At 38.9% G+C, this 72,089-nt stretch overlaps 1 pseudogene; it reads left to right on the forward strand.

Annotated features, from left to right (window-relative positions):
* Positions 1 to 31,154: 31,154 nt before the first annotated feature.
* Positions 31,155 to 47,625, forward strand: LOC149149020 (protein TOPLESS-RELATED PROTEIN 2-like; annotated as a pseudogene).
* The last annotated feature ends 24,464 nt before the right edge of the window (positions 47,626 to 72,089 follow it).

Genomic DNA, 72,089 nt, shown 5'->3' on the forward strand with positions numbered 1-72,089 from the left:
ATTGATGATAACCGTGATCTTAGTAGGGTCTACCATTAATCCTTATCTGCAAACCACATGACCCAGCAAGATTCTGAAGGGAACACAGGACAAACATTTCTTCAAATTTAGCACGATCTGATACCTCTGGCATGTATCCAGCATCAAGCGTAGACTAGCTACATGGAACTTCACCAGTCCAAACATCGTCCAATCATCAAATTATACCTCCAAAAACTTGTGAATGAAGTCCTTGAATGCCGCGATGACTATGCACAAAAAGATCGTCGTTGAGTTCTTCAGTCCAAAAGGCATTACAATATACTGAAAGCATCCCCATTTAGTTATGAAGGTCGTCTTACCCTTGTCTTCCGACACGATCTTGATCTGATAGTACCCAGATAACCCATTAGTGAATGAATATGCTTCCTACCCACCAACATTATCTAGCACTTCATCGGTGAACGGAGTTGGAAAGGGGTCATGTAGGCAAGCATCGTTTAGCTTCCTGAGATCTACGCATATCCTTATTTCATCCTTTTGTTTCTTTTCCTGAACTACCATAGGACTGACCCAATTGAACTCCTCCACTGTTTCAGTGGTTCCTGCTTCCAACATTTTGTCCAATTCTAAGCGGACCCTTTCTTTGTACTTAGGATTAAGGTGATATGGCCTCTACTTCACAGGCTTCACGTCTAGTTCCAATGTTATCTTCATTACTCCTAAATCACCTATTATCTCTTTTAGGTCTGAAAACTTTGTAGGGAACAAATCCCCGTACTCGCGGAGCAACTCAGTGACCTTATCCACATAGCATCATACCAGTAGTCCCCTATCTTCGCAAACTCTGACTCTGTCTCTGTCCCAATGTTCACTTGTCTCGTTTTCAGCGGCGCGGTGATATCAAGATTCTCTATCTGCGGCCCATCAACTTCATAGTGACCTTCTGTCTCTAGGATATTAATGTTCCTCAGATGTTCCTCTTCTTCTTCAACAGTCACATTGTAACACTCCAGCACATGGCACAATTCGGTGGTCCAGTCTAGTTGAATCAAATCCAAGGGATCCTGCGGGATCCTGAAGATCGTTGCTTTGACCTCCTGCAATGCTTCATCAATGCACTTGAATCCAAATTCAAAGCTGAATGTCATGAAGAATCCCTGTCTCAAAATATCCCATTCATCCATGCCATGGCGGAGCTCTGTTTCCAACTACCAATTCATTGGTATCACGTCAAAAGTGTGACAGAATAAATTCACCCACTCCGGTTGCGGTTCTACTCCATAAGCATCAGTCCATTTTGCCAAGTAGTCGTGCAGATCACTCCTTCCATCATATTTCTCTGTTAGTCACACCATTGGGCAACCAAACCGTACCCTCATCATTCTTCGATATTCACACCATCCATAGAAATTTTCTTTATGCATACCCCACCATCTTGCAGGCGTAGCGCCAAATCTAAGGCTTGGAAGTGATGCTTCTCTGGCACTTCCCTTTCAAATGCATCCAAAAATTTATTAACATCAGTTAAACCATCATAATAAGGCAGACTTCTTACCTCCGACGATACACAGTGCATCGATTTTGTCATCATGTTACATCGTAGCGTAGACACTTCATGCAATTGATTCTGCCAGTGTTCCGATTCTTCATCTGAATCTAATGTGCAAGAGCTCTCTCGGTCCCATGCAATACGTCCATCAACTATTGGATTCACCCAATCTTGATCTTGCATCGTTATCTTGTAAATTTGATCCAAATCATTGTCACTTTCATAATCGTAGACTGTTTCAGTATAGTGTAGTCCTTCTACAGGGTCCAAAGGTACTACTACGCAGAGTGATTTTCTTTCAAATGACATCGTCTGCTTCTTCAAATTGACAGCCCATTCATGTCGATAACCCAATCAATCCCAAGGAGCGTGGGATAGGGATTGATGTCATCGACAATCTCTATTACTTTGAAATCTGCCAATGCGCTCATGTCTTCGATATCCACTGTCACTCCCTATAATATTTCCATGGGGATAATCTTTTGCTGATTCACCATCCTCAATTGAATAGGAGACCACTGCAATGCAAGTCTCCCCATTCTCTCCCATGTCTATTTCGGCAAAACATTCACCTCTGACCCAAGATCCAGAATATCTTGGTCCATTTCATACTCTCCTATTTGCACGATGAGCCTCATCTCACGCCATGTTCTTGCCTTATTCTTACCAAGTTTCCTGACCACACACAGTCCCTTATGAGCATTAATAGCACATTTATTGATTACCTACTATAATCCATTTACGACCTTTCTATCGCGTAGCAGCGTCATACAGGTCTCTAAAAAGGTAGTAAGCATGGATGGGTCCATTTCTTCAGACTGCTTATCCTGACTTGCCAAGATTTTCTTTGCTTCCATGAAGGTTTCCTTCATGTGCTCCAAATCAAAGCCAAACTCCTTTTCTGGAGCTTTGCAGAACCATTCACCTTCTTCAGGCTACTTTCCCTTATCTTCACTAGTTGTCATTCCACTTCGCAGCACAATATTCACATTGGGATCCTCTTCGCGGGGTTCAACCCTCATCATCTACAAGTTTTGTGTAGGTTGCTGAGGTTGCGTCCCATTTTCGTGCACCTTAGCTATTAATACAGGGAAATCTTCTATCACGTGGTCAAACTGAGTGCAATATCAACACGATAGGTGCGTCATGTTTATACATTCTCGCACGTAGTGTCTTGGACCTCCACAATTGTAGAAAATAACTTGTCCCCGACCTCGTGCAGGTCCTCCTCCAACTCTACCTCGTCCGCACCCCTGATATCCTCCTCGAGCTCCCCCAACACCTTGATTTGGAGGCCGAGTTTCTATTTGCATTCGATATGCAAGCGTTCTCTCCATCATTAACTCATAACTACGGTAATTGCGCTCCTCGTGACCTACCGATTTGCAGAAGTTGTAGAAGAGTTGTTGCAAATTCTTTACAAATTTTTGCAGCAAGTGGCAACTATCTGTCGCATGTTTTCCAGCTACCTCACAGATAGCACACCACAGTACGAGCCCTGTACTTGGCCCTGCTTGAGCTTCCAGTCTCAAAGGCATCCGCCCTCCTCCTACAACATAATTTGTGAAGATAGGGAAATGATCTTTATCATGCCCTTGACTCTTACATTTCAAACACCAAACCTCTTCGCACACCTCTGACCGAACCGCTCTATCCTTCTTCAGACTTTGGAATTCTAGGCAAAGGTTTTGCAACTCTATGTGACTTTGTTGAACTCTCAAAGCAACATCTTCATCACAATATCCAGGGCCTCCACCTAGGTCCCAATCTTTTGTTGTGATAAAGCAACCCTTAGATGAGGCAAGAGTGAAGCCACAAACCATTCGCAGTGTTGTCCATCCGTAAGATTCATATTAGCTTCGCAAATCTTGCACTTTAATCTCTGATCAAGCTCCCAGGGTGTCTCTCCAAGCTTCATCATGATCTCCTTGAATCTAATGATTGATTTTGTTTCAGGTTTGGGCCTACTGAATTCCTTATTCAGCGCAGTCTGAATATCTACCAATGCAACAGTCGAGTTATCAGTGCAATACTTAATGTACCATGTTAGTGCGTGTTCCTGTAAAGAAGTAACCAATGTTGCTTTCTTCATCTGATCATCTGTAATGCCTTGGGATTCCCACACATCCTTTGCAATGAACCAAAACTGGTCCGGGTCTTCATTCCCCAAGCCCTTGAAAACGGGAAATTTTACTGAATTCACCATATTGAATAGTGGTGGAGATGGCGGCGGTGTGGGTGAAGGTGTATGCGGTGGGGGTGAAGATGGAGGTGGTGTGGGTGGATGTGGTATTCACAGAAAGCCTCTCCTTATTAACTGGACAATGCTCAGCTGAAAAGCTTGTGCTCCTTCTTTGTCATCACTTAGAGGAGGCTCGATAAACGGGCTATATTCAGGTCCTGTTCCCTTTCTATCCTTGAATAACTTTCCACTTCGTGTAGCTCTGAACATCAAGGTAATTGCATAACCCGCTTTTTACACAAGAGCCTTTTAATCCAAGTATTCAAAGATCTTAAATACTTACCTCGTGATTCTTTGAAGAAGCGTCGCTCTGCTTCGCTGTAGCTAATTGAGGTATCGACCGCGAACTCCGTCACAAATCCTCCTATGATATGATCAAGCCAGTGATTGACAATGCGTGCAATCTTATCTTCAAAGGTTTTCAATCTCTGCACTAGATCTGGGGTCCACACTATCGGACTGTCAAGCCTCCACCTTCCTTGGTCGTCTGCCAATTTAGCGATCCACTCATATAATTCGACCGGGAAGGAATAGAAGAAAATTTCATGTATCTCTATGTACAGATACCTTTCCAACCACTGTTCTTTCGTCACTTGCGAGTTCTTGTTCTCTCGCGCCGCGAATTCGTGGATCTTTCTATCCAACCAATCTTCAATTTATTTCTTTGTTGGATTCCAGTGATACGACATCACACATCTCTTTATGCAGATTCCGATCCCGACAACAGAACCATTTATTGGCTTAGAGGGTCCTGACCTAGGTTCAGAGTTAAGTTAGCCAAACAAATCCCTATATTACTGGCCCTTTTGACATCAATCCGTGGAGCGCGGACTGAAGTCTCATACGGAGCAATATGGGGAGATGTTGGAACCAAGTTTCCGCACCCAGAGATTAGTGTAATGTCATTTTATGGCCTCACTATGCCTTCGTGCAGATCGATAAGCCTTTAAGGGCTTATAGATATACTTCTCTTAATCACTCTTAGACCTTTGCGAAGGTCTACAACTGTCTTTCGCGGACCTTGAATCGGTGAATCAATCACTTCCGCACCTCTGTAATCACTACTAAGTCTATTATTACCCAAATTAGCTTAAGTTTCAGATATCTTTAGCATGCATTAAGATATTCTTCACGTAGACAGATATTATTACTTGTGTTCATATAACAATGTAAAACATACAAATTCGCGCATCAATACAACATTAGATCAGAAACCCATTATTCATCATAACATAATCGCATTCATTCATAACAGAAGGAACAGGACAAAATACATATATTTTCGAAACAATTTCTTTATTAATGCTTCAGATTTTTTTATAGACTCAAACTACCCTGCGCACTCAACTGCAGGGGTTCACACAGAAGCCTAGAGTAGAGTCCGCAGTTGAATGCGCGGACCCCTGCAGTTGAGTGCGCAGGGTAGTTTGAGTCTATAAGAAGATCTGAAGCATTAATAAAGAGATCGCACATAGCTACAGAGCCTCCCTTCTACTCTAAGATTCTTTGCTCGACACTTCTACTGATCCATTACATTAACTATGAACTTCACTTCCTCTACTTTAGACTCTCTAAGACTCTCTTTTTTATACAAGCCGAAACAACTTACATTAAAGAAGGGAAAATCTCTTTATGATACTTATTATCTACGCGCTCCGCGACCACATCTTGCAAAGACTTTACTCTTTATAACAAAAACTTGGGCTTTTGCCCCAAAATTGACCTTAAAGGACCATGTCCCAACACCAAGTTTTTGTTTTCACTAACACATCATGAAAGACCATAAATAACTTCCATCTAAACTTAAGAATTTTATTTATAGTTAACATTGATTTTTTTCAAGTAATAATACTATTTTTAAATTTTATGGAACAATTCTCCTAAACTAATCTTAAATATTTTACTTATATTTCATATTAATTTATTTATTTTTGTTGGTTAATTATGCACATCTCTATTTGAAATAGGGCTTTCCAAATTTTAATTAATTATCAATAATTATTATATGGATGGTATATATTAAACTTTCATAGAATACTCTAGAATATTTGTAGTAGTATACACAAATCAAAGGTTGATATTTATTTCCCATATAGATATGTTTTTTAGTCTTTTAATTAAATTCATTAATTAATGAGGTATGGTTTCTTGGACATGTGGTGTTGATAAGCCATAATATTTTCCCATAGTATTGTAATAAAGCATATTTACAAGAATATCTGTGATAAAGTGGAAGTAATCTCCATAAAGAATAAATGAGATATGGTTTCTTGGTCATGTGGTGTTGATAAGCCATGGTATTTTCCCATAATATTGTAATAAAGCATATTTACAAATTAAGAATATATGTTATAAAGTGGAAGTAAACTCCAAAAAAAATCTCTTGTTACATGTTTTTTTAAAATGCATATATATGTTTAACTTACATATTATTTCATTTTATTATGAATGATAACAAGACTAATTATTTTAAATAAAATTATAACTTAGTCAATTTTTCATTTTTAAATTTTAGTAACTTGGAGAAGCATGAAGAACTAAGTGTTTTGATGCTTATTTTGAATTGATACCCATCAACATTTGGCAACCATTTAATTTATATAGTTGAATTAGTAATATTATTTTGTAATTTATATTTTAAACCAAGAACACCCAAATAGGTGGGGGAATTGAACATCTAAGAATGCCTAAGAGTACTTTAATAACATAAATATAATTGTGACATATTTTTTGCCCACCCAAATAGGCGGGGGAATTGAACATCTAAGAATGCCTAAGAGTACCTTAATAACACAAATATAATTGTGACATATTTTTTGCCCAGATTCCGGCCTTTTCATTGTCCGGGCAATTCCTCCACCTCAATAAACTAGTCCTATATTTTTAACCATTTAGACCAAACAATTAAAAAGAAAAATAACATTTAATATTTTGGGTGCCCTTAAATTTCAAGAAAATGGTGCCCCATAAATTTTTGATGCTTTTGAATCCATTTTTACCATCAAAAACATTATTTAAATATTGATCTTATAAGATTTGTTGAATTTTTTTACCCAAATTCCAACTTTTTGACTGTCTAAAAAATTCCTCCGCCTCAATAAACTTGTCTTACATTTTTACTCATTTAAACCAACCCATTAAAAATAAAAATAACATCTAATATTAAATAATAAATTGGTAAAGAATTTCAACATAAAAAACCTAAAACTTTCTAAAAATAGAAATAACGGGTTTAACATGGCCTCGGGGCTCGAAATCTTTTCTCGAGTAAGTTATCGCGGGCTTTTCGATATCGGCAGAAGTACCACAAACAACCGGCCGGGTTATTTGTCGGCAACTCAGCGTGCCATTTCCCGGCGAGTTCAGGGCGGTTGGTCCTTCCGACATTGACACGTCATACAGGCCGTACAGTATAAGTCAAACAATTCGAGGTGTGGAACCGAGAGTCGGACTGCACTTTTTGTTCTAGAATCGAACTGGTTATTATTCCTATTATAACAAATTCATTTTATTGGGAGGCACAGGCATTTATGGAGCACTCTGCGCTCTTATTTAATACAGAAAACAACATTTGGCAAGAGCTAATGTGCTTGCTATAAGGTATTAAATGCTCAGTTACATGCATTTTCGTTAGTTATTTAACAGGCATGTGGAGTTTATTTTTTATTTATCTATCACCCTGGCGCGTGTTAAATAGCTAATGGGTGCACATGTAGCGGGGCATTTAATGCCCTATAGTATGCCCGTTAGCTCTAGCCACAACATTTGGTGTGGTAGGTTATAAAATTCCCTTTTGTCTGGAAAAAAAAGAATAAAATAAAATTATTTTAATGTTTACGAGGCTAACGCGCTTAAAAAGCGCGTTAAAAATCCGTCATAAACGGGTAATCTCGCTATATAATAAGTTGAGTAGTTCGGCTATCTTATTCTCACTTTTGCTTTTGTTGTTATTGATCTCTGGCTGCAACTCTGTGATTATATATCTAGTCTTTTTCTGCATAAATCATACAGAAGTTTTTGGGTATTTATTCTATTCTTCGTCAAAAAAAATTAGAGTAGAGAATTTGGAACCATTTACTATGGTTCATCATCAAAACAAAGATAGATAGCTTGTTATCGAGCTTCTAAATACAGAGATAGATAGCTTGTTATCGAGCATTCTAAATTCTGTTACTTAAGTCTGGTCATTTTATTTAACTTTTAAGTATTTTGTATCCATGACCACATAAGCAGAATATTTGGTTTTTTGGTGCACCAGGTTCTTGAGCCCTTGGGTGTTGTCTACTGGTGCAATTGCATAGTTTCTCGGAGTAACACCTCTGGCATAAAGCTCCTCTCAGGAGAACAATGTCTTTGGATAAAGACCTGATATTCCTCGTATGGCAGTATCTAAATGAAGAAAAGCACACAGAGGCGGCCCACGTGTAAGTTTCTGAACCCTGGTCTATGTTTTTTGGTTTTTCAATGGATTTTGCATACGTGAATAGTGACAGATTTTGGTTTCATGGCATGCATGACCCCAGGTTGGAGAAAGAATCCCGGATCTACTTCGACCTGAAGTATTTTGAAGAAATTCTGTTAGATGGAAAATTCGATGAGGCCGAGAGCTATTTGTCGGGCTTTACCAAATTTGAGGACAACATGTATTCTACTAAGATATTCTTTGAGATAAGGAAGCAGAAGTACCTAGAAGCATTGGACAGGTATGAACTCTCATTTTCTTTTCACGCCTTATAGTGACGATTGAAAGAGAGGATGCATTGGGTTTTTGCTTTTTCATCTGGTTCAATGCATGTGAATAATCTAGTATTACAGATTAGAAAATAATAAATTAATAACAGTTTTATGGTGCTTAATTTTTATATTATAAATTTAATATTGGTAATTTAGATACTTGTGAGGTAGTTTCATTGGTGATGGCATTGGTGATGGTTGTGAATATGAAGTGTTAGGTGCAGTGAAATCAAGATTCGATTTTTTTTATTTATTTGTGCTTACAGAAGGGCATTTAAATGGATCCATGTTAAGTGCTTAGTGGTAATAATTTGGATAGATCCATACATAATAGTATTGAAACGGATTCATGTTAAATGTTTAGTGGTAACAATTTGAATCGATCCATAAATAGTGGTAGCAGTTGAGATGGATGCATGCCCAATTGTCCATTTCCGAAAATATAAAAAAATTAAAATATAAAAAATAAAATATTTGTAGTTGAGATTTATGACGGTAGGATAATTGCATTTGTGGGTATGAGTATTGTGCGGTTTCTGGCATTTTTATGTTTATGAATGTCATGAGACCAGTTTAATAAGTTTTGATCTTTCTGTTGGGTTTATGTTTTTGTTATATTTGTCAATGACGTTGTTTGGTTTGGGTTTGTTCTTGAAATTTCGATGATCGTAGAAGTTGTTTGTTCTATTTGGTTACATGCACGGAAAATCAACAAGACTCTGTTTATTACGCTATCGTATATTGTAAAATGTAAAGTTATAATTTCTTGTAAATGATAAAGTTATTAATCTTCTTGGTTTTCAGAACTCTTTTTCAATATATGAATGCTGCAATTTGTGTCTTTCCTTGTAATTGTGAATATGAAACTATTGTGGTATCAACAGTTCTATAATGTCAATCGGGCTCCTGGAGTTTCTATATTAAATGCAAATATTCTGAATGGCTAGTGTGATTTTGTTGGGAAATTCAGAGTGATATTTGTTCATCAGTTCTATAATGTCAATCTCAGAGGTTCTTCATCAGTTCTATAATGTCAATCTCAGAGGTTGGGCTTTTGGGCTCTTGGAGTTTCTATATAAAATGCAAATATTCTGACTGACTAGTGTTATTCTGTTGGGAGATTCAGAGTGATATTTATTCATCAGCAAGTGTCACCTCTTTGTCTACGCGGTTCTCAGTTTTTCAATGTTTGTATTGTCTTTATAAGATCGTAGTGCTTTCCAAATGGGTGTCTCGTACAGAACCAATTATATAACTTTTGTGGATTCTTTTGGATATCATGTGGTAATTTATGTGATGTTGATTACATGTTGATTACATGGTAATTAGAAAAAATTCCATCAGCAATATTGTTGGCAAGTGATTTTGTTAGAAGACTCACTATGTTTGGTTCTTGTGAATATTTTTACACGAGTTAGTGGATAAAGTAATAGATAAACTTTCAGTAATGTTTGTTTTAATTAAATATCTAACTGTACTGATCAACACACAACTGCAGAATGGTGTTTCTAGCACTTCGATGGTCGATGTCAAACAGAGGCTTCAAGATGAGGGTACAGGTGAGAACGAGAGCACAAACTGGAAGTTCACTGAGGTAATGGAACCAGTCCATTGTAAGTCTATCAGATTAACAGATCCGCTGCCAACAGCAAAGGCAAGTTCTCTTATATATAGTAGATTGAAACTACTCATTTTCATGTTCTCTCAGACTATAAAATATCCTACTGACATGTGTAAATTTCTTTGGTGAATTGTACAGATTGTTAAATTACTTTATACATATTCAGGTTCTTGTCTCTTAGCTTTGGATAGCAATGCTGCACATAAGCTATGGATGTGGCAACGTAATGCTTTGAATCCATCTGGCAAGGTGTGTCTTCAACTTAGGTGTCACTTGAAGTAGTTGAATGCCTCTTCCATTGTCGATTTAAGTTCAATAAATCTTTGGAACTTACTTTACAGGTTAAAGCAAATGTCCAACCACAGATTTGGCAACCACCCAATAACACCCTTATGAAAAATGATACTAGTGACAGAAGCCTAGAAGAGGTTGTCCCTTGCTTAGCTTTGTAAAGGAATGATTCGTATATAGTATCTGCTTCTGGTGGGAGTGTGTCCTTGTTCAACATCGCAACATTTAAGGTGAGCAATTCTTCTGCTATCGGCACATCCGGTTCTGTTGAATTCATGAATTTCTGTAGTATAACATAATAAGGCATGTATTACATGAATAAAAGGGTCTATCGGAAGTTTACGTGGTATTTTAATAATTGATATGTATGAATTTTAAATCTGTAGTTATTTCTATATTGATGCAGGTCATGGAAAGCTTCATGCCCCCTCCCCCAGCAGCAACATGTCTAGCTTTCAACCCTTTTGATAATAACATCATTGCTATTGGAATGGAGGATTCGACCATTCTCGTTTTCAATATTCAACTCGCAGAGGTGTTGTGCATTTACATATTTACTTTCAGTGCCTAGTATTGTTATCTGATCTCTTATGCTATGACTAGAATACCACTGAATGAGTTTCATTACAGGCAATCATGAAACTCAAGGGGCATCAGAAGAGAATAACTGGCTTGGCATTTTCCAAAGATTTAAATGTTTTGGCATCGTCAGGTGCTGATGGACAGGTATATAATCATCTCTGGAGATAACAACATTATCTACCTTCACCATTTACTATATGGAATAAACCTTTTGACTAAAACTGATATTGTGGTGACAGCTGTGTGTCTGGAACATTAATGGATGGGAGCAGTGTAAATCAAAAAGCATTAATTCACAGGCAGGAAGGTTTCCATCACCAATCGCAGTTACGACAGTTCAGTTTAATAATATTAATCAAGCTCAATTGCTAGTTGTGCAGGAAAGCCAAATTGCAATTTATGATGCTTCTGAATTGGAATGTTTGTGCCATGTAAGATGCCATGCTTATATATGCTTTTGTCCTGTTAGATTTTTTAACCTTTGAAATTATGGTGTGGTTGTATTTGATATAGATGGAGGTATATTGTCTTAGGATGGATTAGTTAATAAATATTTGCATTGCAGTGGACACCTCAGGAACCAATGCCTGCACATATTTCTTGTGCCACATTTTCATGTGACGGTCTACTAGTCTATGCTAGTTTTTTTGATGGTTCTATTGGTGCAATTTGGTTTTCCTGCACAACTAGCAATTGAGCTTGATTAATATTATTAAACTGAACTGTCGTAATTGCGATTGGTGATGGAAACCTTCCTGCCTGTGAATTAATGCCTTTTGATTTACACTGCTCCCATCCATTAATGTTCCAGACACACAGCTGTCACCACAATATCAGTTTTAGTCAAAAGGTTTCTTCCATATAGTAAATGGTGAAGGTAGATAATGTTGTTATCTCCAGAGATGATTATATACCTGTCCATCAGCACCTGACGATGCCAAAACATTTAAATCTTTGGAAAATGCCAAGCCAGTTATTCTCTTCTGATGCCCCTTGAGTTTCATGATTACCTGTAATGAAACTCATTCAGTGGTATTCTAGTCATAGCATAAGAGATCAGATAACAATACTAGGCACTGAAAGTAAATATGTAAATGCACAACACCTCTGCGAGTTGAATATTGAAAACGAGAATGGTCGAATCCTCCATTCCAATAGCAATGATGTTATTATCAAAAGGGTTGAAAGCTAGACATGTTGCTGCTGGGGGAGGGGGCATGAAGCTTTCCATGACCTGCATCAATATAGAAATAACTACAGATTTAAAATTCATACATATCAATTATTAAAATACCACGTAAACTTCCGATAGACCCTTTTATTCATGTAATACATGCCTTATTATGTTATACTACAGAAATTCATGAATTCAACAGAACCGGATGTGCCGATAGCAGAAGAATTGCTCACCTTAAATGTTGCGATGTTGAACAAGGACACACTCCCACCAGAAGCAGATATTATATACGAATCATTCCTTGACAAAGCTAAGCAAGGGACAACCTCTTCTAGGCTTCTGTCACTAGTATCATTTTTCATAAGGGTGTTATTGGGTGGTTGCCAAATCTGTGGTTGGACATTTGCTTTAACCTGTAAAGTAAGTTCCAAAGATTTATTGAACTTAAATCGACAATGGAAGAGGCATTCAACTACTTCAAGTGACACCTAAGTTGAAGACACACCTTGCCAGATGGATTCAAAGCATTACGTTGCCACATCCATAGCTTATGTGCAGCATTGCTATCCAAAGCTAAGAGACAAGAACCTGAATATGTATAAAGTAATTTAACAATCTGTACAATTCACCAAAGAAATTTACACATGTCAGTAGGATATTTTATAGTCTGAGAGAACATGAAAATGAGTAGTTTCAATCTACTATATATAAGAGAACTTGCCTTTGCTGTTGGCAGCGGATCTGTTAATCTGATAGACTTACAATGGACTGGTTCCATTACCTCAGTGAACTTCCAGTTTGTGCTCTCGTTCTCACCTGTACCCTCATCTTGAAGCCTCTGTTTGACATCGACCATCGAAGTGCTAGAAACACCATTCTGCAGTTGTGTGTTGATCAGTACAGTTAGATATTTAATTAAAACAAACATTACTGAAAGTTTATCTATTACTTTATCCACTAACTCGTGTAAAAATATTCACAAGAACCAAACATAGTGAGTCTTCTAACAAAATCACTTGCCAACAATATTGCTGTCTGGTAATTTATGGCAGTTGATTACTTACATTTGCTGGATGCATTGTTCACAATTATTGTTTAGACATGGTCTTCAGTTTCAACTATTGCAGCATCCAAACCCACTTCTGGATTTTAGAATTATTTCTTGACATTTGGCAAGAGGGTTTCACCTTGAATCTCTTACAACTTCTAACAAACATCTTATGCATTTTTGTATGTGTATGTGTTTTTCTTCAGTGTTTCTTGGCAGCATATGCTTTGCAAAAATCCTCAACCTTATGTTGATGTCAGAACATTGTTTGTTGATCACGTCTGTGCACCTTCAACTGGAGCTCTAACTCCAGCTCCAGTAAATAATCCTCTTGTGGGGTCGAGTCAAAACGGGGGCGCTTTTCGTCCCTTTGCTATGCAGCCTGTGAGTCAACAATTTAATTAATATAATGAATATATCTGCTTCATGTTTGTCTACCTTCTGAATGTGCATCAGTCAGTTGTTGATTTAATTCTGTATCAACCCTTGTTTGAATAAACATTTAATCTGATTGGTCACAGATCTTTATACCTCAAGTTGGTCCTGCTTCTCATAGTCTCCCAGCATGGTTGGCAAATTATAGGCCTCCTACTGGTGCAACACCACATGGGCAACTTCCAAATGCAGGTTAGATGGTTGATATTCTGTGGAATCTGATAATTTATGCTTGGATGTTGAGCATTGGAGCATAGATGCACTAACAATTCAACATTTTAGTAATTGAATCTGCATGGTAGCTTTCTTTGCTTTTGTTGGCTGAAAATAAGATGAACAATAAATGATATTTAATTCTAATGTTTCAGGTCCTTTGCTGCAATGGCCTAGGCCTAGAACTCCCTCAGCATACAATGGTGGAATTGTCTGTCGGTCAACTGATTCCAAACATGTGATGGAGCCATGTGGTGCTACTCAGGCTGATGAGGCATGTAACACCATTACTTAGGCTTTATGTTAATGATTTTTTCGGAGGTTTGTTAGTGTTGAAAATTTTTCAAAATGCTTTGGAAATTTTGATTTTATTTATAAAAAAATTGTATATCATTGTTATGACTTCACATATCATTTTATTTATATAAATTTTCTTAGTTTGGAAATAAATTATTGACAACCTAGACGGCACTTCTTGGATGACACTAATGTAAAGCCATCATTTTTATTGTATACCGGTATTATGATATCCTCCCTATATCATTTTATTTGTACTTTTTCTCAATTTGGTATTAAATTATTTGGATTTTCTGGGATACTTTTGGTTTAAAGGATGGTACCAGTATAGAGCTTCAAGTTTATGTTGATTGTAGATTTTTTTGAATATTTGGTAATTAGATGGATATGGGTGCGGTTAAATTATTGACTACATCTATATTAATTTAACTGCCAAATATTCAGAGAATCAGCAATCAACATAAAAATACCCAATGTAAAGCATTAATATAAAGTTACGTAAAACCATCAATGAAAACTTAATGTCTGACCCTGTGGAAATTGAATTGAGAACATACACAACATATTATTGAAAGAATCTTAGCATTAGTGTCACCAACCAATTGAACTGAACTAGGGGCTACTTTTCTCTATACTATACCTACATCTTTAACCTTATTTTCAGTATAATATTGATTGTATTTAATGAAATTTGATTCAGGCACAAGTGTAGCTTTGTTGACCTCAATACATTATTTAAGCTCATGGTTTAGTCTTTTGCTATGCTCTATCATCCAGACTGAATACATATAGTGAAATCTTTAGCTTCCCAGACATAGAGGACACCTGCTTTAGCTTCAGTGTAGGTTCAGAAATTCTAGTAAAGGCACCAGTGATCACTAAAATAAATATTTTCACTGTAACATTCGTAAAGCTAGTATCTAAAAGTTTAATGTAGTTGTAAACGTACCGAGACTTCTAGATGAAGTTCCTTTTTCGTGTTTTCCTGCATCTACGGGTTTTTTCTGATTTTAAGTATTTTCTGATAATGAATGAAAACATGTTGTAGTATTCCATCATAGTTGTATTAGAGCGCAGGGAGAACCATTTGTTGAAGGAGCCGATCCATCTAGAGAGAATAGCAGGCGCTAAAAATGAGGGAGTCTCTGGACTGAGGATTTGGGAACGTCTTTCCAGGGGAATTCTTTGTGCACTCATGTGAATATGGTTCAATTCCCACCTTAATGTTGGATAAAGTTTTCTTCCGCTATAAGTTCATCCTAATCTCTCCCATTTCTCCATGCATCCTACAGCTTATACTACCTTTGTAAGATTTATCATTTTTTCAGAAAATCCTCAACTATATTTCATTCTACAGAATGCTTTCCATTAACAGCAAATTGATTCGTCACGGGTAGTGAACCCATAACGCATGCGGCATTCCTCAATCCCTTCGGGAGTCACGGTGGAGCAATCTGCCAATGGCAGCACTGTCGAGGTATTCCTTAAGGAACTCTGAAGGTTGAGCTTAAGCATGGTGTCCCTGGTCATCATATTAATGGCGGCCCCTAGATCAATCAACCTGTGGGGTATGATGCTGCCATTGATGTGGACATCAACTACAAGACTCCCAGGGTCCAAATACTTTGGACAGATTACTTGCCCCAACATGAGATCGGACAGTTGTCCTATGACATTGATGGTTGAGGCATCTCTCTTTCGCGTGCCTGGGTGCCTGAAACACTTCTCCTTAATCAATTTGTTGTATATCGGTACATCTTTTATGGCCTGAAGAAGTGGTATTTTCACACAAAATTGCCTGAGTTCTCCCAGAAGCTCATTCTCTTCTGGGTTGGGTTGTGTGGTTACTGTGAGTCACTTAGGAAAGGGTGGAATGTCTTGGGGTTCACTTTCCTGTTTCTCTTCCTCCTCCTTTAGGGGAGGAGGTTAGCGCTCTGGAAGGACCTTCCTAGATCGCAGGTTGATCTCCTGGATCTCCACAGCATAGGTAAGGCATGTTGTCTCCCCAGTATATACCTACTGGGCCTGTGTGTTGTTGGGGTTCGGGTTTAGTTGAGCAAGCATCTAGGGTTGTCTTGGAGGAGCAGGAGGTAATGGTTTTGGTTGAGCCGGTGGTGGAGGCAAAATGGCGGGAAGAGTGTTGTACTGGGGCCTCCACCCCAGTTGAGGTGCATTCCACTGAGGTTGTGGCTGGGCATGTGAGTGAAACGAATGAAAAGGAGGTTGAGTATGGTATGGAGATGGATAAGACCACGCAGGAGGTGTGGACTAGGAAGGATGAGCAGGGGGGCCCCAAGAAGGTATATGAGCGGATTGGTTGGGGTTATAATAAGCTTGGGATGTCCGTTGCATCCCCTGCTAGTAAGGTCTGGGTCCATGTGGCCTCCTCTGGTTGAGGAAGTAGAGAGGTTCAGTAGCCACCCCAGCCCCTAGATACATGGCTTTAAATCCAGGCAAGGTAGGGAATTGGTTGGTGGGGTGGTCTTCCTCACAAACGAAACATACCTCTATTAAGTGCAATGGGCACTCATTCTTGGGATGCTTCCTCGTGCATCTAGGACAAAAAATGGCGAAAGCCCTCTCAGCTCCCTCTTTCTTTTGCTGAATTCGAAAGGTATCAAGTTGCATGGCAATAGTCTGTCTCATCTCACTCTTGAGGTCTTCCATCTGGTTAGCAAACTCATGCTTGGAGAAGGTGGTACTAGCTGAAAGATGATTCCCCCTACCTCTCTTCCGGGCCGCCCTAGAATGGTTTCTAAACACGGTCTTTATGTCCTCATAAGGTAGTTGGTAGATGTCTCCTCCAGCCAGCATGTTAAGGGTGTCCAGAAGGTCTTCAGGGACTCCTCGGAGCAGAACCAACTTCAGAGATTCCAGGTCAAGTGTGCACCTGGCGCGTTTATAACTGAGTTGGAACCTTTCCTCGTAGTCTTCTAAAGATTCATCGCTTCCCATGGTCATCCGGAAGATTTCTCCCTTAGTTTCCTTAGATCTACAGTAGTCCTGGTATTTGGCATTGAAAGCTTGCTGCATCTGAGCCCAAGTGGTGATACTGTTTCCAGGTAACCCCATGAACCAGCATAATGCTGCATCCTTAAGGGTGGAGGGAAAGAGTTTCAACTTTTGCTCATCCTCAACATAGTCATAAGTTCGACAAAGGACAACAAACTCAAATAGGAAGGTATCAGGGTCTTCAGTAGTCAATACATGGAAGTGAGGTAAAGCGGAGGGGCTTATGTTTTTCATTTTCATGTCTCCATTGGTCTCTCAGATGGGAAAGGCACCTTCTATTCTCTCATCTTCTCTTCTACCGTTTTGGTTTTCAGCCATGGCTTCAGATGGAGTGTTCTCTAACTCTTCTTCTGTTATAGGATCTTCGTATATCTCAGGAAGTTCACCTATAGGTTCTTTTGGCTCACTGTCACCAGAGAAGAGAGAAGGTTGACTCAGTGATGTGGTGGGGGTGTTGGGTAAGAATTTTTTGGTTTTATCTTTGTTCCTACGAGGCATGAAATGGAAAGACTTTTGATTGCTTTTGTTTTTTTTTTCTTCGAGTACCTGCAAAACTAAAATAGATTGAACTACAACTAACTATCTTGCTGAAATGAAAATGTGGAATTGAAATGAAAGCACGAAAGGACTAATCTATTTTGCTCAAATGATATTGTAGGAATTAAATGCTAGCCTACGCTTGCTGAATTGAAACGCTAATCTACGTTTGCAGAATTGAAATTGTGGAATTGAAATGCTAATCTATGAAATCAGGAAATATCTACTCTACTTTTGCGGAAATGAAATGAAATAAACTACTTAGCAGAAGGTTGTAGGAGAAAATAGAAGAAAAGCAACAATTACCAATACTCTGACGCTTCCCTAGTAACGACGCCAAAAAGATGGTGGGCTCCAGTATTGCAGCAATATCCTGGGACTCCCTTCTTTACTTTTATCAACCCGGTAGTTCATAACAAACTTGGAAGCGACGATGCTGTATGCACAAGTACTAGCTCTTGCCGCAGCTGTCACTTGGTCAGCTGGCACAAGTCCACTAGGGGCTTAAGCCAACTTCTATGAGCTCTTATAAGAAGCTTTTTAACTGATGGATGAAAGCTAACTCAAAGGAAGCTAATCTACTTACGGAAAGAAAGTGAAAGCCAAAAAGTAACGCAAACCCTAGCAACCCTAATTCTACTAGCTAGTCCTACTGATGCAAAGGAGAGAATGCAAACTACTGGAAGGGATGCCATTACTTCTAAGAAGGTAAAATACATGTGTCTAGACTACCTCTACCTGAAGAAAACATCTTTTTGTATTTTTGAATAAGTTATTAGAATTATCATGCATGTGCTTTTAACTAGCTTTTTACTGTGCAGGGGTGGATCAAGGAGGAGAAATGCTTGGAAAATATTGAGAAGGTTCAGAGAGGGTCTAAGGAGTCCCTAACACCCTTTCGGAGAGTTTCACAAATTTTGGCTATCAAGAAACCTCATTTGTGAGCTTCTACAGGAAGTCTGCAGGGGTTCTACAGGATGTTCAGAGATTTCTATAGGATGTTCAGAAATTTCTACAGGATGTTTAAAAAGTGGATTTTAGAGGATGGGTGAGTGAGGGAAGATGCATGAATGGATAGGGAGGTAGGATAGGGGCCTGGAGTGACCTAGGGACTGGTGGATGGAGTGGTGAGAGGGTGTAGAAGGCTGACTTGGCTTAAAGAAGGCTAAGACAATGATGGAGCAAGAAGGTAGGGTTACGTGGGTAAAAGGACAGGTGTGAGACGAGGAACCTAGGTAGGAGATGGAACAACTGGCTCTGATGAAGCTTAGGCGAATGAGAGAGTGGTAGAGATGCCCTGCACGGTGTACATTTAACCGAATCAACAAAGTCTTACAAATAATCAAAGTCCTAGCTAATCTAATCTAACAGTCAATAAAACGAATGAAAAACAACTTTATTTCGAAAGAAAACCATGTACATCAATCATGCAAAGAAACATTTCAGAGATCTGAACCCATAACTAGCTTCTGCAAATGAAAAAAGTACACTAAGGATCGCATGGTCAAGCAAACTAGTGTTTTTGTTGGGGCAGCACTGTTTCTTCAATTCCAGCCCCTGATCCGATAAGGATGAGGTGAAACTGAGAGTGTTGTTGACCCTTTTCTTAGAGCTTTTTTCCTATTATTATCCTACCAATCTATTTTAAACATCTGAAGCAATTCTATTCATAAACAGTGACCTATTTAACCAACACAACTAAATCTGTCCAACAGAAATACGTTTCAAATGCATAAAAGGAAAACAATGATGCATAAGGGAAAGGTAACAGTACAAAAAGGAAGCCCTAGGCTCTCAGGTTGGGCCCAACCGTGAGAGCTATGGCTCCTATAGAAAACTCAGAGTTGATATAAAATCGAACTCCTTCTCATTATCAAAAAATAGTCATAAGTCAAGAGTTATGCCAAAATGTCTACAAGAGAACAAAGTAAAGCTAACAGCACTGTAGTGCAAAATATGCAATGGTTTCAAAAGTCCCTTACGAAGGTTGAGTCCTTAACATTTATACACCACGAGGGCCCTAGCTGGCCTCCTAAATCTATGGGACTTGGTTGTCCAAACTGTGAGTAGACAACCCCTTCTAAAATCTGCTTGGTTGCCTTCTAGATCCGGTTTTGGTGGCCTCTGGAGCTCGGAGTTGGGGGTTAAGATCCCGAGGAAGGGTTATTTAATGCCATAGACAACCCCCTATGAACCCTCACCTCAAGCTTGGCTGTCTTCTAGCCCATGATTGTTCGGTTTTGCTCCAACATGTGTCAAAAAAACTGAAATGAGTACATGTTAGCCACCTAGGAAGAGTGACTACCCTTATTTGTATAAATGACATAAACATACTGAAAAATGATGCGTAAGCTATGAAAAATGAAGGATTGAAAAAGGACTGAACAAGGATAATTAGGCCAAATGAGCCCAACAAGTTACCAAATTTGGGGCTCATCAAGAAGCAAACTAAGTCTGAGCTATGGGTGGTTTTGCAATTTTTAGTATAGAGAATAGTTGCTTCATCGATGACAGAAACAACTACTGTAGCATAAGATGGTTTGGTTTTTGGCTTGACTGGTCTTCCTTCCCTTCCTCCGGTACAGCATCACTTTAAACAAAGGTGCACTGTCAGAATAATTTGATCAAGGAATTGTAAATCGATTAACCCCAAATTCTAAGTCAACGATTACATCACACTGCTGAGAAGTTCTTGGTTGATGAATTTGAGCTTGTCAAAGATATAATTTGTTGATTCGAATGTGCTTTCCCCTTGTTTTAAAGCCAAAATGAAGACAATGTCTACAAGTAGGGCAGGAAGACTTAGAATGAATCCATTTGTTCACGCATTCTGTGTGGAAGCCATGGTTGCAATTCAGCCACATAGATAATAGATAATGAATTCTGCCAAATAGATAATGCATTCTATTCCAAGCTATGGCATAATTATTTGAGTTGATCTTAGTTAACTACATAGATCTACAGGTTTTTTTTTTTTTTGCAGGTTTGTTTTAAGGTCAAAACTTAAACAGGGATGCAGATTTTCTTGTTGAAGCCACAGTAAAAGCTCAGATTGAAGATAGCCATAGATTGTTTTTCTTTTCTCTCTGAAATTGTAAATTTATAAAAAGGATTAATGATTTTCAATTTCAGGCAGCAAAGACTTCAAGCAAAACATGCTAAAAGTAGGACTTTAACTGAGGTCTTAAGCTCATTTTTTTATCAGTCTAGGCTGGGTGACTAGGATAGGATCCATGTGAGGACAATTCTGGAGATGCCCATGTGGTTGATTTCTTCATTGGATGCCTATAACCTGCTAAACCTTGAAATCAGCTGCGGAATTCTCAACTAGCTGTGGAATCAGGCTACATTCCAAAACCTTATTAAAACAGGATACAGTGTTTTGAGGACCACTACAAACCATAACCAGTCAATCTTGGACAGCTGAATCTATCAAAGCAGTTGGGTTTGATTCTTTTTATTTTCATTTTTTTTTAATCAATTGAAATGATGAATTTTATTTTGTCTCCTTTTTTTTTTTTTTTTTTTTTTAACACAACAATTCTTTTTCTGATCTTCCAGATCACACAAAGTGCAAGAGGAGAGCATACTCAAGAATTAATAATTTTATTTTTTTTACATAACAATCCTTTTTCTGATCCTCCAAATCACACAAAGTGCAGGAAGAGAGCATACTCAAGAATTATTAATTTTTTTTTAGATGTAAGAAAAAAGGTTTCCTAATTACACTTCCCCGATAACGGCGCAAAAATGTCTAGTCAATTTAACGTCTTAAATTGCTCTACATAAATTATCAATCCGGGTATCATAAACTGATAAAGTGTGGTGCACCATATGTGCTTAGTTAACCTTTTTCTTACTTTGTTGTTTTATAGATTTTATTTTGTTTTGGGGTTTTGTTCTTGTTGATCTTCTAAAGTATCTAATGCAAATGGAAATCCTATTCTAAGGTCTTAAGAATACTTTTAAAGTTCAAGTATGGATGTAGATTTGAAGACAAAGTCTATGTCCCTAATGGTAACTTCCAAAAGTTAGCACTTCAAAAGATCTTAAAACATGTTATTGATGGAATTAGTACTTAAACAAAAGTATAAGTATGCAGCTACTTCAATCAAGCAAAAGATGAAATACTGATCATGAAATCACTGTCTCTGCTGCTTGTCTAAATACGGAAATAAAAGTTAAGCTATGGCACTCAAAGAAATAAAAAATTGCAAGGAAAGTAAAAATAAAATCAAATTACACATTCATAATTCGATCACTCGCCAGTAGTCCCGCTATGGCTTTCGGAGGTAACCGTCATTGATATGAGCAATTTAGTATCTAATTGCAGAAAAGTAAAGCTAAAACCAAATCACATCAATTCATAGTCTGACCCCTCGCCAATTAGTCTCGTTGTGGCTTTCAGAGGTAATCATCAACAACTTGAGAAATCTGATATCTAATTGCAGAAAAGTAAACTTAAAATCAAAACACATCAATTCATAGTCTGACCCCTCGCCAGTTAGTCTCGCTATGGCTTTCGGAGGTAATCATCAACAACTTGAGCAATCTGATATCTAATTGCATAAGTAAACTTAAAATCAAATCACATCAATTCATAGTCTGACCCCTCGCCAGTTAGTCTCGCTATGGCTTTCGGAGGTAGTCATCAACAACTTGAGAAATCTGATATCTAAACTAACTAACAAAGCAAAATAATAAGATTGAAATCAAAGCATAACTGAAATTGAAAAGCTAAAATAAACAAAGTCAGCAGAGAGGTAAATCTCATGTTACTAATTGATGCAAAAACATGTAAAGAAAAACTAATCTACAATCAACCGGTTGAACACACTTGCATGAATTAAAATTGCATGAATGAAAAATCTAATCTATCAAACTTGAAAGCAATCAAATAACATAATGAAATCAAAGCAAAATTACAAAATGAAATCTACTCTACCTTACATTCTAATATGCTCCATGACATCTACTTCACATCTCCTTCCATGTTGAGAACATCAAAGCTTTATTCAAATTCTTCACAATTACAAAGTACAACAAAGCTCTCCAAAGCTTTGAAAAGCCATCAAGGAAGAACTACAAATTCCAAGCTAAAGAACTAACAAATGAAGGAGAGAGGTCTCATATTTATACAAAAAGATGAGAAGCCATCTCATTAATGAGAGTCCATGAATCTCTCCCTCTACCTCTAGAGTCCTAATCAAAATAGGAACTGATAAGACACATGTCTTCTTAGAGTTACAATATAATTAGGAGATGTGACACATATCCTCATGATCCATGATTCTTTCCACTCAAATTCGAATTTGGCCTTAGAGTGCCACATAAGGGTCTTCTAGAAGCCTCCTTTCAACCTACACATGTCAACAATCTCAACCCATTTTTTAGGTATAAGCATATGCACATTATTTTCTAATTTTCAACCAAAAATTCACTTAAAAGACTTAGAATTAATAAAGTTTGGAAAAACATAAATGTGGCCCAATGATAATGAAAGTGGGATGAATGTGGTGACATAGTAGTTAAATGGAGGTGATATAATGGACATAATAGTGAAAGTGTAATGGAAATGAATGACATTTTCAAGACTCAACAAAGAGATGTGGTGGCTACATGCCTCTTAACTGTCTTACAATGAGGCTCAAGGGCCTTTTTATTATTGAACAATAAGAGAAAACCCTAACCTTAGGAGATGTAACACCAAGAGTTTGTGGGCCCCATTGGGGTGAGTTGGATAGCCAACTTCCCGGGGTTGTGAATTGGTCATATTATCTCCGTTTGATGTGCATGATAGCCCATTGGAAAGATCTCTCCGAGGACTACGACGAGAAAGATAATTTATTTGACAGAAAAATTATTGGCAGTAGATTTCCCAAAAAACGTCATTTAGGGCCTCAAAACGGCTTCGGAAGTTTAGGACCTGAAAAACTGCTAAAAATAGTAAACTATGCTATAATTAAGGAAACTGAAAAAATTGAAAGAAGCACTGGAGGGGATCCAAGTGGAATTAGATGGTGGCCACCAATATCCACCTGGATCATAAGCCATGGTATTGACCCATGGTATTATAACAAAGCCTGTTTACAAGTTCATAATATCAATCGAAAAATGAGGGTGAATATTCATGGTTAAAAATCTTATCATATTGTTTAGAGACAAAATTTTCCAGAGAAATCACATCAAATAATTTATTGGAGCCAACATTCTGAATCCTCTAGTGTGGTTCATCATAAGGGAAAAGGTAAAGCATGTGATCTAACATTAACCATATATATAGGTGGAGATTCTTCAAAATATAAGTTGGTCCGTTAGAAAGATTAAATAAAAATTAAACGTTATAAAGTCAAAGTAGTTACAAATGTTTAAAAACATCTTCATAATAAAAACGAATAAATAAAATGAAATAAAATAAAATAAAATAGATAGATAGATAATAAATTATAAAATAAATAAATAATCATTAATAATGAATAATTAAGAATCAAAGAAATTTTCAAAAAACAAATTAAAAAATAAAATAAAATAAAAGTCATAATTTTTAAATAAAAATAAGCATAATAAATCAAGAATTAAGAATTATACTTTAAAATAAAAAAAAAAAAAATAAATAAATAATAGAAAAGTAAACAAATGTAAAATGTAAATTAAATAAATAATAATACTAAATTAGTAAAAAATAAGAATGATATATATATATATATATATATATATATATATATATATATATATGTTCCGAAGTAAAAATCAAAATCTAGATAAGTGGAGAAATTTCAAGGAATATATAAAAACTAGGAATGGAGAGCATAGATCCAGTTGCTGCTAATTTCTCAACTTTCATCCCTCTCCATATATATATATATATATATATATATATATATATAGTCGTGATTGATATATGGAAATTGAGCGCTTAGGGTTTGAGACTGCTCTACAACTGGCAAACCTTTACAGACTATGCTGCTCTGCCAAAAACCTTCAGCCATAAGGCGTCTTCAGCACAACAAGGCACATCTACCGCGCAATGGAACCCCCTCAGGGGGAGGACATGGTGCCTCCCCCCGCTGATACAGAAAACGCCCTGCACCAAACTTAAAATGTCAGGAAGGACCATCCAGAAGATACAACAACAGAGAATGAAAACGTGCCAACAAATAACAACACAAATGAAGAACCAAGAGTAAATTCAACCACCTACAGGCCTGTAGCAGTTGACAAACCCAAAATCGAGCTCCCAAGTCAGTGGATCAACTCTCAGATCCAATTTATGAGGGATCATGCTCTGATAGGAAAGTTCATAGGCCTTTGGCTAATAGAGAAAGCTCTGCATGGCTGGATCACAACCAATGGAAATGAAAAGGGCACATAACCCTGCAGTTAGGGCCTAAGGGCTTCTTTACTGCCATTTTCAATTGTCTGGAGGACTAAAATAGGGTACTGGATGGAGGACCATATTTCTTCAACGCACCAGGCCTATACCTGAGAGGATGTATTGAGCGCTTTAACCCGGACAAAGAAGATCTGAGCTGGGCCCCGTTGTGGTTGCACCTTTATTCTCTCCCTCTAGAATATTGGGACGTAGACTCTTTGCGAGACATTGGGAATGGTTTAGGTGAATTCATCAAAGTGGTAGAGGAGACAAAGCTGAAGCGCTACACCTCCTATGCACAGATCTGTGTATACATGCACCTCAGCAAAGCTCTCCCAGATGCGGTAAGCCTCTACCATGATGATTATGAATGGTTACAAACAATAGATTACGAGCATGTACCATTCCGCTGTCGAAAATGCCATGCCCTAGGCCATTTATTCCGAGACTATCCCTCCAATATGAAATCCACGACCAACCCTTCAATGGAAAAATCTAACTCGGATGGGTTCACAAAAGTTCCCAATCGCAAAAAGACCCATAAAAAGCCCTCTACCTCAGTCAAGAAACCTGTCACCAACACCTCCTTGCCATCAACAAGCAACAACTTTGAAACCCTGCTCCAGTTGGAGGTTCATATTTTAAATAATCAGGAACAACCTAAAGCCACCCCTAAGACTACTGCCCATTCTACTCCCTCAAGCTCAAATAAAGCCCTCACTTCTAAGCAACCCGCGGACACCAAATTTCCCTCTCCCAGTAACCCGCAGAAAAGGATTGCTCAAGAAATGGAGGTAGATAGCACTCAGATGTAGCTCACAATTTTAGATGATATAGAGGCATAGTGGAAAGCAATACAACACATGGAAGAGGAACTGGAGAGCTTTGACATCGGAGATCTTGATATACTAGGACTTGAACAGGCATGTAAGAAAAGGGAATATGAAAAAATTCCTAAGCGACAGCTAGAGAACCTAGAAGTAATTCTCTCAAGAGCACAAAAGCAAATATCATTAGGCATCCAAATTGGCAGTCAGTGGGATGGAAGAAATATCTTCAAAGACAACAAGAAATGAGGAAGGAAAACAGATCTACAGAGAACCATCTGCATAGGGGAGATGCTGGTGGAATCTAGAAGATACTCCAAGCTTGCCGAATATTATAATCCCCTTCCCAATCGTGAATCATGAAGCTCATCTCATGGAACATTAGAGGGCTTAACAGCCTGGGAAAAGGTCGATAATAAGGAACATGCTACAACAAGAAAAGCCTCAAATTCTCTTCTTGCAAGAGACCAACTGTAATTCCACAACATTGGATCGGATCCTCGCCAAAGCATGGCCAGGAAGAAAAGAAGTGGTTGTGGAAGCCATAGGAGCCTTAGGAGGGCTAGCCATCATTTGGGATGATAGAGCTATAACACTTACTAACATACATGCTAGTAAGCACTATATCCAAGCCATGTTTCATTTAACAGGGAAAAACGTCCATGGAAACTTAACCAATGTCTACTTTCCCCAGGAGGCAACAAACAAAGTAGACACTCTAAATATCTTAACTCAGATCAACTCAGAAAGATCCCACCCACTTTGGATCACAGGAGGGGACTTCAACATGATTACAAGATTGGAGAAAAAAGAGGAGGAAGGATCAAGCTAAACTGTGAAAGCACCCACTTCAAAAATTACATTAATAACAACAGGCTCATAGATATGGAATTCAATAATGGAGTATATACATGGAACAACAGCGTGCAGATGCCCACCAAATTGCATCTCGGTTAGACAGATTCCTACTTTCTGATAACGCAATACATCTGGTCGGGGATCTCATGGCCTCTATATTACCACTCTCTGGCTTGGACCATTGGCCTATTAAGCTTCACTGGCAAAGACCGGGAGACAGCGTTCACATGCCCTTTCTCTTTGAAGCCTTTTGGATGAATCACCCAAATTTTCACAACCTAATAACAGAGACATGGAAAAATTTCACACCACCAGCAGGCACAAAAATGTACAAGCTCCAACAAAAGTTAAAAAATCTTTAAAAAAAACATAAAACAGTGCAATCACTTTACCTTCGGCAATATCTTTCAGGCGCAAGACACTCTTGAATAAGAAATGCAAAAATTACAGCAGATAATCATAGCCAAAGGCAGATCCAAAACCATAGCAGAACAGGAACGTCAACTACAAATGCAAATCTCAGAAAGAGAAAAATAGGCAGAGATTCTTTGGAGACAAAAGTCGAGGATCAGATGGCTTAAAGAGGGCAAACGCAACACAAAGTTCATCCACCATACCACTATCCAACGAAGAATGCACAACAACATTGCTGTCCTACAAAATTGACAAGGGGAACATCTAGAAAAGCATGAAGATATAGAACAGGAACTCCTCACCCAATTTCGGAAGGTGCATCAGGAAACGGAGACGGATCGGCTGCTAGCTATAGAGAAAATCATTAAGAATACTCCTAAGATCGTAACTGAGGAACACAATCAAATCCTCCTCAGGCCTATATCTTTACAGGAAGTGAAGACAGCTATGCGACAACTCAAAATTGGGAAAGCACTAGGACCAGACGGCTTCACTTCGGACTTCTTTCACAACTTCTGGGATCTAATCAAGGAGGAAGTCTGGCAAGTAGTTGAGAAGTCCAGAGTTACTAGATGGATGCTTCCATCCTTAAATGCCACCTTCATCACCCTCATCCCTAAGGAGGAGAATAGCCAGACTCCAAACAAATTCCGACCTATTGCACTATGCAATGTAATGTATAAAATTGTCTCCAAAGTGATTGCCACACGCCTCAAACCCTTGCTTCCCTTACTTATCTCACCAGAGCAATCATGATACATGGAAGGAAGGCAGGTCACCGATGGCATAATTCTCACTCATGAAATCATTCACTCCCTAAATCAATCTAAGAATGCGGGTATGCCCCTAAAAATTGACCTCTCAAAAGAATTTGATACTTTAAGTTGGAAATATATTCAAAAAATTCTACTAGCTTTTGGTTTTACCCCCCCTTGGGTAAGATGGATTATGAGTCTCATCACCTCTACCTTTTTCTCAATTCTATTCAATGGGATCCCTTCCACCCCGTTCCACCCGTCAAGAGGCATCTAGCAAGGGTACCCTCTCTCACCCTTTCTTTTCGTTATTATGGCGGAAGGTCTTGGATGTTACATCAAATCTGCCCTTCATAACCAGCAATTACGTGGCTTTTCTTTCCCAAATACCCCTACTTTCACCCACCAACGTTCGTGGATGACAATATGTTATTTAGTCATCCTTCGATCCAGGAAGCCCGTAAACTGAAATCCATTTTATCTGACTTTCCAGATGCCTCTAGCACCTGAATTAACAAAGCAAAATCCCAAGTTTTCTTCTTTCACACACCCCCCATCACTCAATCCTCCATAGCAAGAATTCTGGGCTTGTCGATTGCAACTCTACCCTCCAAATACTTGGGAGCTCCAATGACAGCCTCTGCCTTAAAGCACTCATCCTGGAAAATACTCTTAGAAAAATTGGAACCCCGTATCTCTTCATGGACCTTCAGATCTCTCAATATGGAGAGTCACCTAGTTTTAATTAAAGCAGTGCTCCAATCTATGCTGCTCTACCTATTCTCAGTCCTGGCAGCACCCAAATGGGTTCTAAAAGCAATCAGAACTCTTCAACAGGATTTTTTATGGGGGAATAAAAAACAAAAAAGAAAATGGGCTCTGGTCAAGTGGGAAACAGTTTGTCACCCAAAATCCTTTGGAGGCACTGGATGATGGGATCCTCAGCATAGCAATGAGGTCATGGGAGCGCGCATCTGGTGGAGATGGCTCTCAAACCCACATACTCCTTGGGCAATCCTATGGACAGTTAAGTGTGCTAATAATAGGCCAATTGATGATTTAATTCGGCTCAAAGAAGTTGGCACATGCTCTTTAATTTGGAATGCTGCCAAACAACATAGAGATCTAATCCAATAACACAATTTTTGGGAAATCAGGAATGGAGATAATGCAAGGTTTTGGGAGGACTCTTGGCAGCAAAGACCAAAATTGAAGGACCTGCTCATGCCCCACCAGTTTCAGGATTGGGTTGAGCAACCGATGATCAATGTAAATCAACTTTGGGAGGAAATTCACAACCAAGGTTATAGACAATGGTTATGCTCAAACCTCATTCTTGGGCAAGCCACACAATACATCAAAGATAGCCTGGATATAGAACTCTCAAACAGGAAAATTCGCCAATCAGATAAAAAAGACATCATCAGATGGGGATATGAAACAAGAGGTACCTTCACATCCCAAGAAGCATATCATATAAGACTAAGGGACCATACCATCAAGAATAGCCTCTGGCACAAAGTTTGGGAACCACCAATTTGGCAAAAAATCTCCACCTTTCTCTGGTTGTTGTGCCAAAATAGAATCCTTACTTGGGATAATCTAAGGAAACAGAGTTTTCACGGACCTTCCATTTGCCCAAATTGTAAACAGGCAGAAGAAACTAAGGAACATCTCCTAAACTCATGTCTATTAGCAACCCGACTTTGGGAGAAAGTTAGCTTCAGATGTCAAAGAGATGGATGAAATAAGGAGAATTCAACCAACACTATTCGTTCTTGGGTACCTCACCCTTATAAAAGCAAAATTTTAAACGCCTTATGGAAGCTAATACCAGGTTTCCTCATGTGGACAATCTGGAAAGAGAGAAGCAGCGACATCTTCAAAAACCACTCCTCTCCCACATAAGTTCTATGGAACAACATATGTCAAAACATACGAGAAACCCTGATGCTCCAAACTTGGTTTGATGATGACTTCCCCTCCACTCCATAGGAACAAAATATATGGATGAATTAGAACCTTCAGTGGAACCATGAGCAGGTACACCAAAGGAAAATCCCACCATCTAGAGATATACCTGACAAATGGACTCCACCCCCACCACCCACGGTACTACTCAACTTTGATGGAGTGTCAAAAGGAAATCCAGGTAAAGTAGGGTTTGGATGAATATTCAGAAATCACAAAGGAATTGTTCTTCAAACATTCATGGGGTCAATCAGTTGGGATACAAACAACTCAGCTAAATTAGAAGGAATTTGGCAAGGACTTCTCCTGGCTCAGAACAATAGATTCTTCCCACTCAAAATTGAAGGGGACTCTTTGTGTACTTTGGGAAACCCATAAATCCTAGGGGTGAGGGGGTTATTAACAATAAGTTTTTTCTTCAGGGGGCTAGGGATATTACTTGAATTTATAGCACGAGCAACCTCATTAGAGATTTTTTAATAGGGTTTTTATTTAATTTTCTATAACTACCACTATTGAGGATGTGATCTAACATTTTACTCTCGTAGCGAGTTTTATTAAGAATCACAACACCACCACCTTTATTGGCTTTAAGATCAACGACATCACGGTCATTGCTTAGGGCTTTAAGGGCTTGAAACTCTTGCTTAGACAGGTTTCTCTTAGGTGGCTTGGCTTTCTTAAGAATCATAATGCGATCTTGCCTAATAGATTCTTTAATGTTATCGTGGAAGCCCTTAATCCCAAATTCAATATTGTAGATAATATCTTCAAGAGGAATCTTCTTGGGAGCGAGAGCGATATTAAGACCCTTCTCCAAAAGATGAATGGTAGAAGAGTCAAATTCCTTGCTAGAAAGGTTAATTTTTTTTTTATTAAAATTAGGAGAGTGAGAAACCAAATTATTAAAATTTTTATTTTTCTTATACAAAGAAAGATTAAGAGGGGGTAGAGCATTATAGGAGGGGGATGAAAATTTACATTGGTTCAAAGAAGAGGGAGGGGAACATATCAAGCTTGAGGGGGGGGGGGGTTGCGAAATTAGAAGAGGAGGGATGGGCCAAGATTGGAGTAGGGGAATCGAGGGATGAGGTGTAAGCGCAGGGATGGGACAAGACTGGAGAAGGAGAATCAAGTGATGAGGTGTATGCACACATCTGAGCGGTGCGAAGGAGGTTGGGGAAAGGGGTTCTGGGATTGGAGGGGGAGTATGAGTTAAGCATTGCGTTGAAGGATGACGGGGTTGAGGTCCCAGACGAAGGGACGCAGTAGAAACTAGACCGAGGTGCTGAAGGAGACCTGTGGCGAATAGAAAGTGAAACCGTAGGTGGATCATTCGGACTCGTTGATAAGCCACTGCGAATGGGAGCTAACAATGAGCTCGAGGCTGGGCAGTAACGGGATGGGCAAGCATCAGGGAGAGGATCAACAGGGTTTCGAGAATCGGTCTTCTCGAACTGGGGAGAAGAAGAAACATCGCTGCAGGGGGGAAGACGACATGAGGTCACCTCAGACAATGCACGAAGAATTTCGAAATAGGAAACAATACTATTGGTAGACTGAAAATGCTCGGAAATCTTCTGAGTAGCAAAATGGCAGAATGAGAATAAGGAATAGTTAACTCTAAACATTATGGATCAGAGAAGTCTAAGCTCGGAAATCTTATCATATTGTTATAAAAAATTTTGATTGTGAAATATGTTATGTTTTTTTAGCATGTGGTATTGACGAGCCGTGGTATTTGCCCATGATATTGTAACAAAGCCTATTTACAATTAATAATATTCATGGTAAATTTTGCCCATGATATTGTAACAAAGCCTATTTACAAATTAATAATATTCATGGTAAATTGAAGATGAATATCCATCGTTAGGAATCTTGTCATATAATTATAAAATATTTTGATTGTAAAATAAATTATGTTTTTTAGACATGTAGTATTGACCCATGATAAAATCCAATAAAAATATCTCTTAAATTACCTCCTTCCAAATAAAATAAAATATTTAGTAAAATATTTTACGCTACAATGCAACAATCCAGGAAAATAGCACATAGCATTTACTAACGAACTCACTCCACAACCTAGATGCCAGATATTACTTTCTATAATTTGACTCTCTCCATGACCTTCAACCTCGTAAAACTGAAAAAACCTAAAGACTAAATCAAACAAATTTAAGCAGTTTCGAAGAAATCCCAGTGGCCACACGCTTTTCGAAATGCCAAAAAAAAACCCTCCGAGGTTTATTTGTCGGCGTGTACTTTTCCGACCAGTTCAAGCCAAATTTACAAAACTACTCCGTCTAACATTGACATGTAATACCATACCAACTCTAATAAGTCGAACGACTTAATGATAAGATAAGGCCACGGACTTATATTTATTAATGCTAAAATACATTCTCATTTTTTATAATTAATTATTTATCATCGGGCAAAGCCCACGCATTTATGGAGCACTTTGTGGTGAGATTACGTGTTGCAGGTTTTACGCTCCGTTTGTAGTGATAAGCGTGCACTCTCGCTATATAAGTTGGGCAGCTGGGCGATCTCACCACCACCCCACTTTTTCTTTCACTGCGATTTTAGTTGTTTTGAATTGGAATTGAGAATTCAACGTTCGGCCACCTTGGTCATTCTCGCTCTAATTGCTATACACCCATCACCAAATAATCAGAAGATTTGTGTTTTCTGTTGTAGCAGGTACTTCAGCCCTTGGGTGGAGTTGCATTATTTGTTGGTGTAAGGCTTTCGGCACAATGTCTTTGAACAACGACCTGGTGTTCCTGATATTACAGTTTCTCAATGAAGAGAAGCACACAGAAGCTGCCCACATGTATGTTTCCAAACCCGGCCCTTGAATTATCTTTTCTCAATGGTTTTTTGCGTATGTGGTGTGTGAATAATGACCTGATTTTTGGTTCTGCTGGTATGCATGAGCGCAGGTTGGAGAAAGAATCCGGGCTTTACTTCAACCTGGATTACCTTCAAGAGCTTGTGCTTACCGGAAAATTCGATGAGGCCGAGAGATACTTGTTGGGCTTTATTAAAGTAGAGGACAACAAGCATTCTACTAAGATATTCTTTGAGATAAGGAAGCAGAAATATCTAGAAGCACTGGACAGGTATGGACTCTCTTTGCTTTTTCCTCGCTTACAGTGACCATGAATGTTAGATTTATTGCATTTATGGGTATTTCATAACGCGGTATTATAGAGTTTCTGACGTTTGGTCTCTCTTAGTCTATCTCTTATAAGTTTTTCCTATTAATTTGTTTCGAATTTGTTGGAATCACACTATTGAGTTTTGAATTCTCCACCATCCTACTGCACTAATTTTCACCATCTGAGTGTACTATGCTGAATCCATATCTGCCGGATCTTCACCATCTTAGTGCACTATGCTGAATCCATATCTGCTGGATCATGTATGTCATTGAGTTTGTGATTCCCCACCATCCTAGTACAATGATTCTCTACAAGCCCCGTGCATTGGGTATTTCAAAGTGCTGAATCTATATCTGCTGGATCTATGGATCCATGTATGTTTCACTGGATTCCCCCAAATATTCTGAAATATGTAATAGTTAAATAACATCATTCTAGGCTTGTCAATGTAGGTAGATCAGTTTATTTAGTTTTTTATAATTTTGTTAGATTTATTTTTCCGTTATGTTTGTTAATGTAGTTGTCTAGTTGGGGTTTTTGCTTGAAAATTTTATGATCTTAGAAGATGTTTTATCTATTTGATTACATGCATTGAAAATGAACAGAATATTGTGTGTTACCATTCTTCAAATATTGTAGAAGCAGGTAATGAATTCTCATTCAGCTAATGAATTCTCATTCTTGTTATATTTTAAATGATTAATTTCTCTGTCTCTAGGTTTTAGGAATTCTGGGTTTTAACTTTGTGCCTAGGGTTTAGGAATTTTGGGGTATTAGCTTTCTTCCTTAACTTATATCTGTGAATATGAATCTATTTTGGTATCAACAGTAATCATTTGAATCTGAGAGGTTGGGCTGTTTGTCTGTTGGAGTCTCTATATTAAATGCAAATATGTTAAATGAATGGTGTGATTTTGTTGGGTGATTCAGAGTAATATGTTCTTAGTCTGTCAATGTTTTTCTTATTTATAAGATCTTGGTGTTTTTCAATGTTTTTATAAAGTTCTTTCAAATGGGTGTTTAGTAGATCCACAATCGGATTAATTTCTGATCTCATTAATTTCTGAGCTGAAAGGCTAAGAGAGAGGTTGCTAGTACTAAGCTAGCCCTCAGTATAAACTCACTTAAGAGTGCAACATAGTTACTTTATTACCAAGCTATTTAAAGTGGTGTTGAATCTAGTTGAAATGTTAACAACTATTTTACCCAACCATATCTTTACTATTTTACCCAACCACGGAAGCTAACCTCATTTTGAGAAACTAGTTACTTTATTACAGAGGTAACTAGTTACTTTATTACAGAGGTAGCTAAAGTGTTGAACCTGGTTGGGAGGTTAGCAACTATTCTAGCCAACCACCCAACCACTTAAGCTAATCTCATTTTGACAAAACTAATCTATTTCATGTTTGTGGGGGTAATTTCTTTGTTAATATTGAATTTTCTATTGTTTCACCTTTGTTAATACTAGGTTAATAATAAGTTATTAATTTCACGGTCAATTATATTTTGTGGAGATGTTGAGTATTCTCTTAATCCTTATCTTCTCCCAGGTTTGTCAATGCCAAGCTGTTTTTGTTTGCAAGGCTACTTGTTTTTCTGTATCTGTAGACACTGACACGGACACGGTAAACAATTCTCATTTTCCAGGAAAGATCGGTTCACAGCTATGAACATACTTAACAATGACCTTAAAGTGTTCAGAAATATCTCTAAAGAAGTCTACAGAGAGATAACAGAACTGATTACATTGGAAGACTTCAGGTGATGTTTGTTTTACTGTTTATATTTTACTGCCTGCTTGAATATTTTCTTCTCTAGGTAAGGTCTAACCTAAACTTCTGATTCTACTTGTAGGGAAAACGAACAGCTTAAACAGTACAGGGATACACAGTCTCAACGAATTGCTATGTTTCGAGAGATTAGTTCAATTGTACAATCCAACCCTTTAATCTGCAACAAGTTGACTTTTCCCAGCATTAAAGCTTGCAGGCTTAGGGCCCTCATCAATCAAAGGTTCTGCCTCTCCCCTCATTTAATTATTAAGACCTTTTGATTCAGTTTGAGAATTTCTCTACAAGATATATATAATGTGCAGTTTCTCAACAAGCATGATGGTAGCTGTATAGACATGCTGTCAACTGTTGCAGCATCTAAACCCACTTCTGGATTTTATAATTATTTGTTGACATTTGGGAGGAAAATTTCACCTTGATTCTGTTATATTTCTGTTATAATTTCTAACAACAATCTGATACATTTCTATGTGCATGTGCTTTTGTTCAGTCTTAATTTGCAGCATACGCTTTGCAAAAACCCTCAACCTATTCCCGATGTCAGAACATTGTTTACTGATCACACCTGTGCACCTTCAAATGGAGCTCTAACTCCATCTCCAGTAAATAATAATCTCACGCTTTGCAAAAACCCTCAACCTACTCCCGATGTCAGAACATTGTTTGCTGATCACACCTGTGCAGCTTCAAATGGAGCTCTAACTCCATCTCCAGTAAATAATCATCTCATGGGGTCGATTCAAAAAATGCCAGCTGTGAGTCACCAATTTGATTAGTATCATGAATATCCTCTTCATGTTTTCCCCCTTTTATGAATGTGCATTAGTGAATTATTGATCTAAATCTATATCTAGCACTGTTTGAATAAACTTTTAATCTGATTGGTCGCAGCGATTTCAACCTCAAGTTGGTCCTGTTGCTCGTAGTCCTGCAGGATGGTTGGCAAATCCTAGCACTCCTGTACAACATGCTCCAGTAGCTTTTGGTGCAGCATCTCCCTTTCCACCTCTAAATGCAGGTTAGATAGTTGATATTCTGTAGGTCTAATAATCTATATTATTCCTTGTAAAAAAGGGCCATGTATGCTTGCAGGTTTAGAATTGAAGCACAGATGCAAGAACAACCCTACATCTTAATAATTTAATCTGAATAGTATATTTCAAAAGTGAACGATAAAGATTTTTGATTTTAATGGTTTGTTCTTAATGACCTCAGGTGCTTCGCTGCAACGACCTAGAACTCCCCCAGCATGCAATGGTGGATTTCTTTTTCAGTTAACTAATTCCAAACATGTGATAGAACGACCTGGCTCTGGTCAGCTTGCTGAGGCATGTAACATCGTTTCTATTAGATTTTGTGCTCCTGAATTTTGATGGAGGTTTTCTAGTGTTCAAAATTCTTCAAGTGTTTTGGAAATTTTGGTCCCACTTCAAAATTTTGATTGTATTTTGTTCCCTTTTTAACAATTTCGATTGCATTTTGGTCCCATTCTCTGCAGACCTGGAATTTAGGACCAACTCATCCTAAAGAGAAGCCCTCGGAAAATGATCTTCCTAAAATAGTTGTGAGAAACCTCAACCAAGGTTCAAATGTTGTTAGCATGGATTTTCATCCTCAGCAGCAGACAGTCTTATTAGGTAATCTGCCATTTCAATTTCATTAGGCTCCGAAACACAAATTTTCATCTAAAGTCTTATTTTAAATGCACTCTAATCATGATATGACTTAAACCTACTCTCAATCGGATGAACATTTTGCAGTTGGAACCGATGTTGGTGACATTGCAGTTTGGGAAGTGGGATCAAGTGAAAAGTTAACTCAGAAGTCATTCAAAGATTGGGATAACTCGAGTCGCATATTGTCTGTGCAGGTGTAGATATCACATTGTGTTTTAGTGCTAAGTGATTTTGGTGAAGAAATACTTTTTATACTTAACTATTCACAGCAGTAGTTCTTTCCTATGATGTGATTATTAGCGGTATAGAGTTTTGGATGACTCACACTTATTTCCTGTTATGTTCAGGCCACTATTTCAAATGAATCAGTTGTGCCAGTGAAGCGGTGTATTTGGAGCCCAGATGGAGCATTGATTGGTATTTACATTTCTTTTATTGTTTAAATTTTAGGTCTTTATATTTGTCTTTGATAAAGCTACTTTTACCATATCAAAGACTATATGGTAGGTAATAGGAACCGTTCATTGATATAACCTAGCATGCAGGAGTGGCACTTTCTCAGCATCTAGTTCACATGTATTGCTATAATGCGACTTGCGAGTTGAGGCAACACCTTGAGGTTCGTATTCTAGCTCAAAAATAGGTTACATTTTGTTGTGGTTTCCTTTTTGGAAACATGGTTATAAGTGACAATGGTAATGCAACATTGCAGATTAATGCACATATTGGTAGTGTGAATGACATTGCCTTTGTGCACCTTCAAGGAAAGCTGTGCCTTATCAGTTGTGGGGATGATAAGACCATTAAGGTAAATTTAGTACCTTCTGGTTGAATTCATAAATGTTTGGATTCCCAATTATGATCAGTCAGTGCTACAAAAGCTTGCAAATTTGAACTAATTTTACTATCATGGATGTTTACCATTATGATCATTTGTTAGCTGAACCCTTCCATTGTGCAGGTATGGGATGCAGAAACAGGCTGCAAACAATACACATTTGAAGGTCATGAAGCACCTGTCTATTCTGTCTGTCCTCAATATAAAGTGAATGTCCAGGTACTTGATTTCTAGAAGTCTTTCTGCTACTTTAACAGGAATATATCATTTATGTAGTGTGAGGATTACTAGCAAATTCCTTTTTCTATATAATTCCTATTACTGTTGAAATTTTCTCCCATGTCTGATAATATTCTGTGAATAATTGCAGTTCATTTTATCTATAGATGTAAATGGGAAAATTAAAGCCTGGTTGTATGATCATCCAACATGTAAAATTGACTATGATGCTCCCGGCCATGGGTGTACTGCAATGGCTTATAGTGCTGATGGATCACGGTATAACACATTTTTCTACTTTATGGGTATATATTGGGAGGTTTGAATGCATAATAAGGATAATAGTTCACCAGAAAGTACTTTATCCTGCTTTATCAAGAGCACTTATTTCAGGGTATTTTTTAATTCGTTTATCTTCTTTGGGATTAGGTTTTTCACATGTGGTACAAACAAAGAAGGAGAGTCATACTTAGTTGAGTGGCAAGAAAGTGATGGAGTAATCAAGCGAAGGTATTTTGGTTTTGAAAAGCAGTCCTCAGAGGTGGTGAAGTTTGCTACAACAAAAAATAGGTTCCTTGCAGCTGGAGATGAATGTCAAATTAAGTTTTGGGATATGGATAACATCAATATCTTGTTAACAACCGATGCTGAGGGTGGCTTGCAGGTAAAAGGATACATTTACCATGGCAGCTATCATTAAGAAATTTAGATCTGGATGTGTGATAGAGTTTACATTACTTGAATTTCCTTCTTTTTGGATTCTGCACTTAATGCATTTCCCATGGAAATCCACTTGGTACTCCCCCTCATTCCACAGATGGTAATGAGGGTGAACTAGGTCAGCTATCAATAGTTGGCTTAGGATGAGAGCTAGTATTTTAGAAAGTTGGATTACTCTCAGCCAGTTGAACTCACCCAATTGACATCGTTGATGTTTTCTTATTACGATTGAGTATTAAATTGATTCAGTCCTCTGGCCTTCTGCAGGATAGACCTTGTCTCTGTTTCAATAAAGATGGTTCACTGTTGGCTGTAACAACACGTGATAGTGGGATCAAGATCTTAGCTAATGCAGATGGAGTTAAGCTTGTAAAAATGCTAGAAGGTGGAAGGGTGACACAGGAGTCAAAGGTAACTAAGTACGATGCCAAATTGCACATTCACTGGGCATATATGGAAAATAATGGCTAAAACCTAATTGTGGCATCTCTGCAATGCAGCCTTCATTTTCAAAGATCATTGGTGCAGCAAATACAACCGGCCCTATTCTTGGTGCAGCAGAAAATTTAGAAAAAATTCCATCAGCAATATTGTTGGCAAGTGATTTTGTTAGAAGACTCACTATGTTTGGTTCTTGTGAATATTTTTACACTAGTTAGTGGATAAAGTAATAGATAAACTTTCAGTAATGTTTGTTTTAATTAAATATCTAACTGTACTGATCAACACACAACTGCAGAATGGTGTTTCTAGCACTTCCATGGTCGATGTCAAACAGAGGCTTCAAGATGAGGGTACAGGTGAGAACGAGAGCACAAACTGGAAGTTCACTGAGGTAATGGAACCAGTCCATTGTAAGTCTATCAGATTAACAGATCCGTTGCCAACAGCAAAGGCAAGTTCTCTTATATATAGTAGATTGAAACTACTCATTTTCATGTTCTCTCAGACTATAAAATATCCTACTGACATGTGTAAATTTCTTTGGTGAATTGTACAGATTGTTAAATTACTTTATACATATTCAGGTTCTTGTCTCTTAGCTTTGGATAGCAATGCTGCACATAAGCTATGGATGTGGCAAAGTAATGCTTTGAATCCATCTGGCAAGGTGTGTCTTCAACTTAGGTGTCACTTGAAGTAGTTGAATGCCTCTTCCATTGTCGATTTAAGTTCAATAAATCTTTGGAACTTACTTTACAGGTTAAAGCAAATGTCCAACCACAGATTTGGCAACCACCCAATAACACCCTTATGAAAAATGATACTAGTGACAGAAGCCTAGAAGAGGTTGTCCCTTGCTTAGCTTTGTCAAGTAATGATTGGTATATAATATCTGCTTCTGGTGGGAGTGTGTCCTTGTTCAACATCGCAACATTTAAGGTGAGCAATTCTTCTGCTATCGGCACATCCGGTTCTGTTGAATTCATGAATTTCTGTATTATAACATAATAAGGCATGTATTACATGAATAAAAGGGTCTATCGGAAGTTTACGCGGTATTTTAATAATTGATATGTATGAATTTTAAATCTGTAGTTATTCCTATATTGATGCAGGTCCTGGAAAGCTTCATGCCCCCTCCCCCAGCAGCAACATGTCTAGCTTTCAACCCTTTTGATAATAACATCATTGCTATTGGAATGGAGGATTCGACCATTCTCGTTTTCAATATTCAACTCGCAGAGGTGTTGTGCATTTACATATTTACTTTCAGTGCCTAGTATTGTTATCTGATCTCTTATGCTATGACTAGAATACCACTGAATGAGTTTCATTACAGGTAATCATGAAACTCAAGGGGCATCAGAAGAGAATAACTGGCTTGGCATTTTCCAAAGATTTAAATGTTTTGGCATCGTCAGGTGCTGATGGACAGGTATATAATCATCTCTGGAGATAACAACATTATCTACCTTCACCATTTACTATATGGAATAAACCTTTTGACTAAAAATGATATTGTGGTGACAGCTGTGTGTCTGGAACATTAATGGATGGGAGCAGTGTAAATCAAAAGGCATTAATTCACAGGCAGGAAGGTTTCCATCACCAATCGCAGTTACGACAGTTTAATAATATTAATCAAGCTCAATTGCTAGTTGTGCAGGAAAGCCAAATTGCTGTTGGATATTTTTTTTTAATGGGAAATACCAAAACCAGACATTCTAACACCACAGACCCAATGCTCTGTTTCCACTTTTCCAGGACCTTTGTGCACAGGGAAGCTTTTAAAACAAATCTACTCATAACAGAGTATTACACAGCCAAAGAAAATATTTCTATTGATTAAAATACAAAGCCTGATACAAACTTCATCCTCTTTCACTCAGAGGGATTTTCAAAATAAAATACTCTGCCTCTTTTACAAAATGATTTTTACACTGCTGTGTAAAATCTTCATTCACTGCTGTAAAAACAACTTACTGCTGTAATAAAAGGTTACATAAGTTTACTGCTGTAAACAAAATTCACACAGACTTACAAAAAAACTTCACCATTTTCTTTATTCACTGCTTGTGCAAAAACCACACATGGTTTTCTTACCACACCAAAATTACATCGACTGGTTCTCTTTTTACACACTGTTGTGTGTTCAATACATCGCACTGCTGTGCCTCACTCTTCAATTTCATTACTTCGCACTGCTGTGCATTACCCTACACAAAATTACATCACCTGGTTCTATCTTTTCACACACTGCTGTGTATTATCATTCACATTTTAATTTCATGTGCAATTCACTCATATATAAAATGAGCACACACGAGAAACATATATCAAAAACATTAAAGATGGGGCGATGGCTTGCCCATACCATTCTTTAAATTTGCCCATACTTCCGTAAAAGAAATTAAAAACTTCACCAAAACTTACCAACCCACAGTAAATTGCATTTACTGTTTTACTGACATTTACTGGCGGTAAAGGAACTTTTACTTCACGTCAAATTTATTTGCTGCACACTTGTACTTTAACCATTGACTTTATTTGCATCGCATCGCAACTTTACTCATGTCAAAGATGCCGACCCTATGACATTGCCGATAGCGATGTGCCGATGCGATATCGGCGATCGCTCATCGGCGATGTTTTACATTGCTGCCACTACCTGCCTCCGATGCTCCAACCTGCCGATATGCCAATTTGCCGATATGCGATATCGGCGATCGCTCGTCGGAAGCACAAAAGCTTCTTTATGATTTCTTCACTTCGACTTTGCCGATGCGATATCGGCGATCGCTTATCGCAAACACAAAGGCTCCTTTATAATTCCTTCACTTCATTTTGCCGATGCGATATCGGCGATCGCTTATCGCAAACACAAAGGCTCCTTTATAATTCCTTCACTTCATTTTGCCGATGTGATATCGGCGATCGCAGTTGAAATTATATTTTCAACACTCCCCTTTAATTTCAACTGTTGGGCATTCAATCTTACCCAAGCACTTCCTCACTTGGAGGGATTCACTAACTGCTGTTACAAGAATATCTTCCTCACATAGAGGGGTTCACCAATCTTCCTCGAATAGAGGGATTCACCAACTGCTTCTGCTGCAGTTCATAAACATACAAAGTTGTCTTCCTCTTAATAGAGGGATTAACCTGAAACTGTGCTTAAGAGCACCTTCCTCATGACAGAGGGATTCACCATAACAATGTGCTGAAGGGCACCTTCCTCTTGACAGAGGGATTCACCTGTGACTATGCTGAAAAGCATCTTCCTCTTGATAGAGGGATTCACCACGACATTGTGCTGAAAAGCACCTTCCTCATTAATAGAGGGTTTCACCAAATGACTGTGCTGAAAAGCACCTTCCTCATTAACAGAGGGATTACAAACAGACACTGCTTTACATGCAGTTTCAAAAACAAACAATCATTGCACTGCTGTGTGTGCAAACTCATTACAATGTTCTTTTATGCTGCTGCATATTCTCTGCTGCCTTGTTGTGCCATCTTCTTTACTGTGTCTATCCCACACTGCTGTGTCTACACTTGCACTACTTCTGCACTTTTCAAAGACAAAATACTCTGTCTTTCTTGGAACAATTACGCTGTCCCAATTTACAAATTTACACTGCTGTGTGTAAACATTTCTTACACTCACTGCTGTTGCATATATTGCATTTCAATTCAATGAACAACAAATTCATTACATTTACCTTTACTGCTGTAAGGAAAATTTCTTTTGCATGTGCTGCTGTTCAAAACTTCTTGCTGTTGCATTTTCTTGTTTGCATTGTTGTGTGCTTCTCCTTCTTGCCATCATGCTGCTGTCCATAACTTCTTGCTGCTGCATTTTTCATATTCACTGCTGTCCATACCCATAACCATAGACTGTCATCCCTGGGTTTTTATTTGCTGCTGCGTTGCCTCTGCAATTTGCACTGTGGCTGCCTTTTGTTTCATCATATTGTTGTGTGCTCATACACTAACTCTTTACTCTCCATTACTTGCACATAGAGAGAAATCATCCTCACGCTGTTTTGCGCTGCATTCTCCACACAAAAATAACACAGGCTGCTGCCTTTTCTCATGCACCCTTGCTTCACACAATCTTAGTCTTCATTTTTTTTACACAATACACTACTGTGCAATTCCTTTGGCTTTCTGCTGCCACACACATTGTTATACATCCAGTGTGCATTAAAAATCTGCTGTCCCTGTTTTTCTTTATGCATTTCTTTACATGCTGCATTGCATAAAAAAAACATTACATTTTTCACTGCTGTGTGAAAAATTTCATTGCATTCTCAGCCACTGGGCATTTACGCTCTGCTGCGTTTTGCCTTCTTCTCATTTTCTTCTCACTGCTTTGCATTTTCATTCCCAATACAAAACATTTCATCTACTGTGCATTACACTCACTCTGTTGTGAGTATATTCTCTCACATTACATAGAAGAAAACTACATTCCATGCTATGCATTTCAATGCATGTGCACCACACAAAAAAAATTTAAATTGCTGTTCATTCTAATCCATGTGCTCCAAAAAAAAATTCCAAACTGCTGTTTTATGTTCTGTCTTCCCACTGCTGTGAGGGTCTCCATGCTTTGCATTTTTCCCTTATCCCGCTGCTGCTCTTTACATTTCAGCGCTGCCATATTTTCTTCTTTATGCATTTCTGTGCATATTGCATAAAAACAAACCAAAAACATTGCTGATTTCATCACTGCTGCATATTTCCTTCTAGAGGGATTAATAAAGATTTCATTTGCAACTGCTGCGCTGCAATACATCCTCCATAAACAAATGACTGTTAATACAGTTCAGCAAACAAAAAATTACAAGCTCCCCTTTAATGTGTGCTTGTCTTCTTTTAGCAGACTCTTCTCAAAACAAGTTTAGATCAGCTGCGTTGCTTAAGGGGCTTTCACACTGTATTTCTTTTCTTCTCCATACTTGTGTAACTTTCTTCTTTTGCATGGGTCTAGCTTGCATAGCAGCCCATCTTAAGTTACAATCACGTGCCATATGCTCAATATTATGACACTTGAAACATTCTACATTTTTCATGAATAACATTTCATGATTTCTTCTAAAATTGTTTCTTGGAGATTTTCGGGGACTACAACATCTATCTTTATTAAATGCTCTACAGTCTCTTGCCATATGACCAAAGTTTGAACATACATAACAATAACCATAAAATGAACTTTGGTACCTGGGAGACGGAGGTTTCATTGATGTACTTCTGAATTCTTGCTGCCTTGAGATCCTTTGATGATCACCATTGCCTCTTGCCTTCTTGCCATCAGCTACATTTCTTCTTAGAGCTGGTTTTCTGCTTGGAGTAGGATTTCTTCTATTGCAGCCTTCATTTTTCTCCTTGCCTTTGCTGGAACTAGGAGCATCACACCTTCTTTCTGGCTTCTTCACATCTCCTTTGCTTAAAGCATCCTCATCCTTGTTTGAGGGTTCACCTACATACCCAAGTCCTGATTTATCAAATGGAGATCTGTGATAGCTGAGCATGTCATCTAGAGCTTGAGAGCTCTTCATGATCTTGTTCATCCCTTCAACCTTCTTCCTGAGGAGGACAATCTCTTCTTCTAACTTTTCACACTCATTATTTTTCTTTGCTAGTTGTCCCTCAGTTTCTTCCTTGCTACGAGTAGCCTCAGCTGCTACTACTTTGAAGGAGATAATGTCTGTCTTCATTTTGGAGATTTCTTCATCTTTTGCTTGACTGCTCTTCATTTTCTTTTCAGCTCCTTGTGCCTGCTTCCTGGCTTCTTGTAGTTCGGACTTAAGGGAGGAGACCTCTACCTTGTACTGTCCAATCTCTTCTACAAGCTTATTCAGTCTTATGTGCCTTTGTTCAAGTTGACTTGTCAAGGCATCTGCCTGCTTCTTTGCTTCATTCAGCTGATTTGTCATAGACATGACTTCTTCATGGTGTTTCCTCTTGCATTGATCCAACTCCTTCTTGAGCTTGGCTAGCTCTTCATCCCTTTCTTTTACTTGAAGCTTGATGAGGTCAAGCTTTTCATTCTCAGCTTCTATGATGGGTTCTTCTTGACTCATTGTCATGGTCAGTGCTCCCTTTGCATGAAGGTCATGCAGTCTGTCCCATATATCCTTTGCTGATGTATATTTTCCTAGATTCCTCTTCACAGAATCAGGGAGTCCATCCAAAATTAGTTTTACTACTTGTGCATCATACTCCATGGATTCTTCATCCATCTTGCTGTCATCAATCACTGATTCCCAGACTTCAATCCCCTCAGACATTAGGAAGGCCCTCATCATTATTTCCCATACATCAAAGTTTCCATCAAACTTTGGGGTTTGAAATAGAATGTATTCTAATGGATTGCCTTCTAGTTTAGTAGAGGAGGGAGACACATTTTTAGCAGGCTTGGAGGCTTTCTTCTTTGACCTTGCCATTCTTATCTGGGCTTCTAATACTTGACTGTGTTTTTTTTTAAAACAACTGACTGTCTTTAATAATAACTCAGAAACTTGGGAAATACCTGAATCCCTTTGGCTGAAACTTCACACTGCTGGAGAAGCTTGACTGCTGCAACCACACCTTCCTTCAGCTTCTTTGAGTCTTCAAAGAGCCTGGACTAGCTCTGATACCACTGTTGGATATTTTTTTTTAATGGGAAATACCAAAACCAGACATTCTAACACCACAGAGCCAATGCTCTGTTTCCACTGTTCCAGGACCTTTGTGCACAGGGAAGCTTTTAAAACAAATCTACTCATAACAGAGTATTACACAGCCAAAGAAAATATTTCTATTGATTAAAATACAAAGCCTGATACAAACTTCATCCTCTTTCACTCAGAGGGATTTTCAAAATAAAATACTCTGCCTCTTTTACAAAATGATTTTTACACTGCTGTGTAAAATCTTCATTCACTGCTGTAAAAACAACTTACTGTTGTAATAAAAGGTTACATAAGTTTACTGCTGTAAACAAAATTCACACAGACTTACAAAAAAAACTTCACCATTTTCTTTATGCACTGCTTGTGCAAAAACCACACATGGTTTTCTTACCACACCAAAATTACATCGACTGGTTCTCTTTTTACACACTGTTGTGTGTTCAATACATCGCACTGCTGTGCCTCACTCTTCAATTTCATTACTTCGCACTGCTGTGCATTACCCTACACAAAATTACATCACCTGGTTCTATCTTTTCACACACTGCTGTGTATTATCATTCACATTTTAATTTCATGTGCAATTCACTCATATACAAAAATGAGCACACACGAGAAACATATATCAAAAACATTAAAGATGGGGCGATGACTTGCCCATACCATTCTTTAAATTTGCCCATACTTCCGTAAAAGAAATTAAAAACTTCACCAAAACTTACCAACCCACAGTAAATTGCATTTACTGTTTTACTGACATTTACTGGCGGTAAAGGAACTTTTACTTCACGTCAAATTTATTTGCTGCAAACTTGTACTTTAACCATTGACTTTATTTGCATCGCATCGCAACTTTACTCATGTCAAAGATGCCGACCCTATGACATTGCCGATAGCGATGTGCCGATGCGATATCGGCGATGTTTTACATTGCTGCCACTACCTGCCTCCGATGCTCCAACCTGCCGATATGCCGATTTGCCGATATGCGATATCGGCGATCGCTCGTCGGAAGCACAAAAGCTTCTTTATGATTTCTTCACTTCGACTTTGCCGATGCGATATCGGCGATCGCTTATCGCAAACACAAAGGCTCCTTTATAATTCCTTCACTTCATTTTGCCGATGCGATATCGGCGATCGCTTATCGCAAACACAAAGGCTCCTTTATAATTCCTTCACTTCATTTTGCCGATGCGATATCGGCGATCGCAGTTGAAATTATATTTTCAACAATTGCAATTTATGATGCTTCTGAATTGGAATGTTTGTGCCATGTAAGATGCCATGCTTATATATGCTTTTGTCCTGTTAGATTTTTTAACCTTTGAAATTATGGTGTGGTTGTATTTGATATAGATGGAGGTATATTGTCTTAGGATGGATTAGTTAATAAATATTTGCATTGCAGTGGACACCTCAGGAACCAATGCCTGCACATATTTCTTGTGCCACATTTTCATGTGACGGTCTACTAGTCTATGCTAGTTTTTTTGATGGTTCTATTGGTGTATTTGATTCTGAAGTCCTAAGGCCACGTTGCCGTATTGCTCCTTCTGCATTTATACCAGACATGGGCAGGTAAGGTGTTTCATGATTCATCCTGCAAAGAGAAGGATTATGGTAGTCTTCATGCTAAGATTGTTTAAATGAAATAGTCTGGCTGTTGCAATTGGATTCCACTAAATGAAAATGTTGTTTCTTTTGCTTATGTGCAGTGGAGATATCTATCCACTTGTAATCGCTGCAAATCCACATGTACCCAATCAGATTGCCGTAGGATTGACCGATGGAGGTGTTCATGTGATTGAGCTTGACACATAAAGGTCAATGGCGTGCTGGAAGATCCGATAATCCGGGAATGAATTGTAAAGCCTCTATTTTTCGTTGTTTTGTGGCCCACAAATTTTTTTGCCAGTGGGAGGTCAATATGAGGATTAATTTTGTAGTATTTTCCTGGGGGCTTTCCTTTTCTAACGTTAGGTATTGCCATTTGTAATGTTGTTTCTATTTTGGTAGTGTTTCTGTTGTGTAATTTTTGTAAGGTGATGCAATATACAAGGCAGCCTGGCAGGGCTCTAATTTTTATTAATTACAGTCAGCTTAAGTTGAAGATGAATGTAAGCGACTATAAATGTTTTGAAAATGAATATTTATAGATATCTAAAGGCAATGCAACTTCAGAGTGTTTAACATAAAATGTTGTGGAAGAATGCTGTTACCTCTCCATACCACAATTCTTTGTTTTGGATATTTTCCACCCTGGGTAAACTTATTATATCAATGAAAAATTCTACTGATAGTAGATAGATGAGAACAGTTTGGTGATTTTCATGAGTTTGTAATGCCAATATACCTTAAATTTCAATTGAGCAAGAAATATTTATTTGAAGAATCTATGCCTCTTAAAAACTATAGCTACAGGATAAAAAAGCTTGACGTGAGCGTTTAGCAATATTCACCTCCCAACTATCTCACAGAAAGCATTTATGTGAGTTAAGTTATACCAGACCAGGATTACGGATAATCATGAATTAGAGATTAGTTAGAATATCTTCAACGATATTGGAAAGACACTGTAGTCCGGCAATGTTGCAGAACACTTCAAACAAGAAACAGTGGAATTAGAGTAAAATAGAAGAGAAGGAAAGAGGTATGTTGACATTATCATACCATGGAAAAATGACATTGGGGAAATTTTATGTAAAGTTTGTGATGGATAAGCATGGAAAGAATGATCTGAAGCCTCACGATGTTCAGAACCTAAAAGGACATGGTCCAAATTCACTCTGAATATGAGAAAAGGGCGGAGGTACAGAAAGAGAGAGCAATTGAAAAACTAACAAAGTAATCTACTTTCAATCAATTTCAGTTGCACTCATGTATGAAAGTGCAGTGCTTTCCAAGTTGCATGTGGATGTCCAATATAATTCAGCTATTGCACTACTAAATCATGACTTTACCATGTAACCACTACACTTCTAGATGCATTTAGTAATAGTATGCATGCATGTCAAACCCTTAAATTGCATTTCTTAATATATCTCAGATGTTAAATATTTGAACATACTTCCACAGTACATGTTGCAAGTTCAGACTCTAATGTAAAACTTGCTATTCATAGGTGACACTACTTCTATCATTGAAAAAGAAAAATGGCTTGTTTATGGATGATCCATGGAATGACACATGTGATTGAGTGTGCAGCTTAAGTTAATGACTACGAGCCATTAAAAATGTTTTGTAAATGAATACTTCAATACTATGGTATTCCTTTAGATATATATAACATAGGCTATATAACTTTAAGGTGCTTAACCCAAAATGCTGTGGAGGGATGCTTGTTATTCTGGATAAACTTCTTATTTTATCAATGAAAAACTATGTTGATTCTAGAAGGAACATAACAGTTTGGTAACTGTCATTCTTCGTCTGGATTGTTTTTCCTTTCTGGATAAACTTCTTATTTTAACAATGAAAAACTATGTTGATTCTAGAAGGAATATAACAATTTGCTAACTGTCACCTTAAGTTTCAGTTGAGAAACAAATATTATTTTATTTTGAAGAATGTAACACCCTTTCTCAGGAAGAACTACTGTTACATGTTTAGAAAAGATTATGATGGAAACGATTAACAAATTTGTTCACCTCTCTGTTAGTTCAGAGATTCATTATAAAGTTTTATGTGAGAGAGGTTATACAAGGGTTCAAATGACAATGGATTTAACTCTCTAAGTTTAACATTTTTTCCTTGTAGTTAGGATAATAGATTATTGTGGAAAGCCTTGAGAAATATACTCAATTGAAAATCCTCTAAACAAGATTATCTATGCACAGTAAAAATAAGTTGTTGTAATAAAATATTATGTTCTATGCACAGTAAAAATAAGTTGTAATAAAATATTATGTTTTATGAAGAATAAAATAACTATATGTTGTTCTATAAAGAATAAAATAACCATATCTTGTTCTATAAAGAATAAAATAACCATATCTTGTTCTAAAGAATAAGATAAATATAGAATTTTTTTACTAAAAGGAATGTTTTGAAATTCATCTTCTGGTAGAGTAAAAATAAGTTGATAACTATAGAAATTTTTTACTAGAAGGAATGTTTTGAAATTCATTTTCTGGCCGATTTTAGAATGTTACAAATATAAGGTTTTTGTTTTTCCTTTGACATTTGAAATTTGTTTCATCTTTTTCTTTATTGGGATGGAAGGGTTATTGTTCCTTATAATATACTAAGATCTAGGATGTTGATACTCTAGTAGAATCTTATATCTAATAATATTACCATGTAATATGTTAAGTAGAAGTTAGTTTGCAAGGATGCAATCTCATAGATGTCAAATTAAATATAATATTATTGTTAGATGCCATCTTCTTGAGAGCTGAGAAGATGGCCTTCAATGGGCTAAGGCTAGAGTATGCCTTGGAAGGAATCTCTAATTTGTTTTCATGGAAGGATTGCATGGATGCAATATTGTATGATAATGGATTGCTAGAATACAGTAAGACAGATGATGCAAAACTTAAGCATTTGAAGCCTAGAACCTTGCTTAGTGGAAGAAAAATGTAGCTAAGGTGAGGATAAAAATATTGATACTCTAGTAGAATCTTATATCCAATAATTTTACCATGTAATATGTTAAGTAGAATTCAATTTGCAAGGATGAAATCTCATAGACGTCAAATTAAATATAATCTTATTGTTCGATGTCATCTTCTTCAGAGATGAGAAGATGACCTTCACTAGGCTAAGGCTAGAGTATTTGTAAAGTTTTGTAGATGTTCTATGCTAAGAGCAATTTCACTTTTCTCACAGCAATCATACAAGTAGATAAGCAAAATGCAGATAGAACATATAAGCAGATCTTACAGAAGACAAATCAGAAACAAGAAAAATGTATGTGTTCGTTTCGGCGGTCAACAGGATGCTTCAACCAGCAAAGTCTCCTTTGGTCAGCCAGCCTAGCATGTGTCACAACAACCCTCCAACCAGTAGATGAGTCAACCCAAGTTAGCTCTACAAAAGTCAACGTTGTCCTGAAACTTCTGCGAAACCCTAGCAGCAGAAACCCTCTTCGTCCTTCCCACGTGTGGCTGAAATTTGTCCTCCAGGTAGCTCGTACTTTTAGGATGAGAGAGGAAGATGTGAGTTGTGTTGTGTTCAAATTCTCTCCAACTTTTCATGTATATATATCCATCAATGAGGGTGTGTGACACATCTGTTGGGCATGTGAGCCTACATTACAAAACTGGCTGACCTTGCACATATAATTTATTAAGAATAATAAATTCAAAATATAAGTTCTGCTCATCGGATTAAGACTATTTTTATATGGATTTTACACCTCTCAGAAAGAGGAATCCAAAAAAAATATTAGCCTCTTGATCTGAGCATCAGAACATGGAGTTTGGACCTAGTTGCCCAATTTTAACACTCCCTCTCAACTAGGGAGAACTCCATCTATTAGTGCAATTAACATCGTGAGTCATCCTGCCGAAACTTGCTTTGCTGGCTTCTTTATTTCAGAACAGAAGTGGGTCAGTCACAAAGACATCATTCCCCGAATGACATAATCAGTCCAGAGGTCCCAGACATCACAAATCTTGATCCCAGATCAAGTGGTGGACCATGCCATCCTAGATAGAGAGTACGGCAATCTCTGATGCGTCCATCAGTCTTTGCTAATAGTCTCTAGCTTTTCCACACCTCATTGTCCAAATGAGAGGTACTTCCCATGAGCCCTGAACTCAATGGGTAGGATGCATACGGGGCACAGATTAAATGAGTGGCGAACCAGCTCAATAATCACAAGGGTGGGGCAGAAGCATTATGAGTGCTTATAGCTCTGAGAAGCTATCCCCAAAGCCCCCCAGAGCTCCCAGAGCTCATCGTCCAACAGGACCCACATCATAGGGTCTTTCCACGACACCAAGACTCTCACGGAAGGTTAGGAACTTGACCTTCCCCAGGGGCTTAGTGAGAATATCCGTGACCTGCTCATCAGTTCCTATATGATCGAGCCTTACGGTGCCTCGCTGTACCATATCCCGGATAAAGTGGTACCTGATATCAATATGCTTGGATCGGTCGTGGAACACAGGATTCTCAGTCATACGAATCCCACTCTGATTATCACAGAGTATTACAGTGGTATCTAGCACATGTTGGAAGAGCTCACTAAAGAGCTTCCTCAACCAAACTGCTTCACAACAGGCCATACTAGCAGCAATGTATTCGGCCTCCGCGGTGCTCAAAGCCACCGACTTCTGCTTCCTGCTCATCCATGAGATCGAAGCAGAACCAAGATTGAAACAGAATCCAGATGTGCTCTTACGATCCACCACACTGCCAGCCCAATCGGCATCAGTATATCCCCGGAGTATCACACTCCCGGCAGTGTATCTCAGCCCATGGTTTATCGTGCCCCAAAGATATCTCAAAAGATTCTTGGCACCAACCCAGTGAAAATGATGAGGCTCAACCATCTGTTGACTCAAAGTATTCACTGCAAAACATATGTCCGGACGGGTGTTCACTAAGAACATCAAAGCTCCTATGAGTTGACGATACTCAGTAGGATTGGCCAAGATAGGCCCTGCAGCGCTGCCACTCAACTTCTTAAAGTTGAGTTCCATTGGTGTCGAAACGGACTTACAGTCCACCATCCCAAATCTTTCTAGAAGCTTCACAATATACTTTCCTTGAGAAAGGAAAATATCTCCAGGTCTCTGCCAGACCTCCAGGCCTAGGAAATAGTGCATCAGTCCTAGGTCTTTCATCTCGAACTCAGCAGCAAGCTCCCTCTTACATTGATGAATGAGAGGGTCATCACCTGTCAGGAAGAGGTCGTCCACATACAGCACTAGAATGAGAGGCTTTCCTTCCTCAACCTTAAAGTAAAGGTTAGGATCAGCATTGCTTCGAGTGAAGCCCAGCTTCATCAAGTAACTATCCATCCTCTCATACCAAGCTCTGGGTGCTTGCTTTAACCCATAGAGGGCTTTCTTCAACCTGCAGACATAAGTGTCTCGATCTTGAACTTCAAATCCCAGAGGTTGTTCTACATACACCTCTTCCTTTATTGCACCATGCAGAAAAGCGGTCTTGACATCCATCTGATGAAGACTCCATCCTTGCGTAGCAGCAAGGGCTATGATGGATCGGATGGTGGTATATCGAGCCACAGGTGCAAATATATCGTCATAGTCAATTCCTTCCTTTTGGGCAACAAATCTTGCCTTAAACTTTTCAGCGCTCCCATCAGGTCCATGTTTAATCTTGTAGAGCCATTTAGCGGTGACAACAGATTTGTCCTTCGGTTTCGGGACCACATCCTAGACATCATTCTTCATAATAGCCTCATATTCTTCATGCATAGCATCCTTCCAGACTTGATGCTTGATGGCTTCCTCAAAAGATCCAGGTTCAGATTGTATAATAGTACTCATGGTATCTAGATACCCTTGGTATCTACACGGCTTCTTGCTTTCTCGGAATGTTCCCCTTGGGGCAGCATGACCCTCAGCATCTTCGAGGGTGTCCCTGAGCCATGATGGCCTCTTTCCTAGAGAAGGGGAAGGATCAATAGGGTCCATTGGCCCTTCAACATCAGGCATAGTCTCATCCTGGGGTTCTTCCAGATTTCCAGGACTTTCTTCATGGTTTTCTTCAGATCTAGGAAGATCTACTACTTTCTTCAGGGAAGCATCTTCGTCAAAAAATGACATCATGGCTTATCTCTACTTCCCTTTGACCAGGTACATAGACTCTATATGCCTTAGAAGTCTCACTGTAGCCCACAAACATTCCTTTCTTCCCAGTAGCATCCAGCTTACTTCTCTTTTCTTTCGGCACATGAAAATAGACAGGACATCCAAAAATTCTAAAATGTGAGACATCAGGTTTCTTACCAGAGAAAACTTCTTCGGGAGTTTTGGAGTCCAAAGCGGAATGAGGGCATCGATTTTGAATGTACACAGCAGTATTTGCATCTTCTCCCCACAGAAACTTTGGAAGACCCTGGTCACATAGCATGGCACGGGCAGATTCCACAATAGTCCTATTCTTGCATTCAGCAACACCATTCTGCTCAGGAGTATATGCAGTGGTAGTCTCCCTCTTAATGCCAGCTTCTCTGCAAAAGTCTTTGAACTCATTTGACTCATATTCAGTGCCATTGTCAGTCCTCAAAATCTTGATCTTCTTTCCGGTCATATTTTCCACCGAGGCTTTGAAGGTACGGAACCACATGAAAGCCTCATCCTTCTTCTTCAAGAAGTATATCCAGGTTTTGCGAGAGAAGTCATCAGTAAATGTCATATAGTAAGAACATACCCCCAAGGATGAGATCAGTTGTGTGGGGAAACCCTTGATCAATTCTTCTTTTATCTTCAAAGTGCAGCAGAGAAAGAGAGAGAGTGTACATTTACAACAGAAGTCAACACTTTGACTTGTCTAGATCTGAGCATAGATCATCTCATATAACGATGAGATCAGTTGAAGACATTCTACTTCAACTGATCCTCCAAGGTGACTCCTTCACCTATCATCATCCTACATCAGGTTCTCAAGCTGCACCACTGCATATGCATCATGCATCATCATGCTGCTCTTGATCTCATGCATCACTAAGGTTGTTGAAGTAGAACGTCCTCTCATAGTGGTCATGTGATGGTACCAAGCTGAGGTCACTCTAATAGTACCGAATCTTGTGGTCACTGAGTTTATCTCTACAATGGCACTGAACCTCTCCTTCTGCAATAACACCGAAACTGAAATTACAACACCGAATTGAAGTCACTGTCCTTTGTGGTAGCACCGAGACTTTTTCTTGAGATAGTAACAAGACCTTGTCCCTGAGATAGCACCGAAATCCTTTACTGAGATTTCACTGAGACTGTATTTCAGGACTGTTGTGTGAGATAAATCGGTCCCTTTATTCGAGATTTTCATCCAACCGAGATCCTTACCCTTGTCACTTCTTGTAATTCAGATCACTGTTTGCAATAGATACGTTACTGGATTATCTTCATACTGTTATTCAATATACTTAAACATCTATAGAAGAACCACCAAGATCTGGTGTCAAGACTGCTTCTTCTCATAGACAACGTTGGATTTTACCACGCTGTCACCTACAGTTACGTGGCATTAACACGGATCCCATGCTGTAGTATAATTGCTTTATAATAGATCAACTACAGGTATATCGTTGGAGGTCGAGGGTATTCATTTATGGTGACTGCGTCCTTATGCCGAGATCATTTAATACACGCTGCCTGATCTATGTTGCCAGATCCCACGCTGCCAGATCAACGAATGTTACAGGATGCCGAGAGTGTCATGACTGCACCATGGTGCAGTCAATACCTTGCTGCGGATGCGGCTCCCTTATGCGAAGATTCTCCATTGCTGCGTATAATGACAGCGTATAGATTTGCTGCGTATGCGTATAAGGTGACAACGTATAGTTTCCATAACTGCGTATAAGGTGACAGCGTATAGACTTGTTGCGTATGCGTATAAGGTGACAACGTATAGTGTCCATAACTGCGTATAAGGTGACAGCGTATAGACTGTCCATAACTGAGCTTATAGATGTCCACGCTGAGTGTATAGTTTCCTTAATTTCGTATGTGTATCATGACGACGTATAGTGCTGTGCATACATAACGTCTTCTCCTTTACAGCGTTTAGGGATGTGGCTGAAGTTTAGGGCTATGTGAACCTTCACACTGCGTATTGGCTTGGCAGCTACAGGTCTCCTTTCAACTGCGGCCAGATCTCCTATGAATTCTTCTATGCTTGATGACTGCGGCTCTTCTTCCTCCATTGACTACGTGAACAAGTCTGCGTTTAGGCTGCTACAGGCAGCGTATAAAGGCTTCTTGTGCAGCGTAACAATGCCTCCCTTGACTGCGTTCAGATCTCTGCGGCTAGGGCAATGTACAGCAGCTAGGGCATCACTTGAAGACTAGCGTATCACTCATGGTGTCTCTCTCCTTCACCAAAAACCCAGAAGTGGAGAGGAGGAGACTACACATGAAGAGGTTGTGCTTATGACTCCAAGTGATGACTTCCAGCTTAGAGGAATCCATTTTCTTCGATGATGATTGCTATAGATAGAGTTTGTCTTCACCTCAGCTCCGATACCATGTAAGGTTTTGTAGATGTTCTAGGCTAAGAGAAATTTCACTTTTCTCACAACAATCATACAAGTAGATAAGAAAAATGCAGATAGAACATATAAGCAGATCTTACAGAAGACAAATCAGAAACAAGAAAAATGTATGTGTTCGTTTCGGTGGTCAACAGGATGCTTCAACCAGCAAAGTCTCCTTTGGTCAGCCAGCCCAGCATGTGTCACAACAACCCTCCAACCAGTAGATGAGTCAACCCAAGTCAGCTCTACAAAATTCAATGCTGTCCTGAAACTTCTGCGAAACCCTAGCAGTAGAAACCCTCTTCGTCCTTCCCACGTGTGGCTGAAATTTGTCCTCCAGGTAGCTCGTACTTTTAGGATGAGAGAGGAAGATGTGAGTTGTGTTGTGTTCAAATTCTCTCCAACTTTTCCTGTATATATATCCATCAATGAGGGTGTGTGACACATCTGTTGGGCATGTGAGCCTACATTACAAAACTGGCTGACCTTGCACATATAATTTATTAAGAATAATAAATTCAAAATATAAGTTCTGCTCATCGGATTAAGACTATTTTTATATGGATTTTACACCTCTCAGAAAGAGGAATCCAACAAAAATATTAGCCTCTTGATCTTAGCATCATAACATGGAGTTTGGACCTAGTTGCCCAATTTTAACAGTATTCTTTGGGAGGAATCTCTAATTTTTTTTCATGGAAGGATTGCATGGATGCAATATTGGACGATAATGGATTGCTAGATGATGCAAAACCTCAAGCATTTGATGCCTAGAACCTTTCTTATTGGAAGAAAGATGTAGCTAAAGTGAGGATAAAAATATTGGAGGAAGTACATGATCATATTATCTCGAATCTCTATGGCAAAGAAACTTTGTTTGCAATGTGGAACACAATGATAGAATTTTTCAAGAATAGTAGTGACGACAAGAAGTTGACGCTCAAGGATGAACTTTGAAGTATTAAGATGTAGAAGAATGACACGATTCCGCAGTATTTGAGGAAGTTTACATAGTGTAGTGTTGAACTTTGTGGGGTCGGTGTTAATTTCCTAAAGAAGACTTGGTAACCTTATCCCTTCTAGGCCTTCCGAAGGGTTGGCATAACTATTAAGATTCAGTAAATGGGAAGGAGAAACTACCAAGTTGGGAGCACTTATGGTTCAATTTGGTACAGGAGGAAATAAGGCCGAATACCAGAGATGGGACTCCATCCAATGGAGAGGATGAAGAAGAATTGCAGTAGCTAGAAAGGCAAAGAAGGGAAAAGGGAAGAAATCCCAATCCAAACCAGAATCCAGTCAAAGGGGAAAGAAGAAATATTTGTTAAAAAATAAATTCTTCCATTGTTGTGAATTCAAGCACTATGCCACAAAGTGTCCACACAAGAAGGAAAGCAAGGAAACCTCAAGAGGAGAAGTAGGTGAAGCTTTCGATTCAAGTTCATCATTCCATGTGATGGATAGTAGATGTTTTTTTAGTGGCCTAGAGGAGAAAGCTTTTCATTAGCACATTGAGATGGTGGATGACAGAAGGTATAGCGCGATCAAGATTGGTATAATCACCTTTCAGAGGGATTCAAGCTCCCCCCTTAGGTTCAAGGATGTCATGTTCATTCCAAGCGTAAGAAAAATATCATCTCTATTGCAATTTGGGAAGAACATGGTTATGATGTGATCTTCAACAAAGGAGATGAATCCTGAAACACATAGTCACGGGACAGGTGAAGCAGATCAGGGTTCGTGTGAAGAACCTATACAAGATAGATGTGGAGGATTGTGCTACATTGGGCACAAAGGTGGAGAAGGTGCAAAGTCGCGATGCGGTGAAATTTGGCATAGAAGACTTTGTTATTTGCATCATGGTGCTTTGAATATGATGCAGTAGATAACCACAAGGTGCCCCAAAGGAGCACTTGAGCAGTAAGATGTATGCAATGGATGTGTAAAAGAAGGCATTTGATGAGATTTGACATCACCCCACATCCCATAGAAGAATGGGGCGGCTAAGAGAGAATCATAGCATTGTGGGAGGAGCAAGGGCAATGTTGCATGATCAAGGCCTACCTATGCACTTGTGTGTCAAAGCATGCAACACATCAGTCTACTTGTAGAACTAGAGCCTTTGATGGAAGAAGCTAGAGTCGACAGTAGAATTGGGGGTATTTGTGGGTTACACAAAAACTCCGCACAACTACCATGTGTACTTTCCATCCCTCATAATGATAGTTGTGTGAAGGGATATAAAATTTGATGAAGAAAAAGTGATGTGGTGCTCCCTTGACAAGGAGTTTCAGATCCCACTAGAAGCGGAGATTTCTGCTCCAAAGGAGGAACTTCAAGAAGTTGTGGAGTAGAGAGTGGAGATAGCCACTCAAGCAAAACCATCTAGAGAAAGAAGGAAAAGGACTAGGGAAGCTGAGAGACTTGTGCAGGATGTGAGGGATATTGTGGGTGCTCCTTCAAATCATTTTAGGAAGAGAAGGTCACCAGATCAGTGCATTGGATACGTGGTTCTAATGGCTGAGCTTGTAGAGCCTAATCCATCCTCTTTCGAGGAAGCAGTAGAGAAAACGGTATGGGTTGATGTAATGGTGGAGGAATACAAATCCATTGTAAAGAAAAGTGTCTGGGAAGTGGTCCCAAGACTAATAAACAAATCAATTGTAGGTTCAAGATGGATCTTCAAGGTAAAGCATGTAGTAGACAAAAGCATATAAAAGTACAAGTCCTTTTTTGTAGCCAAGGGGTAATCTCAAGTTGAGGGGATTGACTACGAGGATACCTTTTCTCCTGTAGCAAGGTACTCATCCATCAGATCAATTCTTTCTCTCACTGCACAGATGGGATGAAAGATCAACCAGATGGATGTAAAAACAAAATTCCTTAATGGAGTTATTAAGGAGGAGGTGTACATTGAGCAACCACAAGGCTTTGAGACTTTTGATCGAGAGTCTCATGTGTGCAGACTCAAGCAAGAATTGTATGGTTTCAAGAAAGTACCTAATTCTTGGTACACCAGGATTGATATATATCTCACCAGTTTGGGATTCATCAAAATTGAAGCAGATGCAAATGTCTATAATATCTTGGTAGAAGGTAAATTGTTGATTATTGTCTTATATGGTTGATGTCTTGATTTTAACTAGTGATGAGAAGTTGATCAGATCTTGTAAGGAGGACCTTGCAAGAGAGTTTGAAATGAAGGACATGGGTCTCATGCATTACTTACTTAGATTGGAAGTATGGCAAGGTGATGTGGAATTGTTTGTCTCTCAGGGCAAGTATTCCAACGAGATACTTCATAGGTTTCGCATGGACAGTTGCAAGCCCATGGAGACACCTCTCACGACCAACTGGAGGAAAGATGATACCACTTCAGGTGAGGAAGTGGATTCTACTGTTTATTGATAGTTGGTGGGTTCATTAATGTATCATGTGAACACATGACCATATATGTGTTATGCAATCAACTAGCTGAGCCAAGTTATGGTTAGGCCAACCAAATTATTTTGGAGGGAAGATAAGCATGTTCTATGGTACCTCAGAGGCACTACCCAGTTTGGACTATGGTATAGATGGATAGAGGGACTGAATTTTTGTGGCTTCATAAATGAAGACTGGGCAAGGGGTCAACTAGATCGAAAAAGTACATCAGGTGGTATTTTCAGTGTTGGGTCTGCAGTGGTTTCTTGGTACAGTAGGAAGCAAATATCTATGGCATTCAGCTTGATAGAAGTAGAATACATGGCTGCCAGGCAAACAACATGTGAGGTGATCTGGATGAGAAAGATACTTGTTGGATTATTTGGTAAGATGATGGATCCAACTGTGATCAACTATGATAATCATATTTTCATCAACCTCTCTAAAAATCATGTTTTTCATAACCGATCCAAACATAAATATATCTGGTATCACCATTTATGGGACTTTGTGCAGAGGAAAATAATGTTGTTGCAGTACATTCTGACAGAGGAACAAGATACTGACATTTTGACAAAGGCCTTGTTAAGAGGGAAGTTTGAGTTCCATAGGTTCAGGATAATGGTGGTTGATAATCCCATTCTTGCTGAGATGGAGTGTTGAAAAATGCAGCAGGAAATTCTCAATTTGATTTTTTCCTTGGTTAAATTGAGAAAATTCGAATTTCCACATCAACAAACAACTTGGATTATGTTAACTTGTGTGACATGGCTTGTGTCACCAATTTAACTCAATAAATTCTAGATGGAGGAGTTAAAGTTTAGATCTACATTTGTGATTTTTAATTTGTAGCAATCGAGGCGAATTATCTCAATTTGTTTTCAGTTAAATTAGTTTCAACTTTTGAAGGAACTAGTGGAAGGTCAGTTAAGTAGTGGGACTTGAGTCAAACTTAGTGATCATCTAGTTAACTAATCAATTAGTCAAAAATAGCTAGTGCATGTAGATAATTCGAGTTACTGAGTTGAGGTGGAGATTCCAAGACAATGTAACATCATTTGTAGACTAGTATTGAGTGTACATGTGTTACATGCAGTAAGATGATCATCCTAAGGAATTGTGCAATTCAATTAGAGGAATTTCCTAAAGAATAGGGGCTAATTCCTCAAGGAATAGCGCAAGGAAATAGGAGCTCAAGCCAAGGAAAAAAATTGACTAAGTATGGGCTAGAGGCATTCAGTGAGCAGAAAGATAGGTTGTGCACTTGCAGGGTTAGCTCAGTTGAACAAATCAATTGTAATACATATCTATTCATGTGATTAGTGAAAACAGGAATTGGGGTTTTTAGACTATTTCTTTACCTAGATAAAAAACTTGTTGCATGTCTGAGATTTTTGCTCTAAATTGTGAATTAATGTTCGCAGAGAAGTAGTGTAGGTTTATGTCTCGTGATTTTGATTAAAACTTCATGAGAAATTGCAAATATACATCCTAATTTCTATATTATGGATAAGGAGAAGTGTAAGTTCATGGGGATCCTTCCTTTACCATTAATGTCAAAAGGGGAGAATTTGCAAGAACAAGGAAAATTGTAGATTGGAGGAGTTCTTCATTATTATTGTTGAATTGACTAAGGGTTTCCCTCATTGAGAAAGGGGGAGCTTGTTGGAAATATCAAAGTTAGTGAGAGACTACTTATGTTGAACATAAATATTGGAAAATGAAGACTATTGGAAATATTGAGTCTCGACTTTTGATGCCCCTTTGGATACCCTAAATTTGAATTCATTTTCGCTCCATATGCTTAGCATAAATGGGAACATGGGATAATGATTGAAAAAATTATTCTATCTGGTGGATCTTCCAACCCATCTCTGCTGCTATCGATATAATGGAGCGGATCGAAGTATATCAAGCCATGGGAGTGAAGGTCTCCTCATAATCAACTCCCTCTACCTGGGAGAACCCTCTAGCCACAAACCTCGCTTTGAATTTCTCAATGCTACCATCTGCAGCATGCTTTACCTTGTAAAGCCATCTAGAAGTAACCACGGATTTGCCCTCAGGCCTCAGCACCACCTCCCAAACATCATTCTTCATGATAGAAGAATACTCCTCCTGCATGGCCTCTCTCCAGACCTGCTGGCTAGCTGCCTCCTCATAGCTAGAAGGCTCAGAGTCAAGGATGCTGGTAGCCATTGCCATATAGCTACAAAACCTCTCAGGTGGTCTACTCTCTCTGACCGGCCTCTTAGGCTCAGCGACAGATGTGGCATCTCTCAAGGTGTCCTGAAGCCACTTGGGCTTCCTCTTCCCTGAGTGCACTTCTCCCATAGGAAAATGAAAATCCTCCTCCCCATCATCATCAAGAGCCTGAACTCCTGACTGTCTGTCTGCTGTCCTCCTGCCTGCACTTGAACCTGTAGAAGCTGAGGTACCGTGTGAACTTTCCATCAGTGGACTCCCTAGTGAACGACTCTGTGAACTGCTTTGTATGCTGCCTGGAGCACCACCCCTCTGGCTCGGCGAGCCACTGCTGACAGACCTGACATCCTCATAGATGTACCTCTGGATCCTCCTGATCCCTACCCACTGGATCCCTACGACTGACTCAACTGTCGTTGAGTGTCTGGCTGATCCAGATACTCTAACTCCCATGACCTCCTAAAGGCCCTGTCCTCCTCGAACTTCACATCCCGTCTGACAAAAACTTTCCTTTGTGCAGGAATGTAAGTCCGAAAGGCATTTGAGGTCTCACTGTAGCCCACAAAGATACCCTTCTCTGTGGTGGGCTCTAGTTTGGTCCTCTTCTCCTTGGGTATGTAGGAGTATGTGATGCACCCAAAGATACGAAGATGAAAAATATCAGGCTTCTTCCCAGAAAAAGCCTCCTCCGGAGTCATGTGCCCCAAGGCATGATGCAGACTCCTATTCTGCAAATAAACAGCTGTGTTGCAGGCCTCTGCCCATAAGAAAAATGGCAACCCCTGATCATGTAACATGGCTTTGGCAGCCCCTACGATGGATCTGTTCTTCTTCTCCGCAACCCCGTTCTGCTAGGGGTTGTAAGGAACAATGAACTCCCTCCTAATGACTGCCTCTGCACAATAGTCAACAAACTCTCCAAGGGTGTACTCTCCCCCATTGTTCAACCTCAGGGACTTGATCTTCCGACCTGTTTATGTCTCCAAAATAGCTCTGAACTCCTGAAATCGCTTGAAGACCTCATTCTTGGTCTTGAAGAAATAAATCCAGGTCCTCCTGGAGTGATCATCAATGAATAAAACATAGTACTCATATCCACTCAAGGAAACATGAGACATACGACCGCTCACATCGGAATGAATCAAATCAAGTATCCTAGTCCCTCTGCTATCACTACTGGGAAAAGGGGATTTGGAAAACTTGCCCATGGCACATCCTCTATAAGTATCAAAGTGATCAGTACTGAAATTTGGCACACCTGTAGTGATCTCCCGCAAGGTCCTCAAGGCTCCATGATACATATGTCCCATCCTGTGGTGCCAAATCTCACACAGCTCAGAATTGCTAGCTCTGTTGTCGGTACTACTGCTCAATGCCAAAAGGGACTGGAATGCAAACTTGTACACCTTTGCATGGCGTACACCTATCACTCTAGCTGAATCAGCTGGAGTGCCCTTGGGATACATCAACACCTGTCCTCCCCTGAACAGTACCTCATATCCTCTGTCCTCCAAAGCTGAGACGGATATGAGGTTCTTCCTCATCCCTGGCACATAAAGAACATCTGACACCTTCAAGGGAGGTTTGGACTCCCTCTGAAATGTCAGTGTTCCCACCACGACTGCTCTAACAACTCTGTCATCACCGAGTACTACCTCTATATCAGTGCCACTCTCTGAAAGCTCTGAGAAGTACTCACAGACTCCTGTCATGTTATGTGAAGCCCCACTATCCACATACTAGATACCCGAAGATGCTCCGCTAATCGAGGGAAAAGCATGCTCCCTCTGAACCTGTGTGGCAGGTGATCCTGCACTAGAGGACTCATACGCAGTGAACCCAAACTCCCGGTCAAAACGAACTGCAAAGTCGTCAACCTCTGCTAAAGCTGCCACGCTCTAGTTCTTTCCCTTCTTCTTCTTCTTCTTCTTCTTCGGACACACAACTGCACAATGTCCCATCTTTTGACAATTCCAACACTTCACCTTGGAATAGTCCTTTTGTGTGTTACCCTGTTTACCTTTACCTTTGCCTTTGCCCCCACCATTGCTTGTGGAAGCCTACTTCTTCCCTTTGCCTTTCTTGCCTCCTACCGACAGTGCTACACCCTCATCCTGCTCAACTGGCTTGGATGCCCCAAGATGACCTTTCCTGATCTTTGTCTGAATGCAATCATCCCAAAACCTCTCCCATGTGGGAAGGGTCTCACGTGCACAAACCCCATCAGCAAAGTTCATCCATGAACAGGGGAGGCCATTCACTGCAATCCGCACCAACTCAGTGGGTGGAATGTCCTCTCCAACTACTGCCAACTCATCTCTCATATTAGTAATCTTGGTAAGATATCCAGCTGCACTATCATTACCCATGTTAATGGTCTTCAGCTTCTCCTTCAGGACCATTTTCCGGTTCTCATTGGTACTCTGGTAGAGATTAGACAATGCTGTCCACATCTCATGGGCATTTCTCTTTCCTCTCACATGAGGAATGTAATGGTCTTTGACTCCGTCTAGAATCAGTATCTTACCCTTGTTGTTTTTTTTATTATACTCAGCCAACTGAATGGCATCAGTAGGCACAACAACAGGGTTCTGTGTGGTATGCACCATGATGTCCCAGACTTCTGCCTCCTCAAAGATACTCTGCATTCTCTCCTTCCAAATGCTGTAATTTCTATGCCCATCCAACCTATCCTCCACCCTCAATCCCAATGACATCCTGCTGTCCTAAAATTGAAAAATAGCACTGCTGTAGTAAAGATAAAACTGTTGTTTGTGAAAAATCAGCTTGCCGGAATTTCCTGAGTGAAAAATCAGCAGGGTGTAATTTTCCTCCTTGTTGTCCCAAACTACACTTCAGCACTCAAGCTTTGATACCATGTAAAAAATTTCTCATTTCCCACCCCGGTTTTCAGTTTCACCTTATTTCTCCAAAATAGTTAAATGCCCTTTCCCATATCCATACATTCAACAACTGAAAAATAAATTTTGCTGAAAACACAAATTCTGGAAATTTTACAGAATGCTGGAAAATGCAGAAATAAAAAATCAGCAGGTACAAACAGCCATTTAACACATTTAAACATAGTAATTTTTGGTCAAGGTGACCCTGGAAAAACCCCCTACAACTCTCGGGGAAAACCAGTTCGAGAGCTCCTTCTTATTTCTGAAAAATGCTTTTTAGAGTGAGAAATATTCAGCAAAAATCAGCAAGTAAACTTTTACAACTTATCTCATTTTTTGTGCCTCACAGCCAGCTGGAAAAACTTTGCAAACAACAAAATCTGAACAGCAATAAATGTTGTACGTCCTCCTCAATTTCTGTGCCAATTTTCAGCCTTAAATTCTACTGTATGACCTGCCTAGAAAATCGTGCAAGCTGCCAGAAATTCTGCTGTATGATTTCCTTGATTTCTGTGCCGAAAACTGCTGTATGGCCTCCTTGAAAATCTGATGTACAGCCTCCTTGAAAATCGTGCCAGCAAACTCAGATTTCTGCTCCTCGATTTCTGTGCAAACTATTGTACGACCTCCTTGAAAATCATGCCCAAAAATCTGCCTTTCACTGTATGCTAACTCAGTTGTACGGACTTGCTGGAATGCTGCCTTGGAATGTGTGCCAAGCTGCTGCCTCCTTCTCCTCCCTGTCTAGAAATCTCCCTTGCTCCCTTGCTCTCCTTCTCCCAATCTGCTCATGAAAGAATGAATGACCTTTTCCTCCTTTTCCTCCTTTAAGCTAACCCTAAGTGACTTTTGGGTGATCCCTAAATCCAATGGCTGAAATAGATTGAGATCTAGGGCTGAGATTAAATGCTCATTTAAATCTCACTTTCTATTTTTTAATTCACCCCACTTTAATAAAGACCCACTTAGTCATTTATTTCCAAAGTCACTTTTCCTTTCTAATTTTTCATTGACTTTAATAAAGTCACTTTAAAATTAGACTTTAGTAACTTTATCACTTAAAGTCACTTTTAAATTAGATTTGACTTTATAAAAATTATAAAGTCACTTTAGGAGAAAAATTAAATTCTTTTGGAAACTTTTCCCTAGGCTGAAGATCAAAGCCTTAGGGAACCACCTGTCCTCTGGTACCAAATTTCAACATTTTCTGCTCTAGGGATACCTCTTTTTCTCTAGCTGCAGTGGTTTTCTCAGTGCTTGGTTCTTGCCGTTTCTCCTCCTCTTCTTCTTCATTTTTCTCTTTGTCAACTTGTTCCTTTCTCTCTGGTTCCACCTCTGTTCTCTATGCCTCTACCTCTTCTTCCTCTTCTGCTTCTGCCTCTTCATCTTTAGCACTAGAGGTTGGGGTATCACCAAGTGCAAGGGGTTGCGTGTCAAGGAAGGCTTCCCTTTCCATATCTATGAATGTGGACCAAAGGAAATGTACCCTTAGTTTATTCAGAGCATCTTCCACTATCAGTTTGATGAGGCCATGGTGGCCTAGGTGTTATTTCTTTCCTTCAGTCACCTTTTTGCTCATGTCCATGATGGACTGTAGGAGGAAATAAGGCACACTGAGTCCTCAGGATAGGGGAAACCTTGGTTGAAATATCAATTCATGGAGCAGTCTGAACTGGTAGCCATAGACTGCACTCAATCTTCATTCACAAGAGATGAACTTAAGAATACGGTAGGCCACCTCATCCTTGGGATAGGGTAGGCTCTCCCTTCTAACTCCTTTTTTATCTTCAATGGGTTTCTCATCAGCAATGAATAAATTCTTCTTAGCAATGGCACTAATGGACTTGTCTTATTTTCTCCATTGGACCCCTAGGGGAAGGGTTTTCACCTTGCTAATCATCTCGGGACTGATAGAAATGAATAATCCTCTCACACAATAGTGGCACTAGCCCTGGTATGAGAGTTTAGGGCCATGGGAAATTGATAAGTGATTTCATCATCATATCCCTTTAGTAGCTCAAAGAAACCTAACCACTGATGCCTTCTGAAAATTTCTGCTATAGGGGGTTGAACATGAATTATCTTAGTGTCTGTAGGCTCTCTTCTATTGAATCCCCCTCCCATCTTCTTCTCTATTTTCAACTAGGTGTAGGAGGGTTTCTTCTTGTGATAGCTCTAATAGGAATTCAAATGTAACAAAGGGTTGTCATCTCTAGTTGATGACAATTATGTATATCCCCTCTAATTTATAGCCAGAAAAAATCTTTTAATCCACATGATGACTGATATTACTAAGAGAATTCAAGGTACACCAACATGTAAATCATGGACAAAAGAATGAGAGGGTCCACTTACTTGTCACCATAAGGCATGGTATAATGATAATTGGAGACCAAATTGACCCTAGCCAGTGTTCTTTCACCCTTGGAGGCATCTTGTAGAAACTTTATGTCATTCTTGTCGCTTCCTGTAGCTTCCTATAGCTTCCTGTAGCTGCCTCCTATAGAAATACGAAAGTAGGGTTTCAATCCTCTCGATAGCTTCCCATGCTCATCCTTACCTTAACTAATTTTGAAATGAATGAAGATGCAATAAAAATTGAGATTTGGTACATTATATGCTATTTTTGGCTAGGGCTCGGAGCGCTGTGATGACTTGGCATAAGTATAAGTTTTCCTCATTTAGACTGTTGGCCCACCTGGAGTGATCATTTCCTCGTCCCTCATAATCAACACTCACTCCCTGTTAATTGATCTTGACTGATGTGACACTCCCACATTGAATGATGACTGATAAATCACTTTTTTTTCACTGACCAAGGGTGACCAAGTTAACTTGCCACCTCCAACTTATAAAAAATATCTTACCTTGACATTCATACATTTTTCATTATTTTACACTTAGGTGGGATCTTAGAGGTTACCATACCCGTGCCTACCTTATGCTCAATTGAAGAATGTTGGAGTATTGGTCCTTTGTGTCATTTCCCAGGGAATTACCTTGTTGTCTCTTTGTATACTTTCTTTGCTCCTATGTGGTTGATTGTTTGCGTTGTTCATGTGTGTAGGTCCTTTGTTGATATCCCAGGTGTTGCTACTACTATTGTAATGTCCTACTTGGAACGGAAGGGTGCTTTAGAATTATGGCATCTCTTACTTCAAAGGAGTGATGACAAAGAGTGTAGGGGATTTGATGATGATCAGAGGGCCCCTATTGAGTAGTGAAGTGTTGTGGAAATGGAGGGAATTTGCTCTGCATTTTTTTATAAATTTTTTAAAATGAGACAAAGCTTAGGGTTAGTTTTGAAAGATAGTGATTTTTGTGAATCGGGGATGCATGGAGGATGGGTTAGTGGTGTATCAAGGTTGGAGGACCTTAGTTAAACTTGGATAGATCAAACATCATGATTTTCCCAATCAAATCCTCTTCTTGTATAATTTTGAGACTCTCTTGTAGTGCTACAGGATCTTCCTGTAGCAGTTACAAGCTTCTTGTAGTAATCCAGAGAGGGTTTGAAAATGGGTTTTTGAGCCACGAGGATGGGTAAGAGTGGTGAGAACATGGTTTGTATGAAGGTTATCGAGTGGACAGAGGGAAAAGTGAATGGAAATTTGAGAATGTTACCCCTGTAGGTCTGCAATTGTCCACTCTCCTCAAAACCTGTAAAATTACATAAATTATTAATAGACAACTTATTGATCCTTGTCATAACATTCTCCTTTGTTTTTTTTGTCTTTTTATTTCCTTTTTTTCTTTTTTTAGGGACACACATGTTGCTTCAAGAGAGGTTTTAACCTACATGCCTGCCCCGAGTGCCTCATGGGAGGTTTTCACCCAAGGATCTTTTATGTTTTCTTTTTTCTTTCTTCCACTCTTGGGCTTCCTCAAGGAGGTTTTCAACCCAAGAGTTTGCCTGAGATGCCTCATGGAGGTTTTCATCTAGGGCTTTTATTGTTTTTTTTCACAAACAAAAATGGTGTCTAGGAATGTTGTGAGGTGGATGTTATGACACCTCCAATCACATTCACCTCTTTGCTGATGGTGCTAATTAACTCTTCCTTAGACATAGGCTTTCTGTAAACCTTCAATCTGTAGCCATTGACAAGTAGGGGAATCCCTTCCTCATTAATGGTTTTGATTTGAACAAATCCATTTTCATGGAATTTCTCTATCACATATGGGCCTAACCACCTTGTCATAAATTTTCCTTTGAAGTATTTGAACCTAGATTCATATAGAAGGGCCCAATCCCCTTATTGAAAAACCTTGTCCTTGATGTTCCTATCATGCCATAATTTCCTCTGCAATTGGATAACTTTGGTGTGTAGGAGGGCTTGCATTATGAATTCATCCAAGCCATTTAACTGGAGCAACCTCTCATGTTGTGCCTTGGTGACATATAAATTTGAAGGTGTTTCCATTCTCAAAATGTTGTACTCAAACTCAATAGAAAGCAGAGCCTTTTTTCCATAGACCAACTCATAAGGGTAAAAGCAGTAGTTGTCTTCCAATTTTGTATTATAGGCCCAAGTGGCCTCCACTAGCATGTCTTCCCAATCCTTTCTGTTGCTACTCACAACCTTGGTGAGGATGCCTTCTAATTCCCTATTGGTGTCCTCTACTTGTCCATTGGGCCGAGGATGATAAGAAATAGATTTTTTGTGCTTGATATTATGTTGTCTTAACAAATTCTCGATCATATTTGATGTGAATTCATCTCCTTGATCGGTCACTAGCTCTCTGCGGTACCCAAATTTGTAGAACACATTCTCTCTTAAGAACTCAACCACTTTTTCCTCTATTTCTACCTTGATATCCATTGTCTCATCCCATTTTTCTAATAATTAGTGCATACAATGATATACTTTTTCTTCCCTGATGGTGGATCAATTGGCCCAATGAAATCCATGCCCCACTTGTCAAATGGCTCTACAGCCACCTAAGGTTGTAAGGGAATTTCATCCTTGGGACTAGGTTTCCCCATACTTTGGCACTGATCACATCCATTGGTGTATATTCTTGCATCTTGGTGGAGAATGGGCCAGTATTAACCAACTTTTAGAACCTTGAAAGTTGTCCTCTTAGCAGCAAAGTGACCTCCAGAAGGCCCATCATGACAAAATGAGAGGATGTCAAAGACTTCCTCATCCTTGATACATCTACTCAAGATTTAATCTAGTCCCAGCTTGAAGAGATTTCCCCTAATCTAAGTGAAAGGGGCACTCTTCCTTACAATTCCGCTCTTCTCCTTGGACGATGGATTTGGAGGGAATTCTACATAATCTAGGTAGCTGGTTATGTCAACAAACCATGGATAAAGAACTGAAATAGAAAATAAGTGCTCATATGGTAGCTAATCACCAACCATTCCTTCCTCACCTGCAAGAAAAGCAAGTCTAGACAAAAAATCTCCAACTACAATTTCTTTACCTGGATTATCAATGGTAGTTAAATCAAACTGCTGTAATAGGATCAACCATCTAATAATTATATCATTCACATCAGGCTTGATCATTAATTACTTGATACTTGCGTGGTCAGTATGAAAAAAGTTTGATATCCAGTGATGTAGTGTCTGAACTTGTTCAAAGGGTGGACAACAACTAGGAGTTCCTTTTCAGTTATAGTGTAATTCAATTCAGCCTTAGACATATTTTTGCTAATGAAGTAAATGACATAAGGTAACTTTTCATATATTCGACCTAGAGCCACTCCTACATATTTTCCAAATGCATCAACATGGATGTGAAAACAAAGAGCCCAATTTGGGTCTCTAAGTATGGGTGTAGTAGTTAATTTGTCTTTCAAGATCTCTAGGGCCTCTTCGAAACTATCTGACAAGAAAAATTTAGAGTCCTTGGCCAACAATCCAAACAATGGTGAGGATACTTTGTTGAACTCTTTGCTAAGCCTCCTATAAATATAGCTAAGCCCAAGAAGCTCCTAACATCCCTTTGCTTTTGAGGAGTAGGGACCCTTTTTATGATGGAAACTTCGTTTGGGTCCACTTGTATTCCCTCCTGAGATATTGAATGAATGGCCAAGGATATTCCCTGAATTCATCAAGAATTCACACTTCTAAGGACTAAGTGATAGGTTCATTTCAATGCACTTCTTTAGGACTTTAGCTAGGTTAGAGAGAGCCTCCATAAAGTGACACCCATAGGGAGTGAAGTCATCCATGTAGATCTTTATAGAGTCACAGACTAGCTCAACAAAGATGCTCAGAATTTCCCTTTGAAAAGTTGTAGGGGAATTACATAATCTGAAAGGAAGGACCCTATAAGAAAAGGTACCCCAAGGAAAGTGCATGTAGTTTTATCTTTATGCTCTAGGTTGATCTGGATCTGATTGTAACCACTGAATCCATCCAGGGAAGAGAAATTCTTCCCTACAAGACCGTCTAAGACTTTATCAATGAAAGGTAAACAGAAATGGTATTTCTTAATGGCTTCATTTAACTCTCTTTACTCCACATAGATCCTCCACTTTCCGTTCTTCTTTATGACCAAAACTAGAGGGGATACCTACTCACTATCTGAGATGGGGTAGATGAACCCTACATCCAACAACTTTTGCAATTCTTCCTTTGCTGTGTCTTTAAGGGCTGGGTTCATTCTCCTCTGAGGTTGGCACATAGATTTCTATCCTTCCTTGATTGTAGATGTGATGAGTACACATCTAAGGATGCACCCCTTTCATTTCTTTGTAGCTCCAAGAAAAGGCATATAAGTGCTCTCTCAACATTTTGCACAATTTCTCTTCATGTTTGGTAGAGGGATAGGGGTTAATCTTCAAGGCTTTAGATGGACCAAATTCTACCATTTTTACATGTGTAGGACTTGGCTCCACTAGGAATGACTCGTTCCAAGGATTACCCTCAAATTCTGATGCAAGAGCATTTAGCTCAAGAAAAATCATTGTATTTTAGTAGACATAGGGGGTCTTGTGTTTCCAAGGAACTTGGTTTCCCAAATGTCAAATTAATGTAATTATTTAGGCATTTGGGTGATTTTAATGAAAATAAGAATTAATTAAGTATTGTGAGGCATACTGTAAATGTACTCGAATGAAGGGGAACATGAGAGAATCATGATAGTTAAGAGTTCATAGGGATTGATATCTTTGGAAATTAATTGAACATATTGAATTAGGAATTAGTTCATTATTTATAGGATTGAGAGGATTCTTAGGTTTTAGTTGAAATTATTAAGGATCTGGACTAGAAATTGGTTATAGAAATCTTTTGTATAAATGTAAGCCTAAAAGGCATAGTCAAGTTAGATAGTTAGTTGATTAGCTAGTTAGAGGTTGTGAGGTAGAGGTTTGAATGTAAGCCTACAGGAAGATTGTGAAACAGAGGCCACTGATTAGAATATCATGCCAAAGAGAGAGAGAGATACTCTTATGTAAATATTTATTTATCAATATAGAGAATTCGATTTTGAATTGTGTGGTGTGTATTGATTAATGAAGTTATGAATTGTGTGTGAATTAGAAGATTCTGCATAGTATATGTATGCAAGTGAAGTTCGAGCAGAACACAGAGAAGAAGGGAAGTATGTAGGATTAGGGTTTTATCGATGAATCCGATCAAAGGATCCAAGTGAAGTTCAAGGGTGACAGTGAATAAGAATACGTGGAGTTAAGCTAAGGAGGGAGTTGTGTTGTAGAACAACCAAAAAACAGAAACCCTGAAGTAAGCTGAAACCACAGGGAACTTTGAGAAACCGTGAAAAGGAAAAGAAAGTAAAGGCACGAAGGAAGGAAGTAAACATGCACAGGAGCCGTCAGACCATTTAGATCGGCGGATGTTAATGGCGGAAGAAGAATGGTAGATTGTAGTAGTAGTAGGTACCACTCCTACTACTGGTCCCAGACCAGTATCGCAGTCTCAGAGAGTGTACCACTGGTC

This window comes from Pinus tabuliformis, chromosome 9 (assembly GCF_031772625.1).
Source record: "Pinus tabuliformis cultivar Carrire ecotype Pingquan chromosome 9, CPIR1, whole genome shotgun sequence".
Classification (NCBI taxonomy): domain Eukaryota; kingdom Viridiplantae; phylum Streptophyta; class Pinopsida; order Pinales; family Pinaceae; genus Pinus; species Pinus tabuliformis.